The sequence below is a fragment of the Lathyrus oleraceus genome, chromosome 6 (genome assembly GCF_024323335.1).
Source record: "Lathyrus oleraceus cultivar Zhongwan6 chromosome 6, CAAS_Psat_ZW6_1.0, whole genome shotgun sequence".
Lineage (NCBI taxonomy): Eukaryota > Viridiplantae > Streptophyta > Magnoliopsida > Fabales > Fabaceae > Lathyrus > Lathyrus oleraceus.
This window is the reverse complement of record NC_066584.1, coordinates 48,799,541-48,871,629: the sequence shown is the minus strand read 5'-3', so window position 1 is coordinate 48,871,629 and position 72,089 is coordinate 48,799,541. Positions and strand designations below refer to the sequence as shown.

General features: G+C 38.2%; 1 protein-coding gene and 3 pseudogenes across 1 annotated transcript; 3 read left to right on the top strand and 1 right to left on the bottom strand.

Moving 5' to 3' along the window:
• Positions 1-42,252: 42,252 nt before the first annotated feature.
• On the top strand, positions 42,253-42,352 carry LOC127099015 (uncharacterized; annotated as a pseudogene).
• A 14,185-nt stretch (positions 42,353-56,537) lies between these two features.
• Positions 56,538-57,519, top strand: LOC127097733 (glutathione S-transferase T3-like; annotated as a pseudogene).
• Positions 57,520-57,808: 289 nt separating this feature from the next.
• LOC127097393 (uncharacterized) lies at positions 57,809-67,653 on the top strand (annotated as a pseudogene).
• Positions 67,654-68,917: 1,264 nt separating this feature from the next.
• LOC127096759 ((+)-neomenthol dehydrogenase) lies at positions 68,918-71,018 on the bottom strand. The gene is made up of 4 exons (XM_051035310.1): positions 70,810-71,018; positions 70,185-70,443; positions 69,781-69,975; positions 68,918-69,657 (listed from the first exon to the last, which is right to left on the bottom strand). Exons 1-4 carry the CDS (start codon positions 70,908-70,910, stop codon positions 69,262-69,264), a joined length of 951 nt encoding a protein of 316 aa, XP_050891267.1. The 5' UTR covers positions 70,911-71,018; the 3' UTR covers positions 68,918-69,261.
• Positions 71,019-72,089: the final 1,071 nt, after the last annotated feature.

The window sequence follows — 72,089 nt, the reverse complement described above, 5'->3', positions numbered from 1 at the left end:
AAAAAAAAAAAAAAAAAAAAAAGATATTTACAGTAGCAGCATATTCATCAAACCCAGGTTGGGAATTTTTTTTGTCCAAATTCAAAAACAAAACACCAAAATGTTCATCTAAACATGCACATCCATAATCCAACATCAATAACCATTAAACCATGCTAAACAAAAAATATTAAGCAAGAACAAGTTTGGACATCAAAGTTCATTTCACCATATCTCTCTAAATATTCAACCAATCATCACGATTCAAAGAGCAGAGTAACCAGCAAGACACGCTCTACACAAAGCCTATCATTATTTCAAGAAATGAGATGTTCGAATCCTTACTTGTTTTTGAAGCAAGAAGTGAAACAGTTGTTATTTGGTGGTTTAAGCACGAAACAGTTGTGTTAGAACCCTCCCAATGATGAATGATGCAGATGCTTTGGCTCAGGAATGTGGGAAAATGCTTCAATCATGGACTGTCATGGATGATGCCTCTTATAGCAGCAGGCTTTTGCTTGGTTACAGCTTGGGTTTTGTGCTTGGAATGAGCTAAGTATGTTGTTTGGATGATGTTTAGGCAAGGCAAGGCTTAGTCCCTTTGGAAGCTTTGGACAGACTTTGGAAAAATGGCCAAGAGGTGATTTTTTAGAATGAGTTTTCTGTGGTTTTTGGCTGCCACTGCTGATTTCATTTGACAGAAAATGAGGTTTTGATTTGCTGTTTGATGTTGCTTGGATGAAGAAAACCAACCAAGCTTGCTTAGGTTACTTGAGGTTTTTTGGAAGATTTTGAGAAAATGGCCAAGAATGAGTTTTAGCATGAGTGAAGTTCTGTGGTTTTTTTTTGGCAGCAACTAGGGTTACTAAGTGACAGAAAATCATCTCCTAAAATTCTGTTTTAGAGAAGTACAAAGCAAGGTATGGTGGATAGTATGGATAAAGTGTACCTTGGCCACATTTCAAGCAAACTAGCATGGATACATGTACTTCATGGGAATGGGCTTTGCAAACATATTTTAAATGACATTTATGAGCTGTTCCAATTGGCCAAATGTAGAAAAAATGTTTATATCAAAAAGTCAACTCTTGGTCAAACTTACATTTAAATGAGAAAAGTCAAAATATGCCATTTTGATTGGTGAAGTTTTGGCTCATGAAATTTATATTTTTGGAAAGAGGGGATCAAATGTGACTTGTAGGAAAAAACCCCACCAAAATTGGCCAAACGGTTTGAGAGATATGGCCCTTTGAAGTTCAAGATTTTCTGAAATCGATTCGATCATAACTTGCCAACCACACATGGGAATTGAGAGTTCTAGGACTTTTTGGAAATGGGAGAACAAGATCTTCAACTTTCATGTTGGGCAAAAATTCATTTGAGGCTTGTATCAAAATGTAAGTTTGAGGATCAAGACTTTCCATTTATGGCAGGTTTCAGTTACAGGCCCAGTTTCCATTTTGGGAAATTTTTGATCTGGCTTCAAATTCTTCCATGATGGTGTTTGACATGATATATGATGACTATTTGGACATGAATGAACTCTCACAAACCAATTCCAATCATCCAATCACTGATTAAATGGACAGTTGACCAACAGTTGACTTTTAGGGTTTCTGTCTGATTGTGCATTGACTGATGACTTCCAAACCCTAATTCCTTGAGAGTTTGACTTCAAATGATGTCCCAAGTTGTATGAACTCTTGATTATTGATCATGGTGCCCAAATTCCACAAGAATGACCACCATCCACTGCTTTGACTGATAGTTGACTTTTTTAGGGTTTTTGACTGTCTGTGTATGAACTGATGATCTCTGAGCCTTCAACCCTTGACCAAAATACTTCAAATAGACCTCCAAGCCATGTGAACTTGTTGGACAAACCCTAAGACCTTGGTTCCTTGAGAATTATGCTTGCTTGATTGGTTGACTGATCTCCTGATCAGTTTGACCTAATTCTTGATTGGCTTGCACTTGAGGCAAAGGAGGCAATGCAATGCTATGCAATGGACCATGATATGCTATGACCTAATATGAAAATGTATGTACAATGCTAGGTGCAAATTTGAGGTGCTACATGGTGTTTATTGACGATATTTTGGTGTATTCGAAATCTGAAGAAGAGCATGCTGAACATTTGAGAGTGGTTTTAGGAGTTCTACGAGAAAAGAAGTTATTTGCTAAACTGTCTAAGTGTGAATTTTGGTTAGAAGAGGTTAGTTTTCTTGGTCATGTGATTTCCAGAGGTGGTGTTACTGTTGATCCTTCTAAGATAGAAGCGGTATCTAAGTGGGAAGCTCCGAAGTCAGTTTCTGAGATAAGGAGTTTTCTTGGACTTGCAGGTTATTATAGGAAATTCATTGAGGGATTTTCTAAGTTGGCGTTACCGTTGACGATGTTGACTAGAAAGGGGCAAGCGTTTGTTTGGGACTTAAAATGTGAAGAAGGTTTCCAAGAGTTAAAGAGAAGGTTAACTACTGCTCCTATTCTGATATTACCGAGTCCGTCAGAACTATTTGAGGTTTTCTGTGATGCGTCATTGTTGGGTTTAGGTGGTGTTTTGATGCAGAATAAGCAGGTTGTAGCCTATGCTTCGAGACAACTGAAGGTTCATGAGAGGAACTATCCGACGCACGATTTAGAGTTGGCAGCTGTGGTATTTGTTCTGAAGTTATGGAGGCATTACTTGTACGGGTCAAGATTTGAGGTTTTCAGTGACCATAAAAGTTTAAAGTATTTGTTTGATCAGAAAGAGCTGAATATGAGACAGAGGAGATGGTTAGAGTTTCTGAAGGATTATGACTTTGGTTTGAATTACCATCCGGGTAAAGCAAACGTAGTGGCTGATGCATTGAGTCGGAAATCATTGCATATGTCTATGTTAATGGTTAAGGAATTGGATTTAATTGAGCAGTTTAGAGACTTGAGTTTGGTGTGTGAGAGTACTCACAATAGTGTTAAATTGGGAATGTTGAAGTTAACGAGTGGTATTCTGGATGAGATTAGAGAGGGTCAGAAATCCCATGTGCTTTTGGTTGGTAAGTTGACTCTAGTGAATCAAGGTCAAGGTGGTGAATTCAGAGTTGATGAGAATGGTGTTTTGAAATTTGGTAATCGGGTGTGTATTCCGGATGTTACCGAGCTTAAGAAGAGTATTCTTGAGGAAGGACATCGTAGTGGCCTGAGTATTCATCCTGGAGCTACGAAGATGTATCATGATTTGAAAAAGTTATTTTGGTGGCCGGGAATGAAAAGAGAAATTGCGAGTTTTGTTTATTCTTGTTTGACTTGTCAGAAGTCAAAGATTGAGCATCAGAAGCCGTCTGGGATAATGCAACCGTTGGCTATTCCAGAGTGGAAGTGGGATAGTATCAGTATGGATTTTGTTTCTGGTTTACCGAGGACAAGTAAGAATTTTGAAGCTATTTGGGTGATTGTTGACAGATTGACAAAATCGACTCATTTCATTCCGATCAGAATGGATTATCCGTTAGAAAGATTAGCTGAATTGTATATTGAGAAAATTGTAAGTTTGCATGGTATTCCGTCGAGTATTGTTTCGGACAGAGATCCTAGATTTACATCGAAGTTCTGGGAAGGTTTGCAGAGGGCTTTGGGAACTAAGCTGAGATTGAGTTCTGCATATCATCCGTAAACTGATGGTCAGACTGAGAGGACGATTCAGTCACTAGAGGATCTTTTGAGGGCTTGTGTTTTGGAAAAGGGAGGTGCTTGGGATTGTTATTTACCTTTGATTGAGTTTACCTACAACAATAGTTTTCATTCGAGCATTGGCATGGCACCGTTTGAAGCTTTGTATGGTAGGAGATGTCGGACACCTTTATGTTGGTATGAGTCCGGTGAGAGTACTGTGGTTGGACCGGAGATTGTTCAACAAACTACGGAAAAGATTAAGATGATTCAGGAGAAGATGAGGATTGCTCAGAGTCGTCAGAAGAGTTATCACGACAAGAGGAGGAAGTCACTTGAGTTTCAAGAGGGAGATCATGTGTTTCTTCGTGTACTCCGATAACTGGGGTTTGTCGAGCTTTGAAGTCGAAGAAGTTGACACCTCGATTTATTGGTCCTTATCAGATTTGGAGAGGATAGGAGAGGTAGCCTATCGTATCGCTTTACCTCCGTCACTTGCGAATTTGCATGAGGTTTTTCATGTGTCTCAGTTGAGGAGGTACATTCCTGATCCGTCGCATGTAGTCCAAATATCTCTGTTTTCATTTTCATTTTACTGTTTTGTTTGCAAAAATGACGTCCGAATTTTTGATAAACATTGCATCATGACACATAAGGGCTTTACAGGTACATGCTTAATAAACATTTAAAATTGCTGTAAATTTTAAGTGCTTTGGATCGTCTATTCAGAACAGATACCCTCGGGGCATTTCCTTAAAATCTCCTGCAGATGGTCGTGAATATCTTCCCCAGTGAAGTCGCCAACAGACGAATTCAGTGTCTTGACCCTGCAGAGCTGATCAGAGTGTTGGATTCTTCAATCCCCAGCAGGTTCTCACCACTGTACTTCCCCAAGCGTTTGTTTCAGGACATACACTCCCCAGTAGAGTTGACAGTGCCAGACTATATATCCCCAGCGGAGTTGACAGTGTCAGACTGTATCTTCCCAGCAGAAGTGGCTGCTCCTTAGAGTTCGATGCCAGATCGATAATCCCAATGCAAGATCCATGGTTTCTTTTCTTGAAGCAGAACCTCGGTACCGTATCAGTGTTTGCTCCCCCTGCTGAGTCATCTCTCGCAAATCGTGGTTGCCAGAACCATTGTAGCTTTCCTCAGCAGCAGGCTTCCAATGCCATTCTTTCCCCAATCAGAGTCTCGGTATGGCCAGAACACCGCATGGCTAGTCATCTCCCCACAGAGTTCTTTGCGCTGTGCATCTCCAACAGCCTTGCCAGGGTCCAGAAGATGGTGATCATTTCTCCAGCAGATCCCTTGCCTCAGCTTGGCATTCTACCCAGCATTTCGCATCCCTGCATGTAGAATCATATTGCATTGCATCCTTCCAAATCGCGTAGCATTTCCATTTTCATGGAGCATTACGCCATTGAAAAATTCAAACATACGCATGTAAGCATAAAACATTCTCGGTATCCCAAGTGATAAGCTAGAAGTTGTTTCCAGTACTCAGACCGAAGTGGCATTCAGGTCAGTTTTCCAGTATCCAGACCGAAGTGGCATTCAGGCCAGTGTTCCGATGTTCAGATCGAAGAAGTTTCCGACGTTCAGGTCGATGCAACTTGTGGCATTCAGGCCAGTTTTCCCGGTATCCAGACCGAAGTGGCATTCAGGCCAGTGTTCCGATGTTCAGATCGAAGAAGTTTCCGACGTTCAGGTCGATGCAACTTGTGGCATTCAGGCCAGTTTTCCCGGTATCCAGACCGAAGTGGCATTCAGGCCAGTGTTCCGATGTTCATATCGAAGAAGTTTCCGACGTTCAGGTCGATGCAACTTGTGGCATTCAGGCCAGTTTTCCGGTATCCAGACCGAAGTGGCATTCAGGCCAGTGTTTCGATGTTCAGATCGAAGAAGTTTCCGACGTTCAGGTCGATGCAACTTGTGGCATTCAGGCCAGTTTTCCGGTATTCAGATCGAAGTGGCATTCAGGCCAATTTTCCGATATTCAGATCGAAATGGCATTCAGGCCAATTTTCCGATGTTCAGATCGAAGAAGGTTCCGACGTTCAGGTCGATGCGTCTTGTGGCATTCAGGCCCATTTTCCGATGTTCAGATCGAAATCCTTTCCAGTATTCAGACTGATGAGCGGCATTCAAGCCATGGTTATTTCTGTGTTACCATTTATTTTGGTATCCAGTTTAACATTCTTTTTCGATATTCAGACTGACGCTCACCGTACCAGACGAATTCTTCTTTCAAGACCACCTCTTTGCTGATTCTGATAGACATTGTTACTTCACTTCACTTCAGTGCAAATTTTTGGGCTTTTATTGTATTCAATCCCTTGATACCTCGAAAACACGAAAGCAGCTGCCATCTTCTTTCCGGGTCTCCAGTTGATTGAATAGGGGCAGCTGTAATACCCCAAAATTTACCCTTCATTTTTCCTGGAAAAAAAAAAACGAAAAAAAAAAACGAATTTTTTTTTTTAATTAATTAATTAATTAGTTAATTAATTAATTAAATAAATAAATAAAATAAATAAATAAAATATAACAAATTATTTTGGAATTGGGTCTCCCTCATTTGAGCCCATTACCCACGAAAATCAGTCTATAAATACTGAAGTTTCAGTAGAGGAAAACACACTTGGAGTTACACTGGGAGATTCACTGGAGAAAGAAGAAAGAGAAGCAAAACCCTGAGGAAAAGATAGTGAGAGAAAAGCCAACAGAGTTCAGAGCAACCTCCAAACCCTGAAGGGAACTCAACTTGTAAACCTCACGGGTGCAACTCAATTTCAATCAAGCTCTCCAATCAGGTTTGCCCTATATCCATCATCTTTATGCCTTTAATTTGAATGCTCTAAATGTATGAGGTATTATGGGTGAATTTGATACCTTTTTTGTGAGCCTTTTGTGAATTTTGATGGAATTATTCATGTGGTTACATTTTGATTTAGGGGCAACTCTGGGTTACCCTATTTTGTTTATTCTAACCTGTCTTGTGTTTCCATGACATTGTTTTCTCTTGATTTCATCCTGCTGCTCTAACCCTTTGTCGAGTTTTGTGAGGGCTCACATGGCTTTCGCAGAGACACTCGCGTGGTTTCCCACTTTATTTGTGGGATACCCCCTGGAGTTTTATTCTGATTATTCGTGTTGACTGATTTCCTTTGACGGTCCAGCTGGAGACATTTCAGGGTTTCTTGCCCCTTTAACTGCTATAGCTTCGGATCTTTATCCGTGTGGTAATTTTTTCCCTTTCTCATACTTTATCGCTTTCTTAGCTGGAAGACCTCGATAGGAGGCAATGTTTGAGCCCCTTGGTGGCATTTTACTTTGAGATACATGTTTTGTGTTTGTATTCATATCCCTGCAGGTAGCGCGGTTCCTTCGTCAAGGACTGCCTTTTTGCCCTCGAGCATCCCAAACCCTAAAACCCAAAGCAACACGTTTACTCCTTCTACTACAGGCGAGTAAGTCTCCAAAGGTCGAGCATCCGGTAGATTGCGTAGTAACGTTGTTCGTCCAAAACTCAATCCATAACCCCGTAGTTAGCCGAACTACGGCTTGCTCTGATTCTCATTCCAGATGAGATACGTAGGCATAAGACGCGATGTCTTAGCGAGCACACATCCCCCCAACTCATAGGTCAGCCGAGCTACGAAGACTCTGATTCTCATATTCATATGAGATACGTATGTAGTGGATGCGACATCCGCGCGAGTCATTTCTCTTAACCTTTTTAGTAAATAAACACGTTAGGTAAACCCACACCCTTTAGACAAAAACTACAAAAGTGGATCCCGTAGAGTACTACGGATGCGTACGGGTACTAATACCTTCCCTTCGCATAACCGACTCCCGAACCCAAGATTTGGTTGCGAGACCTTGTCTTGTCCTTTCCTTTTTTCAGGTTAACTTCGAGTGTTTCCTTTCCCTCCTTTGGGATGAATAACGCACGGTGGCGACTCTTCTGTCATTCTCTTTCGCCGGTTGTTTTTTTCGCACACTGTATTTTTCAGGTTGCGACACTATGCTATTGGGGATTACATATTTGCATTCAAAACCTAAAATCCCCAATTCTAAAACCTAAAATCCCAATTTGCAAAACCTAAATTACCGCATGCAAACCTAATGTTTCCCATACTCCACTCATTCTAATTGCAATTTAAATTGGAAATTTAGAGTTCAAACAAAAAGAAAAAATGTAGTAGGGCAAACCTTAGTTACACTGATATGGAAATGTGAAGTGAGTAGTGTAGCGGTGTATTCGTTACTATATGATCTATTGATTAAATCACAAGCAATGTATACAATGAATATAGAGTCGCCACCGCACTTTTATTTATCCTAAGGACTGGTTAAAAAGCGAACAAAAACCTAAGAAGTTTTACACGTAGAAAACTAATGAAAAAGATCAGAGATCGGGGTAAGGGGTAAATTACGCAATGGGAAGGTGTTAGGCACCCACTACGTCCTAGGTACTCCTAGGGAGCCCTTTTCACACTTTGTTGTTTGAAAATTATTATTTGTCATGACATAAGTATTGTGTAAACATGATTGGAATGATGAGGAAAGAATGTACAAATTAATTATTTTTGTGTTTGGATGGATAACCATTGCCTACGTACCTTTACAGGATCAAAACCTCGTAGTTCGGCTAAAAACTTCCAAAAGTTAGTGGATTCAATTTTAAAACACAAGCTCAAAGGTCTTACGTTACCCACGGGAGAAAACTCAACCTTAAGAAACAACAAGTCCACCATGTGAGAAAAGCTTCAACTTGCTAGAGAGGGGTTAACCCTATAATAAGCAAGGAAGACTTACAACTCAATCAACTAAGGACAAATAGGTGAGATTAATATCAACCAACTAGGGTAAATCAAACCTATAGCTAATGTATGAAAACTTAACAAACATGGACAAAGCCACAAAATCATTTGAATGGGTGAAGTTAATTGATTTGGATTATCTACAAAGTATGGTCAAAGTATGATTAAAGTCAATTCAAAATGAAGTATTTACAAAAATAAAGTTTGGAAAATCATGGACTTAAGGTCCAAGTTTCTAATTTGAAAAAGGGTGAGGATGTTTGCACAACACTTATTTCAAGTTTTAGAACATGTGTGAAAAGTTTAGGACACAATGGGATGAATGGATAATGGTGGAATGTAAAACTTCTTAGAAAGGTTCACCTCTTGAAATCATATAGAAGATGATTCAAGTGTGTCCTTAGGAATAGGCTACAAATGAGCAATGAACATGGTAACAGATGAAGGTAAATAAAAGCGGATACTGGATGCCACTCAATGGTCTTATACCTGTCTCCTAAAACATGTAAGGATATCAGAAGCCACTCTATGGACTCACACTAACCTCCATCAGAATAAAACAAAAAACAAAACAGGGAAGTCAACTGCCAATCTATCTGGACTTATGTTAACCTCCACAGTATGATCCTAGGACTACAAATGCCACATCACATGGACTTACAATGAATCCTCACATACAACAACAATGCTCAAACAAAGAGCAAAGAAGATATGAGTGACCAATGAGGTCTTACACTCTATCTCTTCCATATCATAGGAACAAAAGCCAATCAATATGGACTTACAATTGTCCTCAATGGGAAAACATCAATGTCACAAGGACAAATGAAATGATCATGCACTAATGGCAAACAAAGATGATAAATGCACAGCGGCAATCAATGATAGTAAATGCACAATGGCAATCAAGTAATCATGTATAAATGAATCAAGTAATCAATCACATAAATTCAAGTAGCACACGCTATAACCATTCAATGAGGCTCAAGCAAAAGGGTTTGACTATGAAAGTCCACTGTAAGAGGTAAGTGTCGCTCTTAACCTTGCCATTGAAGGGCTAAGGTGAAGCAGATGAAAGGATATGAGGGGTGTGCCTCATTGCTTCTATCTCAGGTCCGAGAGAGCATGTAAATATAAGAATGTGGGGGAGTTCAGAAAGATGGAACTCTTTCCCCAATTGTTGACTCGATAGATCTTGGGTTTGGATCTCAATGCTACAACCATGTAATGGGAGCAAGGAGAAGACTCACAGAATAGTGGGAGATAGGCTACTTATCTCTTTGATCCACCAATTGCCTCAAAATGAGGACTTTTCCTGCTTGGGACAAATATAAACATACACAAGCATTGCCTCTTAAGGAGGACTTCAGACAGTTTGCCCGGCCAAATAACGGGTCGGGTCTCCAGACTACATGAAGAAGAAGGTGCAATATCTCAATGCTAATTGCTTATAAGCAAAGCAATGCAAGTTCTTAAGAGAACTGAGCAACTAAGGGTACCTGAAATAGTCAAACAGAATCAGCATCTCGACATAAACAAAACAACAACAATAAGAATCAACCAATGTACAATCAAACAATAATGTGCAACATGTGCATAACACAAAGATCAAGTGGACCAAGCCCTACAAAACAAACAATTAGTCAAATGATTTCAACTCAATTATGCATCAACCTCCTTAAGGCATTAGCTTTTTAACCTGAAAAGTCAAAGTCAAGCTCAAACATAAGTAACAAGACCACTAGGCCAAGCCTAGGGTCCAAAGGATGGAAAAATCCTAAAACAGCAAGCAAATCATGATCAAAACCAAGATATTTCAATTACAAAAGGACCCCAATTAGTCTCATATCCAAACTATGCACTAATTTCATTTGATGCACAAATTAAGACAAAGTAACCAATATTGAATCACATATGGACAACCAGAATGATTACATCCAAAAAAATACCAAAACAGCATAGAAAATTCCACAAAAATTATATCCTAAACAGAGGACATTCAACAAGCTACATGTCAATTTTCATGCCATTTGGACTAGTGGAGCTATGGGAATTAATTCAACATGTCAAAGCATGCAAAAACACAATCAAATCAAGTCACAGAATGTACACTAACTTCAATCAAGTGGTAAACAGTGGTATTAAATGGGAAATGAGTAGGACCAAAGCCAAATGAAAGCTACACATGTTAGGAACTACCTCACCAAATTTCATGTTCATAGGGTTAGGGATGAGGATTTGGCAACATGGGAAAAAATGTTACACAAGCAAAGCTCAAAAAATGCTAAGCAGCAAGCAAAAATCCTAATCAATTAGAAAATGGATTATAAAAATCCACAAAAATTCATGTTGAAAGTTAACATATCAAAGGTATCTCATGCAAAAAATCATGACCATAGGCCATATGGAAGCATGGAAAAATAATACATAAACTCAGCATATCAAAGTGTGACACATATTGTCACACTCAAAAAGAATTAATCACATCTAGCAAACCAGAGGTCCAAAAATTACAAATCCTATGTCAAAAATTCCAGAAGTGTGTCAAGAATCAACCTATAAAATTTCAATTCAATTGGATAAGGCATGGTCATTTTATGATAGAAATGGTAAAACATATGAATATTGCACACATTAAGAACATCCCTATACCAATTAATTTTTCTACCAAGCACAATTTTAATTTTTATGCCTAAAAAAAAGTAGACTAAAAATGGAGATTAACAAAAAAAGTCTCAGATTATTTGGATGAATATTGGTGATTTTATGATTTTTTGAAGTTTTGAAATATTTATTGAAACAATTATTTAGGTTGAATTAGGATTAATTAATTAATTAGGAGCGAAATGGCAGATTCGTAAATAATGCGACCAAGGCTAAAACGCAGTCGCTTGACTTAAATGATGTGGCGCCACTTGATTTGCTGGATCCGGCGCCAAAACACAATTTGAAACTGGAACGCGAGAAGCATGGATCAAACAGAAACAAAATTCCAGAAAAACTTCTTCTTCTTCGCGTGAATGTTCTTCGTCACTCGCAAACTCGGTTATGAGCAAACGTCCACCAAATTTCACGAGCCTTACGCCGTTGGAATCGTCTCACCGAGTACAACAACAATATGCCAATGAAATCTCCTAATTCCTATCGTACAGCACAGATCGAGCGAAAGAAGATTTCGCATCAAAGTGTAAATTCAAGATTGCTCTCTATAATCTTAACGATTTTTAATTCTACAAAGTGCTGCGAACTCTACACATCATGCTCTACAATAACCACACAATAATTTTGAGTTTGGTAGAAATCGGATCCTAACCTTCTCGAGGTGCAGCCGTGGATTCCGTGCGTGTTTTGCCTTGATGAGTGAAAACAGAAGCTGCACAAGCTCTAAGGAGATGAATGATGGTGAGAATCCAGCTCGAGAGTGCTTAGATCAATGCCGTTTCTCAACTGCCATTGGAGGATGAACCTTGCTTTGGTAAAGATCCTGATGCGATTTGCTCCAAATCTCCTTCAACAGAATTGTAACAACACCTGCACAGGGAGGATCAAGAAAGCAAACACGAAACAATAGAGGAAATCTTGGTGAATTTTGGAGAAGAATCAAAATGCAAAGTGTGAAAAGTTGAGAGGATTGGTGAGATTTTCTTGAGATTTCTGTTTTGGATCTGTGAATTGTGATTAGTCTCTGAGAAAACAGTTATAATTAACTATATATACTACCACTTAATCCAACAATTAATCCTAATTAGTGAAAAAAGTGATTAGCAAAAATGAGCTTATGTGCATGGTTTGGCCTTTATGCCCTTGGATGCTTAGAAGCATTGCAGCAGTAATTTATCACTTTGAACAAGTTGCAAATCTCATTTGGAAGCTAATGGCATTAGTCCCATGTCCATTGGATGCATAATTCTCAATTTCACTATGTGATGGTATTTTGTCCATTTTTCCAATTCATTTCAAAAGCTAATTTCCAAACCATGAAGCCTTAGCATGTTATGAATATTCCAACAAGTTTCAAATGCCATTTGTGAGGTGTTGCAAAAATCCCCACTCAAAAATTCCAATTATTTCACAAGTTGGACAATTTTGCCCCTGGTTCATTTAACTGTCCAGTTGAAATTTGACTTTTTGCATTGACCACTTTTGAAGAAATCCAATTATGCACCATGAAAGTACATGTCAAATGGATTTTGTGCATATAAAGAACATTCAATTTGGACACTCCATGTGGAAGTTATGCCCTCCTGATTATGAGTCATTTTTGAAATTCACTGGACCATAACTTGACAACCATACATGGGATCTTCAAGTTCTTGGATTTTTGGAATTGTGAGAACAAGATATTCAACTTTCATGTTGGACAAATTTTGATTTGAAGCTTGTATGATGAAGTTATTTTGAGGGGAAAAACTTTCCATTTTGGGCAGGTGAAAATTACAGGTCATTTCCATTTTTGCAAACTTTTTGTCTGACTTCAAATCCTTCAATCTTGATCTTTGAAATGCCAAATGAGACTTGTATGGACATGAATGAGGTCTTTCTAACCATCTCACACCTTCCAATCCCTGATTAAATGCACAGTTGACCACAGTTGACTTTTGTTGACTTTTCTATGGTTTTGGATGACTGGGCCATGTTCTGATGAATTCCAAGCCTCTTTCACATGAGATCTTGCTTCCAAATGATATCACAAGTTATATGAACTCTTTATGAATGGTCATGGTGTCCACATTCTTCAAGAATGGCCACCATCTATTGCTCAATGGCTGATTTTGACTGTTTGACTAATGATTGCTTCAGCTGCAAGCAACAAGGTTAAATGACAATATTTTTGTACTTTTGGTTAGTGAACATATGAAAAGCAATGACATACAAATGCAATACATGCTTGGTGATCAAGAATCACACTCACAAGGTATCCCCACCCACTAGGAGGGCAGCTAGGGTATGCAATGATCCTTGAGGCCATGATATGATATGATATGGGCCATGAGGGATCTTAGGGCCAAAATTGGGGTCTTACAGATGCCCCTATTTAAGGTCATTCTAGTCGGAGAAGTGAAGTTTAGAAATCTTCATCTCGACGCGGTAGAATGGGCTTAAATAATAGTAATGAGACGAATTTTGGTCCCTAAGAGACCTCATGATGCAGGTGTATGCATGCAAAAAGCAAATTCTGTGGGGAATATATGGTTCACACAGAAGAAAAGACGATCCATCGGAGTAATACACTCACCAGGAACAGAGACTCTAATAAGGCTCTCATTGGGGGATAGTAAGGAAAAAGAATGCGTGAGCAGGACACGACTTTGATTAGGGAAAACAAAACTGACACAGCGTGACTAAGACACGACTCCGAGTGGGGGTAACAGACATCGGACTGGAGAGCTTGCTGGGGAAGCAAAGGACTCACACCGGGGAATAAAGAAATTCCAAAGGAAAATAAATCCATAGGAAAGACATAAGCTGACTCAACTGTCCATAAAGGATACTTCGGATAAAAATCCGGACTCGGACCAGGAAAAGATTCACATAGAACTTCCCTGCCGGGAAATGCATATACTGGGGAATAAACACCCATATAGCAAAAGGGTAAAAATCACCAAAGGAAACTCCGCAGGGGTATGTCTAACAAAGAGACTCTCCTGGGAAAAGCAACAGGAAATGAGGTGTTACCGGTATAAGGGTAACAAACTCGGGAAGAGTGAATATCTAAGACCGGTATAAGGGTGAGAGATATCAATCAACCAACATCTGAGAAAGACCAACAAAGGGTACAAAAACTCAGGAAAATCTGACTCCACAAGGGACCAATGTCATAATAGGGAGTAGAAAGGAAGGAACACCAGGGATACCGAGGTATATAATAGGTGACCGACCGAAACGTGAATTGGTATATATGCCAAGACACTCATCATCCGAAAGGAGGGCTTGAAAAAGCAAAATCAACTTACTGGATGGACATTCGAATCCACAACGGGAAAACGAATCTTACTCAACTGGGGACACAAACCCAAATAGTGCATGAAATATAATATCCATTACCGGCAGACCGTGGATAAGAATACTCGCATGAGATATATTATTTATTACCGTCAGAACGTAGACAATAAACTCGCATGGTAAGAAACACCAGAGATACCGAAGTATATAATAGGTGATCTACCGAAAAGTGAATTGGTATATATGTCAAAACACACATCCGAAACACAAACTGGTTAAAGGATGTATATTCGATTCTACAAAGAATACGAATCTTGCTCAGGTGGGGAAAATCAACAAAGGATTCCAACTAAAGAGCGCATGAGACATATTATTCATTACCGGCAGACCGTGAATAATATACTCGAAAGGACAAGACACCAGAGATACCGAAGTATATAATAGGTGACTAACCAAAGAGAGAGACAATCGTTACCAAGCATCCGGGTAAACGAGAGACAACTCAAGGGATAAATTGCAAGCATCCGGCAATTATCCAACAACAAGAATATTCGACTCCGCAAAAGGGAAATAACGAATCTTACTCAACCAGGGAAACACAAAAGGCTTCAACTGAAGAGTGCATGAGATATATTATCCATTACCGTCAGAACGTGGATAGTATACTCGCATGGAAGATTATCCACAACCGGTATGAGGGTTAATAAAGGATAAATCGTCCGAAAAGAGAGGCATCGGGATACCAACAGGTATATAATGATGACCAATCAAAGGGGGTAACAACATTACCAACAAAAGGTAAGTGAAAGACTCACTGGGGATAGATTGCAAGCATCCGGAAATTATCCGCAAAAGCAAGGAATACATTGATAAACAATCAATGATCCGGGGAACAAATCACTAGCAAACGGTGAAAGACCCACTGGAGACTTCAAAAGGATAACATTGCAAGCATCCGGCAATGATCCAGGAGACTGCTGGGCATACAAGTGCTTACTCAAGAGCAACTACCCAAAGCAGGAAGGAATATCAACATCGAATATTGAATGAAGATAACCACGAAGGAGAGATTAGGTCTTACATCTACCGAATACGGGGCAGAAGACCAAAAATCTGGCTGAGGAAACAAGGGGTTTAACAATACCGACTACTGGGTAAGAAACCAAAGACTCAGCTGAGGATAAAATTGCTAGCAACCGGCAATTATCCACATGTATCATAAGATACAACTCCGCTGGAGAGAAAAATCACAGCGACATAGGATTTACAGCTACCGAATACGGGGTAGAAGACCACAAACTCCACTGGGGATACCAATCACCACAGGGAACAAAACTCTGTTTGGGATAACACCATAACAACAGAAGAATTCACCAACAAACAGATCGAACCGCGAAGGTTACCACTGCTAAGGGAAAAGAGACAGGACTCACAGCTACCGAATACGGGGTAGAAGCCATACTCTGGTGGGAATAACCACAAATTAGGGTTTACATCTACCGAATACGGGGTAGAAAACCACAATTCTGCGTGGGGATAGAATAAATCACGAATCCGCACGAGAACCAAAAATGAGGTTTATAACAGACCACAAACTCTGTTGGAGAGTAAGGAATTAGGATTTACGACTACCGACTATCAGGTAGAAAACCAACAACTCTGGCTGGGGACTAAAAGGTATATAACCACAAGTTTTGCCAAGAAAGCCAGGAGAATAGGACTTACAACTACTGGTATAATGGTAGAGGCCAAAAATCGACTCTTGCGAAGGAATGAAAGGTATATAACCACAAATTCCGCCAAGAGGAAAGGAACAATAGGACTTACAACTACCGGTATAAGGGTAGAGGCCCGAAACTCCGCTGGGGATAAAAATCACCACAGGGAAGCACAAGGAACAGACGACAAATGTCAATTCAGGAAAGATCCGAAAAGACAGACTGAATCAAGACACGTCCTAATGAGGATATAACTCAAATAGGAACCTCCATCCCAATATATGTGTTGGGAGGAAACGGAAGAAACCGTCATCCACGAGGAAATATCTCAGTGGGGAACTGCAGAAGGAAAGACAGACATTTTCTGCTTATGGGCTGACTCTATATGGAGAGATTTGACACCCGACATCTGCTCATGAAGATCTATAAAGATCTATATCACCATAGCAGGGAACAACAAACAAAGGATATATGGCAAAAAATGCAACATGAATATCTGAATGTTTTATGAATATGCATGAATATGCATGGTTTATGTTTGATGAATGCTGACAAAAAAGACATATCTAACACAACAAGTCCAGGAATCAAACGTCTGGTATTACACTTCCAGGGGAAAACCAACTGGAAGGCCAATTCTGCTGAAGATCTACATGCTATAAAGCAAAGATCTGCGGGTACTGCTGGGAAGCAGAAGCAAAAGAATCAGAAATATCTGGAGAATACCAAATCTCTGAGCAATGGATCAACGATCGTCCCAACTGGGGCACAGAAAGTCACAACAGGCAAAGAGCCACAAAGACAAATCTGTTGGCGAACAAGAGAATCTCAAAGTCCTGCAGGGGATCCTAGCAGCACTGCTAAGGGAACGGATCCAACATAACTCCATTGGGGAACAACCCACTGAGGGAGCAAAGGTTACCCGGATAGAGTTTGGCTGCACACGCAACTCTACTGGGGATATCATCAACTACTCTCTTGGGGAACAACCCACCGAGGAAGGAAAGCACCAAACAAGTAGATTCTGCAACAAACCACTCTACTCGGGGCGAACACACATCTGATGGATCACATCAGCAGATTCTGCAACAAAATCCGCTCTACTGAGGATCGAAAGGTAATCAGGAAATCAATACAATCTCTGGATGACGGAGCTATCAACCGGCCATACCGGGGATTGAAGGAGGTTCAACAGGCAATAATGCCACAACAACCGCTCTGCAGACAAATGCTGGAGAAAGTGGGTGAAAATACTGGGATACCAACCCAATCAACCACGGAGTAGGAAAATAAATCCTGCTCTGCTGAGAATAACAACCATTCTGATAGAGAGAAAGTAAACAACTCCGCTCGCGACTTCGCCGGGGAAAAGGTAAAGTACCGGGTATCAAACCACTGACTTACCGAGTCTTCCAAAAGGAAAGCGACCGTGCTGAGAAAACAGACAAATCCGCTGGCAACTGCGCTGGGGAGAGTGACAACAACTCTGCTCGCGACTTCGATGGGGATATCAATAACAGCTCTACTGTGCCAAGGAGACAAATAAAGTCTGGGGATAGGGACCCACTGGAGAAAGTGGCGAGGCACCAAGGTGGCAAACCATCAACCGCCGAATCTTCCACAAGGAAATCATCCATGCTGGGGAAAACTGTTGCTGGAGAAAACTGAGTCTTCAACAACATTCTGCTTGGGGAACAACCCCACCAACAACTCGACTTACAATCATGCTGGCAACTCACTTGGGGAGAAATACGGGATGCGGGGATATCAACCCACTAACCACAAATATCCTGAACACCTGAGCAATCAAGCCGGGGAGAGACTACTGCTGGAGAACAGACTGAGTCTTCAATACACCACTCTGCTTCGGGGAGTCAAAATCCACAGAAGCTCTGCTTAGGGAACAACCCCAACAACCAAATCTCTGCTTGGGGAACAACCCCAACAATCAAATCTGGAGAAGAAGGATACAAACCAAACCAGGCGTATGAATAAATGCCTTACCTGTTGGAAATCATGCCACCCTTGGGAGAGCACTGAGAAATTCTTTGAGTATCCTTTTATCATAGTGGATGTTCACTTTGTTTAAAACAATAAATTTTGAAAAATTTTGTTTTTAAAACAATGATATTTTTATCAATTAAAACATGCAAAACATTTGTTGAATTGAAACAAATAAGAGTGCAAATAATTGGATAAAAAGCTCAAATTTATTTGATGGAATGGTAGTCTGCAAATGGCAAGGCTCCATAGATCTGTACAAATTTGAAATCAGTGATGTATATTGGAAGAGGGCTACATTGAACATAATGACCCTTTCTCTACCAATTTGAATCTCGATGTATTCGAAGCTTCAGTTGACGATGAATCGAGAATCCTCTGACGAAAAGACGATTGGTGACCAGAAAGTCTTGTCAGGATGCAGTTACTTGCCAAATCCCTAATTTTTGCCTAGATTGCCCCAGAGTGAGGTACTCAATCTAGCGGGATGCAAATATGCTTTTTATCAAGTCTCTAACTTTTGCCTGGATTACCCTTGTAGGTTCTCCACCGAGACGCTCATTTTTGCCTAAGCCGCCCTTTCGGGTTTTCAACTTAGCAAGCTATTCTGTTTTTCATTTGCATATACTTTTTTTTTAGGCAAAGTATCTCTTAACTGCATCTGAATTCACAGGACGAGTGAAATCCTCCCCATCCATTGTTGTAAGCATCAAAGCACCGCCTGAAAAGGCTCTCTTAACAACATATGGACCCTCGTAGTTTGGAGTCCACTTGCCCCTGGAATTGGGCACGAAAGACAAAACTTTCTTGAGCACAAGGTCACCTTCTCGGAACACACGAGGCTTGACCTTCTTATCGAATGCTTTCTTCATTCTCTGCTGATATAACTGACCATGGCACATGGCAGTTAATCGCTTCTCTTCAATCAAATTCAACTGGTCATAACGACTCTGAATCCATTCAGCATCAGTCAACTAGGGATTGGAGGGTATCATTCTTTTATTTTTTTTCTCTTTGAAAATTTTTTCCTGATTTTTCATTGCATTTTGATTTTTCACCCTCTTCTCTCCTTTTTTTTTTTTTTTTTTTTTGCATTACATTTGTAATGCCCCAGTTTGACTGTTCTACTGATTCTCATGATACAGCTGAATGAGCTTCTCTTGTGCTCCAGAATGCGGGTAATCTCATCAGGAATCCCCTTCAACATCATCTTCCTCTGCTCCGAATACAAGGAATTCAAGATTGGGAGATGGAGTTGGATCATTATGTTCAATGGGTTTAGAAATCCCTGCATAATGATTCTGGATAATGAAAAGCTTTTGAATTTTAAACAAGCAAAATCATTTATGCAGATGAAAAAGCTGTTTTTATTTTTCAAGGTTTTTTTGTGATCACTGATTTCATGCAAAAAGCAAAAAGTGAAAACAAATGGAAAAACAAATGTTTAACAATGCATTAATTGAATGAAATATCATTGTATTAAATGCTGCCAACAATGTCATCACTTCTCCTTTTGGCATGGGAGAAGGGTTTCGAACAAAATGAACAATTACTCTGATCTATGGATGACCGTAGGAACATCTAAAGCGACCCAATTGTGGCAGACACCACCAGGAATAACAAAATTGTTCACATCCTCTGCATTCTCTTCAATGATAGCAGCAGCTTCCTCTTCAGGCAGATCATCATGGATGAATCCTCCACTCGTGAACAGACCGTGCTCATTATATGCCCCAGAACAATAGCCAATGCCAGCCCGGGATTTATTAACCAGGAATAAATCCATCAACAGCACTTAGTCTGGCAAGTATCTCTCTGAGTTCACAATTCTCTTGCTCAAGACGGTCCATCACTCTGGTAGAGATTGGCTCTGGTGTAGTACCGGCGAAGTGCGTCTCCAAAATAAATGAAGATCGCAGGGTTAGACCACAGGACGGGAAACTGAGAACGACGCCTGCTTATGCAAATGATGCATGCAATGCTCGTGCAGATGATTTGTTTTTACCTCAAAGGAACTCAAGGGTTTTACTTGCAAACTTTGAAATATTAACATTTTGATCATATATGAGAATATCTCATCAGATACATCAGGTGAAAAAATTTTCCCGGTTTTTCCATGTTTGAAATTTTTTGCAAATAAACTCCTTTGAGTTCCTTGAAAATTTTCTTTTTTTTGATGATATGGATGCGGATGAATGTATGAATGTATGGATGCAACAATCACACTCAAGGATCAAGCAAAGCACACCAAACAAAGGTCGTGGGAAAGCTCATTGTATCCCTAATATCAATCATCCATTTTGGTGGATTTAGGTTTTCACCTTATCGACACCCAAGTTCCATTGATATTAACGGTACATGAACCGGCTCTAACATCCTTAATATCAACCATCCGTTTTGGTGGATTTAGGTTTTACACCTGATCAACACCCAGGTTCCATTGATATTAACAATGTTTGAACGACTCAACCACGAATCACGGGTTTGCTGAGAGTCACGAGCATGGAGTCTCGGTTAAGAACCACCCAAAGGGAGTGTACTAGGGTTTAAACCTGCCAGACATGTTCTATCAGAGGTTCCCATAATCATCGTCCCATCTCTCGGATATTATCGGAGGAACGAATACTCGTATTCCAAAAAATATTCTCGAGAGAGACTCTTATGAGTGTAGTATCGCGTGACAATCGCATCAGAACTTACATCTGAACGACCTCCGCACTACGTCCTAAAAATAGGCCAAGATGGGTTTGGTAAACTAAGGTCCTTGGCTTCTAAGGCACATGATTGAAAGAATAATGCCTAACCACAAATAACTTGTGTGACATTATTAGTCCAACATGACCTCCACCAAGTGAATGGACTCGCAAGTCAACTGGCTAAGGACTACTCCACACCAGTCGACAAGACTACGCCATTCTCCTATCCTAGAGTGCACTCGAGTTCGGGTATAGAACTCATCTCACAAAGATCACCAAAGCAAACAACATTTGTATATCAAGCAATTCACACATTACAATCAATACAGTGATCCCAAATTGTACAAAAACATGTCAAATAACAAATAATAATATATCACACAACAAGGGTGAAAAGTAGGCAACACCACCAAGGACAGTCTGATTCCCCAGTGGAGTCGCCACTTTTCTGTAGCGGTGTATTCGTTACTATATGATCTATTGATTAAATCACAAGCAATGTATACAATGAATATAGAGTCGCCACCGCACTTTTATTTATCCTAAGGACTGGTAAATTTAAACTGGTTCACTGGGTTTTTTTTTTAATTATTATCTTGTTTTTTATTAAAAAAATTAAATAACTAAAAAGCGAACAAAAACCTAAGAAGTTTTACACGTAGAAAACTAATGAAAAAGATCAGAGATCGGGGTAAGGGGTAAATTACGCAATGGGAAGGTGTTAGGCACCCACTACGTCCTAGGTACTCCTAGGGAGCCCTTTTCACACTTTGTTGTTTGAAAATTATTATTTGTCATGACATAAGTATTGTGCAAACATGATTGGAATGATGAGGAAAGAATGTACAAATTAATTATTTTTGTGTTTGGATGGATAACCATTGCCTACGTACCTTTACAGGATCAAAACCTCGTAGTTCGGCTAAAAACTTCCAAAAGTTAGTGGATTCAATTTTAAAACACAAGCTCAAAGGTCTTACGTTACCCACGGGAGAAAACTCAACCTTAAGAAACAACAAGTCCACCATGTGAGAAAAGCTTCAACTTGCTAGAGAGGGGTTAACCCTATAATAAGCAAGGAAGACTTACAACTCAATCAACTAAGGACAAATAGGTGAGATTAATATCAACCAACTAGGGTAAATCAAACCTATAGCTAATGTATGAAAACTTAACAAACATGGACAAAGCCACAAAATCATTTGAATGGGTGAAGTTAATTGATTTGGATTATCTACAAAGTATGGTCAAAGTATGATTAAAGTCAATTCAAAATGAAGAAGTATTTACAAAAATAAAGTTTGGAAAATCATGGACTTAAGGTCCAAGTTTCTAATTTGAAAAAGGGTGAGGATGTTTGCACAACACTTATTTCAAGTTTTAGAACATGTGTGAAAAGTTTAGGACACAATGGGATGAATGGATAATGGTGGAATGTAAAACTTCTTAGAAAGGTTCACCTCTTGAAATCATATAGAAGATGATTCAAGTGTGTCCTTAGGAATAGGCTACAAATGAGCAATGAACATGGTAACAGATGAAGGTAAATAAAAGCGGATACTGGATGCCACTCAATGGTCTTATACCTGTCTCCTAAAACATGTAAGGATATCAGAAGCCACTCTATGGACTCACACTAACCTCCATCAGAATAAAACAAAAAACAAAACAGGGAAGTCAACTGCCAATCTATCTGGACTTATGTTAACCTCCACAGTATGATCCTAGGACTACAAATGCCACATCACATGGACTTACAATGAATCCTCACATACAACAACAATGCTCAAACAAAGAGCAAAGAAGATATGAGTGACCAATGAGGTCTTACACTCTATCTCTTCCATATCATAGGAACAAAAGCCAATCAATATGGACTTACAATTGTCCTCAATGGGAAAACATCAATGTCACAAGGACAAATGAAATGATCATGCACTAATGGCAAACAAAGATGATAAATGCACAGCGGCAATCAATGATAGTAAATGCACAATGGCAATCAAGTAATCATGTATAAATGAATCAAGTAATCAATCACATAAATTCAAGTAGCACACGCTATAACCATTCAATGAGGCTCAAGCAAAAGGGTTTGACTATGAAAGTCCACTGTAAGAGGTAAGTGTCGCTCTTAACCTTGCCATTGAAGGGCTAAGGTGAAGCAGATGAAAGGATATGAGGGGTGTGCCTCATTGCTTCTATCTCAGGTCCGAGAGAGCATGTAAATATAAGAATGTGGGGGAGTTCAGAAAGATGGAACTCTTTCCCCAATTGTTGACTCGATAGATCTTGGGTTTGGATCTCAATGCTACAACCATGTAATGGGAGCAAGGAGAAGACTCACAGAATAGTGGGAGATAGGCTACTTATCTCTTTGATCCACCAATTGCCTCAAAATGAGGACTTTTCCTGCTTGGGACAAATATAAACATACACAAGCATTGCCTCTTAAGGAGGACTTCAGACAGTTTGCCCGGCCAAATAACGGGTCGGGTCTCCAGACTACATGAAGAAGAAGGTGCAATACCTCAATGCTAATTGCTTATAAGCAAAGCAATGCAAGTTCTTAAGAGAACTGAGCAACTAAGGGTACCTGAAATAGTCAAACAGAATCAGCATCCCGACATAAACAAAACAACAACAATAAGAATCAACCAATGTACAATCAAACAATAATGTGCAACATGTGCATAACACAAAGATCAAGTGGACCAAGCCCTACAAAACAAACAATTAGTCAAATGATTTCAACTCAATTATGCATCAACCTCCTTAAGGCATTAGCTTTTTAACCTGAAAAGTCAAAGTCAAGCTCAAACATAAGTAACAAGACCACTAGGCCAAGCCTAGGGTCCAAAGGATGGAAAAATCCTAAAACAGCAAGCAAATCATGATCAAAACCAAGATATTTCAATTACAAAAGGACCCCAATTAGTCTCATATCCAAACTATGCACTAATTTCATTTGATGCACAAATTAAGACAAAGTAACCAATATTGAATCACATATGGACAACCAGAATGATTACATCCAAAAAAAATACCAAAACAGCATAGAAAATTCCACAAAAATTATATCCTAAACAGAGGACATTCAACAAGCTACATGTCAATTTTCATGCCATTTGGACTAGTGGAGCTATGGGAATTAATTCAACATGTCAAAGCATGCAAAAACACAATCAAATCAAGTCACAGAATGTACACTAACTTCAATCAAGTGGTAAACAGTGGTATTAAATGGGAAATGAGTAGGACCAAAGCCAAATGAAAGCTACACATGTTAGGAACTACCTCACCAAATTTCATGTTCATAGGGTTAGGGATGAGGATTTGGCAACATGGGAAAAAATGTTACACAAGCAAAGCTCAAAAAATGCTAAGCAGCAAGCAAAAATCCTAATCAATTAGAAAATGGATTATAAAAATCCACAAAAATTCATGTTGAAAGTTAACATATCAAAGGTATCTCATGCAAAAAATCATGACCATAGGCCATATGGAAGCATGGAAAAATAATACATAAACTCAGCATATCAAAGTGTGACACATATTGTCACACTCAAAAAGAATTAATCACATCTAGCAAACCAGAGGTCCAAAAATTACAAATCCTATGTCAAAAATTCCAGAAGTGTGTCAAGAATCAACCTATAAAATTTCAATTCAATTGGATAAGGCATGGTCATTTTATGATAGAAATGGTAAAACATATGAATATTGCACACATTAAGAACATCCCTATACCAATTAATTTTTCTACCAAGCACAATTTTAATTTTTATGCCTAAAAAAAAGTAGACTAAAAATGGAGATTAACAAAAAAAGTCTCAGATTATTTGGATGAATATTGGTGATTTTATGATTTTTTGAAGTTTTGAAATATTTATTGAAACAATTATTTAGGTTGAATTAGGATTAATTAATTAATTAGGAGCGAAATGGCAGATTCGTAAATAATGCGACCAAGGCTAAAACGCAGTCGCTTGACTTAAATGATGTGGCGCCACTTGATTTGCTGGATCCGGCGCCAAAACACAATTTGAAACTGGAACGCGAGAAGCATGGATCAAACAGAAACAAAATTCCAGAAAAACTTCTTCTTCTTCGCGTGAATGTTCTTCGTCACTCGCAAACTCGGTTATGAGCAAACGTCCACCAAATTTCACGAGCCTTACGCCGTTGGAATCGTCTCACCGAGTACAACAACAATATGCCAATGAAATCTCCTAATTCCTATCGTACAGCACAGATCGAGCGAAAGAAGATTTCGCATCAAAGTGTAAATTCAAGATTGCTCTCTATAATCTTAACGATTTTAATTCTACAAAGTGCTGCGAACTCTACACATCATGCTCTACAATAACCACACAATAATTTTGAGTTTGGTAGAAATCGGATCCTAACCTTCTCGAGGTGCAGCCGTGGATTCCGTGCGTGTTTTGCCTTGATGAGTGAAAACAGAAGCTGCACAAGCTCTAAGGAGATGAATGATGGTGAGAATCCAGCTCGAGAGTGCTTAGATCAATGTCGTTTCTCAACTGCCATTGGAGGATGAACCTTGCTTTGGTGAAGATCCTGATGCGATTTGCTCCAAATCTCCTTCAACAGAATTGTAACAACACCTGCACAGGGAGGATCAAGAAAGCAAACACGAAACAATAGAGGAAATCTTGGTGAATTTTGGAGAAGAATCAAAATGCAAAGTGTGAAAAGTTGAGAGGATTGGTGAGATTTTCTTGAGATTTCTGTTTTGGATCTGTGAATTGTGATTAGTCTCTGAGAAAACAATTATAATTAACTATATATACTACCACTTAATCCAACAATTAATCCTAATTAGTGAAAAAAGTGATTAGCAAAAATGAGCTTATGTGCATGGTTTGGCCTTTATGCCCTTGGATGCTTAGAAGCATTGCAGCAGTAATTTATCACTTTGAACAAGTTGCAAATCTCATTTGGAAGCTAATGGCATTAGTCCCATGTCCATTGGATGCATAATTCTCAATTTCACTATGTGATGGTATTTTGTCCATTTTTCCAATTCATTTCAAAAGCTAATTTCCAAACCATGAAGCCTTAGCATGTTATGAATATTCCAACAAGTTTCAAATGCCATTTGTGAGGTGTTGCAAAAATCCCCACTCAAAAATTCCAATTATTTCACAAGTTGGACAATTTTGCCCCTGGTTCATTTAACTGTCCAGTTGAAATTTGACTTTTTGCATTGACCACTTTTGAAGAAATCCAATTATGCACCATGAAAGTACATGTCAAATGGATTTTGTGCATATAAAGAACATTCAATTTGGACACTCCATGTGGAAGTTATGCCCTCCTGATTATGGGTCATTTTTGAAATTCACTGGACCATAACTTGACAACCATACATGGGATCTTCAAGTTCTTGGATATTTTGGAATTGTGAGAACAAGATATTCAACTTTCATGTTGGACAAATTTTGATTTGAAGCTTGTATGATGAAGTTATTTTGAGGGGAAAAACTTTCCATTTTGGGCAGGTGAAAATTACAGGTCATTTCCATTTTTGCAAACTTTTTGTCTGACTTCAAATCCTTCAATCTTGATCTTTGAAATGCCAAATGAGACTTGTATGGACATGAATGAGGTCTTTCTAACCATCTCACACCTTCCAATCCCTGATTAAATGCACAGTTGACCACAGTTGACTTTTGTTGACTTTTCTATGGTTTTGGATGACTGGGCCATGTTCTGATGAATTCCAAGCCTCTTTCACATGAGATCTTGCTTCCAAATGATATCACAAGTTATATGAACTCTTTATGAATGGTCATGGTGTCCACATTCTTCAAGAATGGCCACCATCTATTGCTCAATGGCTGATTTTGACTGTTTGACTAATGATTGCTTCAGCTGCAAGCAACAAGGTTAAATGACAATATTTTTGTACTTTTGGTTAGTGAACATATGAAAAGCAATGACATACAAATGCAATACATGCTTGGTGATCAAGAATCACACTCACAAGGTATCCCCACCCACTAGGAGGGCAGCTAGGGTATGCAATGATCCTTGAGGCCATGATATGATATGATATGGGCCATGAGGGATCTTAGGGCCAAAATTGGGGTCTTACAAGTAGGATTTGCAATCGACCGAGTAGGAAGAGAGTGTTAGTGAGAGAGATGCAAATGAGAGAGTGTGGAGAGCTAAGTAAAAATTTTCGCAGCAGGGTTGCAAAACAGCAAATTTGTGTTAGGGCAAAAATGAGTGCCCTGCTGAGATTTAAATAAGTGCTGTCATGCAGCGCTCGCTGCTGCTTCGCCTAGCGAGCATCTGGCGAGCATGACAGCAAATGCCTTTTCCAAGGCAGCAGTTCATGTTCATACAGCATGGTTAGCACTAGGAAACCCAACACACACAACACAAAAAACAGTAAATACTTACAATGTTGGGGTGCCTCCCAACTAGCGCTTGTTTAACGTCGGCTAAGCTCGACGGTGTGATGCTCACAGAGGAGCATCAAGCGGTAGAGCACAGCTCTCGCGATCCACATGACCGCCGAGATAAGCTTTCAATCGTTGGCCATTCACGGTCCAACTATCTTTCTTGTCTATGTCTTCAATAACAATAACCCCGTACTCCTTCACATCTTTCACCCGAAATGGCCCGAACCATTTTGATTTCAACTTCCCGGGAAACAATTTCAACCGGGAGTTAAACAATAAGACCAATTGTCCGGGCACAAATTCTTTGTTACGGAGCTTCTTGTCGTGATACTTTTTTGCCTTCTCCTTGTACAACCAACTTGAGTGGTATGCGGCATTGCGCATCTCTTCCAACTCAAGTAGTTGCACTTTCCTTTTTTCACCGGCCAACTCATTTTCAAAATTTAAAAACTTTAGGGCCCACAAGGCCTTGTGCTCCAATTCAACCGGCAAATGGCAAGTTTTACCAAATACCAATTGAAAGGGAGTTAGGCCAATTGGAGCTTTAAAGGCCGTACGGTAGGCCCATAATGCTTCGTCCAATTTTTGGGACCACTCCTTTTTTGAATTAGACACGGTTTTTTCGAGGATTCTCTTAATCTCACGATTAGAGACCTCAGCTTGCCCATTAGCTTGTGGGTGATACGGAGTCGTCACCCTATGCGATACACCGTAATGTTTTAAAATAGTTTCCAAAGGTTCATTACAAAAGTGTGACCCTCCATCACTTATCAACACTCGGGGGGTTCCGAAACGGGAAAATATGTTTTTCTTCAAAAAATTTATCACCGTTTTCGCATCCGCCCGAGGTGAGGCAATCGCCTCAACCCACTTAGAGACATAATTGACAGCAACAAGCATGTACTCGTTCCCATAAGAGGGTGGGAAAGGTCCTACGAAATCTATGCCCCAACAATCAAATACTTCCACTTCTTGGATATTTTGGAGAGGCATTTCATCTCTCTTACCTATCCCACCGCTTCTTTGGCAACTGTCACAACTTTGCGCATGGGTATGTGCGTCTTTAAAAATAGTGGGCCAATAAAATCCCGATTGAAGAATTTTAGTGGCCGTTCTAACCCCATCATAATATCCGCCGTAAGGCGAGTTGTGACAATGCCAAAGGATGCTCTGGGCTTCATCTCCAGTTACGCATCTCCTTAATAGGTTATCACTACCCAACTTAAACAAGTATGGGTCATCCCAAACATAATACTTCGCATCCGAAAGGAACTTCCTTTTTTGGTTCGAAGTTAGGTCGGAAGGCACAAAACCACTAGCCTTGTGGTTTGCAAAGTCTGCAAACCATGGCCTAACTTGAACCTTAAACAGTTTTTCATCAGGAAATTCTTCCCGGATTTCCTTTTCAGATGCGGTAACCTCCACATTCACTAAGCGGGATAAATGATCCGCTACCAAGTTTTCCGACCCCTTCTTGTCTTTGATTTCTACATCGAATTCTTGTAACAAGAGGATCCAACGGATGAGCCTTTGCTTCGAATCCGGTTTGGTTAGCAGATATTTAATCGCCGCGTGGTCGGTATACACAACGACTTTAGACCCTATAAGATAGGACCTAAACTTTTCTAGCGCATACACTATTGCAAGTAGTTCTTTTTCCGTTGTGGCATAATTTATTTGAGCCTCGTTAAGAACCTTACTCGCATAATGTATCGCATGAAAAGTTTTGTCTTTTCTTTGGCCAAGTACCGCTCCAACAGCATAGTCACTCGCATCACACATTAGTTCAAAATTTTCATTCCAATTGGGAGCGACTATTATTGGAGCGGTAACCAATTTTTCTTTTAAAGTTTCGAAAGCTTTCAAACAATCATCGGTGAGGAGAAATACCTGGTCCTTAGCGAGCAAATTGCTCAAAGGCTTAGCCACCTTTGAGAAGTCCTTGATAAAGCGCCGATAGAACCCGGCGTGCCCCAAAAAGCTACGGATGCCCTTCACATTCACCGGAGGAGGTAATTTTTCTATCACTTCAACCTTAGCTCTATCCACTTCAAGCCCCCTTCTAGAGACTTTGTGGCCTAGCACGATCCCCTCGGTCACCATGAAGTGACACTTCTCCCAATTAAGCACCAAATTGGTCTTCACACATCTCTCCAACACCGTCTTCAAGTTCGCCAAGCATTGACTAAAAGACCCACCAAATACCGAGAAGTCATCCATGAAGACTTCCATTGTTTTCTCTATCAGATCGGCAAAAATGGCTTGCACACATCGTTGGAAAGTCGCTGGTGCATTGCACAGCCCAAAGGGCATTTTTCGGTATGCGAACACTCCAAACGAACACGTGAAGGCCGTCTTCTCATGATCGGCCGGGTCAACCGCAATTTGATTGTACCCGGAGTAGCCGTCCAAAAAACAATAGTATTGTTGGCCCGATAGTCTTTCGAGCATTTGATCCATAAATGGGAGTGGAAAATGGTCCTTTCGAGTCGCGGTATTCAACCGCCTATAATCAATACACATTCTCCACCCCGTTGCAACTTTAGTGGGGATCAATTCGTCCTTGTCATTCCGGATCACGGTAATCCCCCCTTTCTTCGGAACAACGTGCACGGGACTAACCCATGGACTATCCGAGTTCGGGTAAATCATCCCCGCATCCAACAGCTTTACCACTTCCTTTCGAACAACCTCCTTCATGGTAGGATTTAGGCGGCGTTGTGGTTGAGCCACCGGCTTAAAATCCTCCTCCATCAAAATCTTGTGCATACAATAGGATGGACTAATTCCTTTTAGATCGGAAAGAGTCCAACCCATGGCTTCTTGATTTGTTTTTAACACAATGATTAGACGGGCCTCTTCTTCATTTGTCAAAAGGTTGCTTATGATGACCGGCTTTGCCTCGGTCTCATCAAGGAATACATATTTCAAAGTAGAGGGTAGCACTTTCAATTCAATTGGCGCTTTTTCGTCAATAACCTCCTTCTTCAAGTTTTCCTCCTCTACTTCCCATGGTTGTAAGTCGTCTAAACTATCAAGTTCCTTTAAGCATTCCTCAAGAGCTAGCTCTTTTTCAACAGTGAAAACCTCCAATGAGTCGTCAAGAGCTAACTCCATAGGAGATATCTCATGAATATGCTTTGAAACCTCCATAATAGCGTCTTCGATCACATCAATGCGGAAGCTATCATTTCTATCTTTTGAATGCTTCATTGCCTCGAATAGATCGAATGTCACTTCCTCATTTTGAACTCTCACCTTCATTAAACCGTCATCAACATCTATCATCATTCGCGCGGTCTTCATGAACGGTCGGCCCAAGATGAGCGGAGCATCATCATCTTCCTCCATATCAATAACAATAAAATCGACCGGGAAAAAGAATTTGTCGACCTTCACCAAAACATCTTGGGCTACGCCATGAGGATGGGTCGTCGACTTATCCGCCAATTGCAACGTCATTCGGATGGACTTAATCTCAATGTTGCCAAGTCTCTTGATAATTGACAAAGGTATAAGATTAATGCTTGACCCCAAGTCAATAAGTCCTTTCCCGACATAGACGTCACCAATTTTAACCGGCAATGTAACTCTTCCCGGATCAACCTCTTTCTTAGGAAGCGTCCTTTGAATAATGGCACTACAGCTCGCGTCAAGGACGATGGTCTCCGGTTCCGTATACCTCCACTTTTTTGTTAGTATGTCCTTCATGAACTTGGCATACTTGGGCATTTGCTCCAAGGCTTCGGCAAACAGAATGTTGATTTGCAACTGTTTAAAAATATCCATGAACCGGGCGTAATGCCGTTCATTCTCCCTTTTGGACGGAGCATGAGGATAAGGAAGGTTTTGGATTAGAGTAGCGCTCACTACCTGATCGCTCGACTGTGTGAGTCGAGAATGGGATACAAACTGCAAGTGCACAGTTCTATCGCGTAGTTTTAAAAGATATCGATCCCACAGGGACTTATGAATCGATATACCGTTATCTAAGGTTACTACGTAAAGCTAAGGTGAAAAATGTTTGATTGTTTGGGGAAAAACTAAAGGCTAAACTAAGATCTAGATTAAATATTAATAAAACGGATATCGGTATGTAGTTCGTCAAAACTAGGGAATCAAGTCTTTGTCGGTTTCTTGGTTTTAAAATAAATCGTTTCGGTTAACTTTATTGGTTAAAGGTTTTATCTCAAACTCTCGCTCTGTTGAATAAATCATGATTTTATATTAATGTAGTTGTCACTTATAATTAAGTCAAAAACCATATTTTGAAAGCAATAAAGTTGCAGAAACTCTTCTTAAGAAAACACTGACCGTTTTAAACACCCTTATCTCAAACTCTCGCTCTGTTGACTTAGGTTATATAATTAATCCAAATGCTTAACTCTCGTCCTCACATTCAATCTTTAAAAATACTTTTTGGAAAAGGTCAGAATTTAATTAACTCTAAAACTTGCTCTCGCCCTGATCTAGAATTAATGCCTAACTTACACTGTCCAGTTAAAACCTCAAACTCTCGCTCTATTGATTTTAACTTCTTTATGTCCTTTACTTTTGTAAAAAATCTTGTTATTAAACCTGTAAGTTGAGACCGTAAAAAGATTGATTTTAATTTTAAGTTTAAATAGACCGACTCAGTCTTGATCCCTTATTCTGCTTACTTTACATACCGATATCTAGGCGAATTAGCCAGACATGCTAAATGAACAAGAATACATATCATGCATAAACAGACTCATTCCAGGCAGATAATATAAATAAATAATAAAACAAAACATTAAATAATGATTAAAGAACCTGAATGCGTAATACAATAGTCTTGAACACTCCACCACAAGCCGGTAGGATTTGTTCTTGGAATCTTCAATTAAACAATAAATTAAACCAAGGAAATAAAACTAGAATCTAACGTAAGGTTAGATCCGATAAAAAGTTGCACAATAGTTTCCGGTGTAGAAACTATTATGCGAAAAATATCTAAATGCTAAAAAGGGAAAGGTAAATTGCAAGGGAAAAAGAATGTAGAACTTGCAAAAGAAATAAATAAATAAACAATGTTAAGTTGCTGGAAAAGAAAAATAAGCAAAAGCGCAAAAAGAAGGAAAATTGGAAAAGCTTCGGCAATGTGAGCGTGGAAAAACCGAGGAACCCTTTTAGGTTTTTGAAGTAGCTATTTATATTGGTGCTGGTAACTGCTTTTCGTTTCCCAAGGTCTTCAACGTGGCTAAATGCACGGCGTGGATATAGGACACAAACTCCTCAACGTCTCTTCAAGTCTTCTGAGGGCGTTACTTGCGCCAAAAAGGTAGTGGAATGGTGTGACGCTCGTCACACCATGTGTGACGTCCGTCACAAGGCTGTTTTGCGTGACGCTCGTCACGCACCCTGTGACGTCCGTCACAGGCACAGCATTGGTGACTTGTGCGCTTTGGGCTGGGCTTTGGCATTTGGTTCCTTTTCTCTCCTTTTTGCACCTCCTTTTCTTCCATTTTCACTTGTTCTTCAAAATAGACTACCTGCGACAAATAGGAAGAAAATACCACGTAATATCTCATAAAATGCAGTAAACCGAAATAAATAGTCATAGAATTTAATGGAATTAAGTCCTAAAATATGATATAATTTCGTGTTATCAAACTCCCCCATACTTAGATCTTTGCTTGTCCTCAAGCAAAATTCAGTATAGAAATCGTTTTCAAAAATTTAGCCAGGCGAAGTTTCAAAACACACATCAATTCGTAATAGGTTGCAAGTGGATTTTGTTTAGAAGCAACTTGAGTTTTAACCTTGACATCAACAACTACCGTTACAACCTCAGATAACCCGACCTTATGCAAACCAGTTCGAGCAATGCCATTATAGCTATCCTAGTTCCTTTACTCTTATTTCACCCGTTTTCATTCTAGCGAAATCACATTAAGCCCTTTATCTTTTCGCGCACATAGTGGAGTAACCGGTTAGTGATTATGATCCGCTTTTAGCTAGAAGTTCTGGTACATAAGTCGGATAACTTCGTTATTCAGTCCATTGCAAATTGTGGGGGATCGAACCGTAGTCCGCCCTACCGAGTTCAGTACCAGATACCTACTGAACCAACTCATAATGGATCTTTCATATTGTGTTTTTGCATGATCTGCAACCTTTAGATTAAATGATCTGGTAAGGATCACCTAATTTAATCAGTGCATTTCCTGATATATTCATATATTTTATGTTACTTTGGGGGATCATTCACTTATATTCATCGGCTCTCCACGTAGTTTGCTATTAAGATGGTGCTGACTTCTCGTATAAACTACTCGGGGTTACTATAAAACTAAAAGTTCGAGGAATCGGTATAATAGGTACTTATCCTGATCTAACATGTTGAGGTTCTCATAGCGTTGTTATGGTAATGATTTTTGTCTTGATTTCACTCAAGTTGTATAAAATAAGCGACCTTTATAATTATTGGGTGTGTTAAATTTTTGTTATGGCTCATGAAAATTTTTGAGGGAATAGATAATAGAAATTTTCACACTCGGGACTTAACTTAAATTTTTTTTTTTTTTTTTTTTTTTTTGGGAAATAACATTAAAAGGAAAAGTACATACTTGAACAATGGAAATAGGAAGAACAAGTTTTTCCCCCCCATACTTAAATTAAACATTGTCCCCAATGTTTTAAGGAAATGAAATACAATATGGAAAGGAAAAAGAAACTACAACTAAGGTTGTCTTCCGCCTCTGGTTCTTGGACCTGGTGATCTCTGACGTAAGTCTAAGTTGTCGAACCTGCTGAACAACTCAGTAAACCGCTGGTCGGTTATGGCATTCCTAGCATCCTGTTGCTGTTGCATTTGACGCATCATCTGCAGCATTTCGACATTCTGTGCCTGCATACCGTCGATAGCATCCATAATGTCGTCGTTGGTTGCAGGCCTTCTTCGTCGACGACGTTGGGAGGATGGGCCAGTTGCATTACTGGAAGGGTTGAGCGGGACTGACTGTTGTGTAGGCGGATGATCACCTTGTTCCATTTCTTCAAACTCATCTGTTTGCGGGTTTGTTTGTGAAGGCTCGGTGGTTTCGGGAGCGTTTAGATCGTAGAGGTGGCAGTCGGGGTTTGTGACATCAGTGCGGGCAGTATTTGGTAGAACAACGCTTGGGACTGCCTGGTTGTTCACCATAAGATAATATCCTCCGCCTACTCTGTTCTTAATCAAGCGGCTGGATCGACAGTAGCTGATATCCATAGATAGGGGAGGTAGGGATTCTAAAGTTTGGAGTTTATCCCCTAGGTGTAGGCCAAGTGCTATGGTGGTGATTAATCCACCGATTATAAAAGGTTGCCTGCCTCTAGCACATAAGGTGCGGATATGATGAAAGAGAAAGGAGGCGGCGTTTACCTGAGTAGCTGGTTCGAAGACGCACTGGAGGAAAAATAGTTCCTTTGAGTTGACCTTGCTGTTGTTTGGCCTTCCAAAAACTGTGTTTTGCAAGATGCGGATAAAGTACCGGATAGTGGGGTTATGTATATGGGAGAGAAGGAGCTCTTCCCAGTTGTAGGTATCTATACCGGAAATTTTCTTAAAAAGGCCGAAAACACCAACTGTGTTCCAGTTTGAGGTTGGAGGGATTCTGGCGTGCAGCAGACCTTCTGTGGGAAATTGTAGCATGGTACTCAATTGGTTTTGGGTTAGGGAGTACTCGGTGTTAAACATCCGGAAGGTTGCGGTACCGGTTTAAAAATTCGTCTTCACCGGCGGGAGTGGTGTAGTCGTATGAACTTAAGAATTCTAAGGTTAGGGATGGGTAGGTGGGTTGATTATGAGTGCAAAGGAAGGTTAAGTTGGCTTGACGGAGCATCCATTCGATACCTTGGAGTAGGCCTAATTGTTGTAAACAAGGTAAATCGGGGTACCTGGTGGAAGCGACGCCTCGCTGTTGGAAACGCTCGAATTGCTCCCTCTGATAATTGTCATCTATGGATCGGAAGATGATATTTCCGAAATTCTGATTTCCCGCCATTGTGATGAATTTTGAAGGGGTGATTTGGAAAGAAAAAGAAATGTATTTGATAGGAGAGAATTGTTTTGTGGTGAATGAAGGAAGGTTTGGTGGGTATTTATAGGAGAGGAATTTGGAAGGTGGAAAGAAAAAGTGGTTGAAAAGTAATTAAGTGTGGTTAAATGAAAAAATGAATGGGGAAGGTAAAAAGTTAAAGGTGTAACGTTCGTATCCAACGGCTCCTTAACGTTCACTAGTTTGAGGAGTGTTACGCTCGTCACAGGGGTGTGACGCTCGTAACAGGCAATAGGCGTGCCGTCCGTTATGGATAGTGTGACGCTCGTCACACATTCCTTTTTGGAAAGGCTTCAGTGGCGTTTCACAAAATCACTTTGGTAAAGGATTTATTTTTGTTATTTATTTTGTTTTGTTTGCTTATGATCAGTTTAGTCTGCAGTTTAATTTATTGTGCACGCTTAATCTGCTTTGTATAATAATAATTCATAGGTAGCAACAGTAGAGCATAATAGCTATTGCATAATAAAATTAAATAAACAGCTTCAATAAAAATGATCATAATGTAATACAGGAAAGGAAAACAATGAAATGAAAGAAAAAAAATAAATGCGAACACGAATTCAAATAACATTAATGAAAAATCTAATTTAAAACTAAATAACTTAGAAAAATAACTAAACTCTATCCCTCTGTACGATCTCTGGCCGGAGGAGCAAAAGAGTTAACATGATGTAGCAACTCGTGAAACTGATTCGTCATACTGCTCATGTATCCTAGAACTTCGTGTCTCATGTTAGTAAATTCTCCTCTGAGGGCGTCTTGTTCTGACATCAAAGCTTCAATGGCGGTGTTATAATCAGTTCCGGGCATATGATGTCGGAGGTCAGGTATGGCTGATTCTTCGGTCTGAACAGGCTGAGGAGGAGGGTCAATATCATGATAGCCGGATGGTGTCTGAGGGTCAGATTCAGCATGAGGGATCTGGTCAACATAATTCTCATAGTCATTACAAATCTCATAATCCTGGATGGATTCAGTGGATCTAGCAGGAGTTGGGGTTTCATTCAGGTTATAGAGCCAGTTCCTTTGGTTATGAACACTAGTCCTAGGATCGGGCATGGTGAATAGGCAGAGAACCTGGTTATCAATAATAAGCTCAAACTCATCAGTCCCTAGGTTTGCTATAAACATAGTGTTGAAGAGGAAGGGTATACTCATAGTAGTAATGCCACAAAAAGGGTTTAGGTCAAGCATAGGCTGACGTAATCCAATAGCATTACCTATCATAGTTATCAAACCGCCTATTCTAATGGGTGCTCGCTCATCCTGGATAAGGTGGTCCAAATTAGCTAACATAAAAGTGGCACCGTTTACTGGACGGTTCTGGGAAGCACAAAATATGATGAAGAGTTCATCACGTGAAACTGAAGTACTATTTGGCTTCTTCCCAAATAAAGTGTGGGTCAGGATCTTATGGAAATAGCGAAAGGCCGGGTTGTGTATGTTTCCAGAGAGAAACTCATGTTCTTCGGGCTCATCATTTCCAGTCAGCCTACCCCAAAAGTGTTCAAGCTCTCTATATTCAAAAAGTTCTTCCTGGCTTACAGTGAATGTATCAAAGGAGGTAGGGAAACCCAAAAGGTTGGTGAAGTCTCTAATATTAAATTGGTACTCCATATTGAACATTCTGAACTGGATAAAACCTCTGCTAATTCCTTTTCCATGGCTGGGTAGATAGATTAATGAGCTAAGGAATTCTAGTGTGAGTCTCCGGTAGGTGGTGAAATGTCTCAGGATAGGGGATGTCTCCCATCCAATCTGATTCAGCAAATACAGGACACTCTGTCTCAGTCCAAGGGCAGTCATAGCCCAATCATCAGCATATAAACTAGGTAGCATCTCTCTAGCGGCTAGTTCTTCAAACTTTTGTTTCTGAGCCATTCCTCTGAACTTGATACCCATACGATCAATATGTCCCATCTGGTTAGTGTTAGCTAGAGAAAAGAAAACATGAGTTTAAGTCAGGATTTGGCCAAATGCCGAAAGAAGAAAAAATTATTATTATTATATTTTTTCTTTTTGAATAAATCAAGAATGAATGCTAAACAGAAATTAAAAGAATAATTAAGAAAGAAATAGGGAAATGATAATAATAGAATAATAAAATAACAAACTAATTTGTGGGTTGTCTCCCACTAAGCGCTTTGTTTAAATGTCGCAAGCTCGACAAAGAAACTGTTAAATATAATCTATAGGTCCTGGGGGCGTTTCGTCTAAGTGTAGGATTTGCGAGTCCTCGTTGGTTTCCGCATAGTGATAGTGTTTCAGACGTTGCCCGTTTACGGTGAACGGTTCTGTAGATTTTCCTTTTATTTCTACCGCTCCACTGGGAAAGATTTTAGTGATATGAAAAGGCCCTGACCATCTGGATCGTAGTTTTCCCGGGAATAACTTTAGTCTAGAGTTAAATAAAAGTACTGCGTCGCCTTGCTTGAAGATTTTCCTTGATATACGCTTGTCATGCCATTGTTTTGTTCTTTCTTTATAGATTCTGGCATTTTCATAGGCGTCTCTTCTGAGTTCCTCTAATTCGTTTATGTCAAGGATTCTCTTTTCACCGGCGGCTTTATAATTCAAATTTAGATTTCTAATAGCCCAATAGGCTTTATGTTCTAATTCTACCGGGAGGTGACAGGATTTTCCATAAATGAGCTTAAATGGGGTCGTCCCTATGGGGGTTTTATAAGCAGTTCGGTATGCCCACAAAGCTTCTGGTAATTTCAATGACCAATCTTTCCTTGAAGTGGCGACCGTTTTTTCTAGTATTTGCTTGATTTCTCTGTTAGATACTTCCACTTGTCCACTGGTTTGAGGGTGGTAAGGTGTTGCTATCCTATGTCTTACTCCATACTTAAGTAGTAGTTTTTCGAGTACCTTGGATATAAAGTGTGATCCACCATCACTGACTACTATTCTTGGGATGCCAAATCTCGGAAATATTATATTTTTAAAGAGTCTAGTTACTACTCGGGTGTCATTTGTTGGAGAAGCTATAGCTTCGATCCACTTTGATACGTAGTCAACTGCCACGAGTATGTATTTGTTACCGAAAGAGGATGGAAAGGGTCCCATGAAGTCTATTCCCCACACGTCGAAAATCTCTACTTCCAAAATACCTTTTTGTGGCATCTCGTCACGTCTAGATATGTTTCCCGTGCGTTGACATCTGTCACACTCCTTAATAGCCGCATGTACGTCCTTCCATATAGTTGGCCAATAAAAGCCGGCTTGTAGGATTTTAGAGCAGGTCTTGGATGTACTTGTGTGTCCACCATAAGGAGCGGAGTGACAGTGTTGGATTATATTTTCTACTTCTTCTTCGGGTATACATCGACGGAAAATACCATCGGGGCCTCTTTTGAAAAGTAAGGGATCATCCCAGTAATAGTGTTTTATGTCGTAGAAGAATCGTTTCTTCTGCTGGTAAGATAAAGTAGGTGGAACTATTCCGGCAGCTAAATAATTGACTAGATCAGCGTACCATGGTGTGGCAGATATAGCTAAGGTGGTTTCTACTTGCATGTCGGAGTTGCTCTCTTCCAAAGTAGCTATAAGTTTGTCATACGAGAAATCATCATTAATTGATGTTCTTTCCGGTTCAAGGTTCTCAAGTCTAGAGAGGTGGTCTGCTACTACGTTTTCAGTTCCTTTCTTGTCCTTGATTTCTAAGTCGAATTCTTGTAGCAACAAGATCCATCTTAGGAGTCTAGGTTTAGCGTCCTTTTTTGTTAAAAGGTACCTGATAGCAGCGTGATCAGTGTAGACTATTATTTTGGCTCCTACCAAGTAAGAACGAAATTTATCTAGCGCAAATACCACTGCTAGGAGTTCTTTCTCGGTAGTGGCGTAATTCATTTGCGCTTCATCCAGGGTTCTGCTTGCGTAATATATAACGTGAAGCTTTTTATCCTTTCGTTGTCCTAAAACAGCACCTACAGCATAATCACTGGCATCGCACATTATTTCGAATGGTTCATTCCAGTCTGGTGTCTGCATTATGGGTGCGGAGATCAATGCTTGTTTAAGAGTTTGAAATGCTTTTAAACAGTTATCGTCGAATATGAATTCGACATCTTTCATCAATAGTCCGGTTAAAGGTTTAGTTATCTTAGAGAAGTCTTTGATGAATCGTCGGTAAAAATCGGCGTGTCCTAAAAAGCTTCGTACTTCTCTCACGGTTCTTGGGGGTTGAAGATTTTCGATTACCTCTATTTTGGCTTTGTCTACTTCAATTCCTCTGTTCGAGATGATGTGTCCTAAAACAATTCCTTCTTGTACCATAAAGTGGCACTTTTCCCAGTTAAGTACTAAGTTTACTTTTACACATCGCTCAAGGACTCTTTCTAGGTTTTCAAGGCATTCTTCGAAACTTTGTCCGTATACAGAAAAGTCATCCATAAATACTTCCATGATGTTTTCGAGAAAGTCGGCGAATATTGCCATCATGCATCTTTGAAAGGTTGCAGGGGCATTACACAGACCAAACGGCATTCGTCTATAAGCGAAGGTACCAAAAGGGCACGTGAACGTTGTCTTTTCTTGGTCATCAGGGTGAATTGGTATTTGAAAGAAGCCTGAATAACCGTCTAGATAACAGAAATGTGAATGTTTTGCTAATCGTTCTAACATTTGGTCAATGAATGGTAAAGGGAAATGATCTTTTCGGGTTGCTTTGTTTAGTTTCCTATAATCAATGCACATTCTCCATCCCGATTCGATTCGTTTAGTTATAGTTTCCCCTTTTCGTTTTCAATAACGGTTATGCCTCCTTTCTTTGGTACAACGTGTACAGGGCTAACCCATTTGCTATCAGATATAGGATATATAATACCTGCTTCCAATAACTTGGTTATTTCTTTCTTTACTACCTCACTCAGGATCGGATTTAGTCTTCTCTGGTGTTCCCTAGAGGTTTTACAGTCTTCTTCTAACATGATGCGGTGCATACAAATAGAAGGGCTTATTCCTTTAAGATCGGTGATGTGGTATCCTAGTGCGGTGGGTACTTCCTTAAGATATGTAGGAGTTTTTCTGTTTCGAGTCTTCCTAGATCTGCATTAACTATCACAGGTCGTTCAAGTTCTAAGTCTAGGAATTCATATCTCAGATTTTTGGGAAGTGTTTTCAGGTCAGGGGTTGGTTTGTTAAGACATTGCGTAGGGTCCGGTGTTATTGCTAAACATTGGTTAGGTTTGTCTTCTAAAAGATAGTCTGATGATTTGTCTTCTCCTAACTCTGCTTCTTTTATGCATTCATCGATGATATCCATGAAGTAACATGTATCTTCTATTGCAGGTGCTTTCAAGAATTGGGAAAGAATGAATTCAATTTTCTCTTCACCTACTTCGAAGGTGAGTCGTCCTCGTTTTACGTCTATGATTGCACCGGCAGTTGCTAAGAATGGTCTTCCCAGTATAATGGGTGTAATATCATCTTCTCTAATGTCCATAATTGTAAAATCAGTGGGAATGTAAAACTGACCTATGCGTACGGGAACGTTTTCAAGGATTCCTACAGGATATTTGATGGAACGATCTGCTAGTTGCACAGACATTTTGGTCGGTCTTAATTCTCCCATTTCCAGTTTCTTACATATGGATAAAGGCATAACGCTAATTCCGGCTCCTAAATCGCATAAAGCTTTGTCGATGACAAATTTTCCTATGTGACAGGGTATAGAGAAACTACCCGGATCCTTGAGTTTAGGAGGCATGTTTTGGATTATTGCGCTACATTCGGCAGGGAGTGTAACGGTTTCGCTATCCTCAAGTTTCCTCTTATTAGAAAGGATTTCTTTTAAGAATTTAGCATATGAGGGCATCTGCGTAATAGCTTCGGTGAACGGAATTGTAACGTTTAATTGTTTAAGGAGATCAACAAATTTTCTAAATTGGCCCGCATCTTTGGTTTTAACAAGCCTTTGAGGGTAAGGTATAGGTGGTTTGTAAGGTGGTGGAGGTACATAAGGTTTCTTCTTTTCTAGGGTTTCCTTATTACTCTCTTCCTTTTCCTTAGGTTCACTTTCCTCAGTTGATTTCTTAGGGTTTTGGTTTTCTATCCTTGGATCAGACGGTCCTTCCACTTCCGTTCCACTTCTTAATATAATTGCATGAGCTTGGCTTCTCGGATTAGGTTGGGGCTGTCCAGGGAATGTACCAGTTGGGGCAGCAGTAGGTGCTTGTTGTTGAGCTACTTGAGATATTTGTGTTTCTAGCATTTTGTTATGGGTAGCCAAGGCATCTACTTTGCTTGCTAGTTGTTTAAGTTGTTCGCCAGTGTGTACATTCTGGTTTAAGAAATCTTTATTGGTTTGTTGTTGGGAAGCTATAAAGTTTTCCATCATGATTTCCAAGTTGGATTTTCTAGGGGTATTATTGTTAGGCATGGATGGGTTCGGTTTCTGATATCCCGGAGGTATAGATGGGGCTTGATTTGGAGACTGTCCAGGTGCGTATAAAGCATTATTACTCTTATATGAAAAGTTTGGATGGTTCTTCCAATTTGGGTTATAGGTATTCGAATAGGGGCTTCCTTGAGCATAGTTTACTTGCTCTGCTTGGATTCCTGTCAAGAGTTGACAGTCCGTAGGAGTGTGGCCTTGGATTCCACAGACCTCGCAATTCTGAGTTATAGCAACCACGGCGGCTGGGGATGATACGTTTAAACTTTCAATTTTCTGGACCAAAGCATCCACTTTTGCATTAACGTGATCAAGGTTACTTATCTCGTACATGCCAGTTTTCGTTTGGGGTTTTTCCACCGTTGTTCGTTCGGTTCCCCACTGATAGTGGTTTTGGGCCATGCTCTCGATAAGCTGGTAAGCATTAGCATAAGGTTTGTTCATTAATGCACCACCTGCAGCGGCGTCTATTGTTAACCTTGTGTTGTATAAGAGACCATTATAAAATGTGTGAATTACTAACCAGTCTTCCAAACCATGGTGTGGGCAAAGTCTCATCATGTCTTTGTATCTTTCCCATGCTTCGAAAAGAGACTCGTTGTCTTTCTGTTTAAATCCGTTTATCTGGGCTCTTAACATAGCTGTTTTGCTTGGCGGAAAGTATCGGGCAAGAAAAACTTTCTTCAACTCGTTCCAGGTGGTGACTGAGTTGGAAGGGAGAGATTGAAGCCATCTTCTAGCGCTATCTCTTAATGAGAAAGGAAAAAGACGAAGTCGAATTGCCTCTGAAGTGACACCATTAGCTTTAACAGTATCAGCGTATTGAACAAATACGGATAAATGAAGGTTTGGATCCTCGGTAGGATTTCCAGAGAATTGGTTCTGTTGCACAGCCTGCAACAGCGAAGGTTTAAGTTCGAAGTTGTTTGCTTCGATTGCGGGCGGAGCAATACTTGAATGCGGCTCATCTTGCGATGGAGCGGCGTAATCTCTAAGAGCACGAGCTGGTTCTGCCATCTCGGGTGAAAGAAGAAGATCTTTGAGGTCAGGAAATTCGATAGGAGGGAGATTGTTTTCAGCACGATATTCCCGAATTCGTCGTAAGACTCGGAGATATAGCTCGATATCGTTGATTCGTAAATAGAGCGGTTCGCCTTGTGAGCGAGTGCGTGGCATACAAATCAACGAAAGAAAGAATAGAAGAAAAAAGAAACCTTAGTCTCTACAGCGTAACGGAAGAGTTACGATATCGATTAAATAAAAGTCCCCGACAACGGCGCCAAAAACTTGATCGCTCGACTGTGTGAGTCGAGAATGGGATACAAACTGCAAGTGCACAGTTCTATCGCGTAGTTTTAAAAGATATCGATCCCACAGGGACTTATGAATCGATATACCGTTATCTAAGGTTACTACGTAAAGCTAAGGTGAAAAATATTTGATTGTTTGGGGAAAAACTAAAGGCTAAACTAAGATCTAGATTAAATATTAATAAAACGGATATCGGTATGTAGTTCGTCAAAACTAGGGAATCAAGTCTTTGTCGATTTCTTGGTTTTAAAATAAATCGTTTCGGTTAACTTTATTGGTTAAAGGTTTTATCTCAAACTCTCGCTCTGTTGAATAAACCATGATTTTATATTAATGTAGCTGTCACTTATAATTAAGTCAAAAACCATATTTTGAAAGCAATAAAGTTGCAGAAACTCTTCTTAAGAAAACACTGACCGTTTTAAACACCCTTATCTCAAACTCTCGCTCTGTTGACTTAGGTTATATAATTAAATCCAAATGCTTAACTCTCGTCCTCACATTCAATCTTTAAAAATACTTTTTGGAAAAGGTCAGAATTTAATTAACTCTAAAACTTGCTCTCGCCCTGATCTAGAATTAATGCCTAACTTACACTGTCCAGTTAAAACCTCAAACTCTCGCTCTATTGATTTTAACTTCTTTATGTCCTTTACTTTTGTAAAAAATCTTGTTATTAAACCTGTAAGTTGAGACCGTAAAAAGATTGATTTTAATTTTAAGTTTAAATAGACCGACTCAGTCTTGATCCCTTATTCTGCTTACTTTACATACCGATATCTAGGCGAATTAGCCAGACATGCTAAATGAACAAGAATACATATCATGCATAAACAGACTCATTCCAGGCAGATAATATAAATAAATAATAAACAAAACATTAAATAATGATTAAAGAACCTGAATGCGTAATACAATAGTCTTGAACACTCCACCACAAGCCGGTAGGATTTGTTCTTGGAATCTTCAATTAAACAATAAATTAAACCAAGGAAATAAAACTAGAATCTAACGTAAGGTTAGATCCGATAAAAAGTTGCACAATAGTTTCCGGTGTAGAAACTATTATGCGAAAAATATCTAAATGCTAAAAAGGGAAAGGTAAATTGCAAGGGAAAAAGAATGTAGAACTTGCAAAAGAAATAAATAAATAAACAATGTTAAGTTGCTGGAAAAGAAAAATAAGCAAAAGCGCAAAAGAAGGAAAATTGGAAAAGCTTCGGCAATGTGAGCGTGGAAAAACCGAGGAACCCTTTTAGGTTTTTGAAGTAGCTATTTATATTGGTGCTGGTAACTGCTTTTCGTTTCCCAAGGTCTTCAACGTGGCTAAATGCACGGCGTGGATATAGGACACAAACTCCTCAACGTCTCTTCAAGTCTTCTGAGGGCGTTACTTGCGCCAAAAAGGTAGTGGAATGGTGTGACGCTCGTCACACCATGTGTGACGTCCGTCACAAGGCTGTTTTGCGTGACGCTCGTCACGCACCCTGTGACGTCCGTCACAGGCACAACATTGGTGACTTGTGCGCTTTGGGCTGGGCTTTGGCATTTGGTTCCTTTTCTCTCCTTTTTGCACCTCCTTTTCTTCCATTTTCACTTGTTCTTCAAAATAGACTACCTGCGACAAATAGGAAGAAAATACCACGTAATATCTCATAAAATGCAGTAAACCGAAATAAATAGTCATAGAATTTAATGGAATTAAGTCCTAAAATATGATATAATTTCGTGTTATCACTACCTCCTTTCCCTTTGCAACTCTAGCACTCTTCCATCTAGGCTTTTTCACTACCTCCCCTATTACCTCATCACTTGTATTTTTCTCAATCTCCACACCTTTTTTCTTTTCAACTTCACCATTATTTTTATTCTTTTCAACTTCTTCACCCTCACTCCACTCTCCTACTTCACCATCAACATTTTCCTCCAATATTTCCTCCTCAATTTCTTTCTCTTTCTCTCTTTGTTCACTCTCAACTCCTTTTTTATTCTCACTACCCAACTCCCTCCCACTTCTCGTCATGATCGCCATACAATGTGCATTAGGATTTGTTTGCGTGTTTGCCGAAAAGGAAGGACCGGTTTGTTGTTCCGCGAGTTGCTTGGCAAGTTGCCCAACTTGAGTCTCGAGATTTTTTATGGCCGCGTCATTGCTCTTTTGGTTAGCCATTGACATTTGCATGAATTGCGTCAATGTCTCTTCCAATTTAGAAGTTACGACCGGCGGTTGTTGAGGTTGAGGTTGATAAGGATTTTGGGGAGGGTTTTGACGGCTAGAAGAACCACCTCCATAACCTTGGTTATGATAATAGTTGCTTCTAGGTTGGAACCCTTGGTTCCCTTGGTAATGTTGTTGTTGATTTTGAGGGTGCGGTTGATAAGGTTGTTGTTGTTGTGTGGTCTCGGTTGATAGTCTTTCGAGCATTAATTCTAACTCAATGTAAGATATCACCGCCGTTCGATGGTTGTATTAATTCTAACTCAATGTAACAATAGGGTTTTGGTTGGTTGTCACGTTATCTTGCATAAAAAGGTAATAAATTGCGGTAAAAGTTATGGTTTGAATAAATGAGAAATATTGCCAAAGTTAGGGTTCGATGATCACTTTGCATGTATTTGTTCGGTCAACACTCTTATAAACTCCTTTAGATGATAAATTATTTCACAAAGTCCTCCCAATATGTTTCTCTCGAACACACATTGTGAGTTTTCCCAATTTGATCCATTGTTTCTCTCGAACACAATCTATCAAAATGACAACTTTTTGGTTCAACCTTATGGTGAACAAAATCATTCATTACTATCTCTAGCTAACAAACAAGTTTGGATGAAAACCTAGGTCAAGAGTTGGTAAACATCTCTCGATCATAAACCAACACAAAGAGTTTTAAATAGAAACAAAGTTTTCATCATATATTCACCATTAAAGAGTTTACACATGAAGATCCTTACATTTACACACAAAGCTAGTAATCACCTACATCTAACCTTGACAAATGGATGACTTAGCTACTCATTTTCATGGTAGCTTGGTCGGCAAGTTTCGGAAGAAGGTTGATCAACATCCAAGTCGGATAATCGATATTGGATGGGAATCCACCTTCTTTTTGTAGAAGATGGTTACAAGATGAAGAGAAATGAAATCTAGGGCATAAAAGCTCCCAAGAACAATGCTGTAAAAATATCTAACAAAAGTACAAAAGTGGAAAATGCTGTAAAACTAGGTATGGTGCTCAAAAGTGGCACCTGCTACTTATAGAGTAGTACTGGGTTGTCATGCTCGCTAGGCGAGCAGAATGGCTCGCCTAGCGAGGGTCAAATTGTGGCACCAAAGGCACCTGTGCCCAGAGAAAACAGGGTCTGTTGAACTGTCATGTCCGCCTAGCGAACAAACCTTCGCCTAGCGAAGGACACGCTCCAACCTTCGCCCCAGCGAGGTTGAGAGGTTTTGCTACTGGAATGCTCGTTGGGGACTCGCTAGAGCTTTGCCTAGCAAGTGAGTGCTGGCTGCGCTTTTCACCAAAACTGAACGAACTCGCTACCACCTTCGCTAGCAGCTCGCCTAGCGAATTTATTGACATTTTACTGGAGCTTTTCGCTAGCAGCTCGCCTAGCGAGCAGGTTGATGAATGCTAGTATTCATTGGTTCCTTTGCCAATTTTCTTGTGTCTTCATTTTTAATTAGTTCATGCCTTTTTCCTGCACAATAACACACAAATCAAAGGCACCAAGCTTGTTTATCAATGTAATGCATTTCATCAAAAACAAAGGTGATTTAGACAATTTAGCACGGAAATAGAGTGAAAGATGCCCACATATGATAGCTCAAATAAGCACTTTTGGGCATCTAACAATTAGTCCGAAAGAGAAAGCAATAAACACATCAAAAAGTTACCGGAAAAATAATATTATAAATGCAAATGTAAACTCAAATTTGTTACATATCTAAATCAAGGACATCCCCTAGCATTGGGGGGTTTAGCTACTCATATTGTTCAAAACAAATTCAAGATAAAAAATACACATTACAAGTAATTGGATGACGTGGATCTTCAATCGCTTCCGCTCATGAAACCCTTCCGCTCTCTGAATTCCTTGATCTCTGTAATCCTTGCTTGTTTGACAATACTGTGTTCGCCTCCTTCCAAGATGAACTTTTCTCTTGTAGAAACTCTCCTTATATAGTGAAAATCCCTTGGCAGAAGATGGAAATCTCCAAAATGTCCATGCAGCTCAAGCCCGGTAAAAAAGCCCGAAAATTGGAAAATTAGCGTTTTAGGCTGACACTGGCAGTGTTAGGCTGACACGGCCAGTGTTAGGCTGATACGGGCCGTGTTAGCTGACATGGACGGCCATGTTAGGCTGACACGGGCGGCCATGTCAGACCACTGCCTTATTATTTCCTTGTTGATACACCCCAGGTGACCTGACACGGGCGACCGTGTCAGACCATTATTTTGGGCTTTTTTTGTACTTTCTTGGCCTTCCTCCTGACACGGCCCGTGTCAGGCCTTCTGAACTGGAAAATCTTCTTTTTTTGAATGCCAAAACTTTCCACTTTCTCGCATTGAGTCCATTGGATCTTCTTCATGGACCTGGAAGGGCAAAAACACGACAACCGACGTGTAAAATCATGAAAACACAAAATAAAAATGACAATTAATAAAATTGCTTAAATAACTTATGGGAATGAAAATTAACTTTAAAGGTACCATAATGCGTACACAATGTCTCAAAGTTCTTGGTTTCTTATCGGATAAGCAACGAAAATATAGTGAAAATGGTGACCGGTCAAGAGCCTCCATGGGATGGCATTGTGGGGAGGCAAGGTGTCCACCATGAGATACTTCAATTTAACTATTTTTGTGCTTGCCTTTAAGATGGATGTTATTTTGAGCGCTACGTGGCCATTTACTCATACCTACTCACCTGATAGACCAACTAGAGAACCTTGTAAAGCTCTAACATTGTCTGGGTTGAGATGGTGCCTTTGAAAAGGGCTCCGGATTAAGACATTTGTTGAGCTTCCAGGGTCGAACAACACTCGTTTCACATCAAAATTATTACATTGCACCTTGACGACCACATGCTCATTATCATAGAGAAGAACACCAATGGCGTTTTCATTCGAGAATGTGATTTTGGATTTTTGTTCTCTCCTAATTTTTTTTGTAATGTTAGCAGTTACAATATCATCCATTAAAACCTACATGGCGTACTTTCTTCTAGAGGAAACAAATTCTCCTCCACCGAGAAAGCCCTCGATAATGGTTTTGACAAAGGTGTCACAACTTTACTTAAACATCCTCGTGAGAAGAGGGTGAAAGCAAACGATAAGTATGACCCAAGTCATTTTTACTTTACCCCGCGGTATGTGCAAATTATATTTGCTAAAAGTACAATACATGACAACACCTAGTGATTAAAGGCTGCCAGAGACTTTTAGGATTTGTTGTAGGGTTAGAGATAGCTCACGTAGAGAGGTGAAAATATATGTATATATGGTATCTTAGTGAATGAGAGATTCTCCTCCCAAGCTTTGGGATTGGGGTATTTATAGGAGTTCTGGGTCGAGATCCCAAATTCCTAGGAAGTAGCAACCATTTTTGAGAGAACGTGGAAGTGGACAGTTGATCCCCTATTATTCAAGAGAGTGTGGTGAGTTTCCCCCAACTTCTTCTGTGTCGTTGTCGATTAGGGCATTTCACTTCCGTTGTTCTCCTTCGAGCGAGTCGTATAGGACGTGGGGGCGTATTTGAGGAAGAGGCGTCATATCTAGTAAACAGACGATCGATCTAGGAAACACACGATCAAGAAGGCATTATGGGTGAGGTGTTACATGACCATGTCGCCTCTTGTGGGCCTTTTACAAGTATACCAACATAAAACTTATTTGAGATGCATGTGTCCTAATAATTTAGAATGGTTATGATGCTTATGATGATGAAATATAATTTAATTATATTACCAAACACAACTATTGAAAAATAAGGGAAGAATTTTTTTAGAGGGTTTAAGAAAATATGCTATATGACATGAGTGAGAGGGTTTATGAAACTAAGCATGGTATAAACGTTTTGTTGTATAGCAACATATGGACTATGTAACATGTTGTTCAAAATTTATCAGCCGAACAAATTCTTTTCTTTCTCAAAACGGTCATATTACATAACTAATCCATAATTGATTAGGGTGCATTTGAATTATACCATTGAGACGAATAGTAGAAGAATAAATTTTAGAAAACTATAGAACTTAGGAGAACTAAATAAGATATAAAAGAATAATCTCTTATGAATATTATCATTTGGTTACCCAAACAAGTTGTATACTAACCCTTAAATATTCAAGACTAAATATCATTTTTTGTCTCTTATCTTTGACTCGAGGTTTAGTCTCTTAACTTTTAAAAATACCATTTATGTCCCTTAACTCTGCAAATTGAACCATGTTAGTCATTTCCTTTCATTTTGTTAGTCAAAGTCAATCCATAGCACTATGTAGCATTGACGTGGAATGCCATGTGGCTTAGACCAACTTTGGGACTGATTTAGCGACAGAACAATCTGTCACTAAAACACTTTCAAGGTTTTAATTATTGTTCTTCATCCACATCATAAGTGACCTAGAAAATCCAAATCATAAGTGACCCATAAAAACTCAGTTCAACGTGATCTTGTTTGTTAAATATATGGGTTTAGTATAAGAGGTTTTGTTTGAGAGAGGAAGCCATAAACTAGTTGGGATATAGTTCCTCCAGTATTTAAAAAGAAGTTCCATTTTCCTTTAAAAACCATCAAGCAATTGTTTTAATTGTAACATTTTTAGCTTATGTTAGTTATCATGTTCAATCATCGTCAAGTCTAGGTTTAAATATCTTTCTGTTGACAAGGGTAGTAACAAATCACACTCAATTAAGACTTTCTTCGAACCTTGGTGATGGTTGGGCAATATTTAATGGATCCGAAGGTACATTGCTTCTTGGCCAATTTGATGTTGTTTTTCTCGCAGTATATGTTTTTGGGGTGTACTTTTCTAGACATTTTGGTGACAATTATAACTTTAGGATTTTTTAAAATTATTGTGATGTCATAAATTGGTGTTTTTACTTACCTTTTTGGTTTACGATTTTAGGGAAACATCCATATTTTCTATTATTATTTTCTTGTTTAAATGATTGTTGGATTGCTACAATCCACTTGATGGCTATCCATAGTTGTTGCTTTGGCTTAACTAGTTTGAAAAAAGAAAAAAAAGGAATATTGCAGATTACAAGGCCAAATGCACAACCAGAAAACCTAAAATATAAAAATAAATATTGTGTATTGTTGGACAACACAAAACATTCATCATACAAAAACCCACAAACGGATAGAAAATTACCCTTATATAATTGGAGATTAAATAGGAAAAATCGGTTACAAGTTTGGTGTTTTTGTGTTCTTTATTTTAAGGAAGAAGATGAAGAATATATCTTGTATCTTATACAATCAAATCCTAAGATATTTAGAGAAACCTCACAAACTGAAAGAGTACGATGGGAAGGGAGATCCTAAGGAGCATGTACAACTCGTCAATGAATGTTTGAACTACTTTCAAGTCGATGAAGCGAAAAAGTGCTAACTATTTGCACCCACTCTGACAGGATCCATTGCCTCTCGTTCAAAGCTCTATTAGACAGAAGCATTAAGTCCTGAACCAATCTGTACGAGAGCTTCACCACTTGAAACAGACAACAAATGGTAATGTCTTCCCTGATTAGGATAACACATGGGAAGAAAGAGAGCTTAAGGTCGTACATCGGTCATTTCATGCAAGTAGTTGTAGAAGTAGAAGGAACTGAAGAAGGCCTTAAGTGTGGGATCTTTGAGAGTGGTCTAAGGAAAGATAGCTCATTTAGGGTTAAATTAGGGCACAGGGAGGCCCGTAGTATGAAAGAGATGTTGAACATGGAAAACCCTTCATTAACCTGGAGGAGAAACTTATCGCACGATTTTACAACCTGACCGTAGCAAACACATGTTCCAATCGAGCATCTGGGAAAGAATCCCATGGATAGAGGGATGAATCTGACTAGGGAACTCGTGGTCGGTACGATAAGTACACTCCTCTAAAAAATTCCCAAGAAAATATTTACCATGAGTGCACCAACACAGAGTTCCATAAGGGCGGGGTGAGGAACCCCTTCCCCATCAAAGATTCGTCCAAAACTGATAAGATGAAATATGACCGTTTCCACAAGGGCTAGAGTCACACAACCGATAATTGCTTCTAGCTGAAGGATGTCATTGAGGCAAGAGGGGTAGAGAAGAGTCACCCAAGATCAAGTCCCCCTCCAATGTTGTGGATGTCATGACCAATAGAGAGAGGACTAACGATGAAGATAAAGGAACCAATAAAGGGAAGCGACATCACATGGTTTCTGTCAGTAGAGGCATGTCATGGGAAAACATCACGTTCAAAGGGAAAATAAATACAAAAATTATTGAATTGATGGTTGTCCACAAGAAGGAAGGGGGACATCAACGAAGACCCCGAATAGGCCAATGCTCGGATTCTGGGATTGCAAGAATATTATGGAGGCCCGAATGAGATCCTACCCCTAGTCATATATGTTATGGTCTGGAATTTTGACATATCTTGGATCCTAATTGAGGGTGTTAACTCTTGCAACATAATGTATTCAAAGATGTTCAAGAAAACGAGCCTTAAGAAAGAAAATTTATGGTCGTATGAAGGGTCAGACTTGCAAGCGTTTAACGGCAAGATAACCCATTTGTGGGGGTATATCAAATTGATGATATATATGGGAGAAGGAAAATATGTCTGAACCTTGAACTCGCAATTCCTTTTGGTCCCTTGCAAAAATGTCTACAATTGCATTCTCATTACACATTTCACATCCATCCTAGAAGTTGTGGCCTCATCGGTCCACCTCAAGCTCAAATTCCAAAACCTTCATAATGAACCGATCACAGTCAATGTTTACCTCAAAGAGGCCAAAAGGATATACCAATTACTCCAGCAAGACCAAGGGGAATATGACGCCATGGAGATCAATGTAGCTTCCCTACTTGGTCAACTGAGGGGCATGAACATCCAGCCTCTTAAAAGTGGATGACCTGGATATATATAAATCAGTGAGAATATCCAGTGACAAGCCCACCCAATTATGTTTCAATTTTATATCTGATGTTATTTCTCGTGTAAATAATTCATCGCAAAATGTACTCTGAACTCTCAATTATTAATGGACAAGTCTCAAATTGTGAAATATATATTTTCTTTGTGGTCATGTAAGGTAATGACGAGTTAGGGGTACGACCAAAGGGATCGAAGCCCTAGTACAAAGACTCAGAGGTGTTATTACAAACGTTGCAAGCTTGCAACTACAGAAATCAAAACCCCACAACACAACACACACACACACACAAAGTAAGTGACAAAACCACTAAAACAATAATAATGACACACCCTCCTCTAGTAGCTAGCCATTCCAAATGTCGCAATGGGTTAGCCACATGTCAAACTCAGACCATGTTTTCACCTATAGGGGAAAGGGTATTGGTCCTTTACCGGGAATGGCCCCAGAGACATCCAATAAACTTTGAGGAAAGAACTCGTAAGTTTATGCAAAGTCCAAAGAAATTTACCCAGGATCAAATATATGTGCCTTAAAAAGGTAAAAGAAACGACACAACATTTATTTCATTTCACACACACTTTATAGTGCATGGTATTACATTACAAAAAAACAAAAAAGAAAGAAAAAGGGTTTCTAATCCCAAAGGGATACGATCTTCCCATATTTGAGCATTTGGTTCGACCTTAATTTCTCCCTATAAATACGCACAGGAACGTGAAAATGCTCTACGTGCAACAAGGCGTTCTTAAAGGACTCTGAAACGGTCGTGAAACTAGTTGCGGGTGATTCATTTAAACTCTGATCCAAGGAGGAAATATCAAAAATAGGTTTTCAAGGTCTCCCTAAACAACTTAAAGATATACCAACATAGCAGATAAGTAGCTCGTGCATAAGCCAAAGCTTTATCCTTTCTTGGTACGCCCCTTCCTAAGAGCGTTAATTGATCGACTAACGAGCCAAGAAGATTTAAGGAAATCAAGGCATCACATATCCCAGTAAGAGAAACATAACCTTTATCTACTTCTTATAGATATGTATCCCGCTAGAGGGTCGGGTTACAAATACTATCCTTTGTCACCCGTTTCTCTTTACATTGTTGATAAAACAAGAAAGCATCCTAACGAACAGCCCCACCAATGACTAGAACAACATAAGTATGTTGGGTATAATACACCAGATTCAAAATCTCTTCCTTGATAGCCCTATCGATCAAGTTACCAAGGTAAGAGTAATCTTCTTCTGAAGTAAACAATCAGTGTTCTTTTTTAGTAGGTGGACTCGACCCCACCAAGAGAGCAGAAGCCGAATGAACTAACGCATGCAATGAACGTCGAGGATCATTTAAGACATAAACACCTTCTGCAGACCTTAAGGGATGAGGGTCACTGACTAGTCTCAAAGTGTTCGAAGGGTCGCATTCCTCGTCTTAGTTGGAGGATTTTTTCTCATTCTTCAACGAGTCTACAAATAGTGATTAACACAAGTAAGAGCATTCCAGAACTCTGAATTGACGGGGAGCAAAAATATCTAAAACTCACCAAAAATGACCTTCTTTTCCTCCTTGGTGCGGGCGTCCATCAACAAGTGAGTTTCAATAAGTCGTTTCATATGTTTCCATGAAGTCTTGTCCCGAGAAGTGACGCTCCCATCATGACCAAATTCCTTGACGAAAGTTACCAATATTCTCTTCAAATAAAGATCCTCCCGATATAGATCGACATCCTTTTAGACGTACAACCCATTCCCCAGCAGGAAATGACCTTTGTTCCAGTACTTGGGAAACAGGTCGGTACTCTTGCCTTACACCCTACTCCCTACGGTACACTGTTACATTGATGAACAACAAAGAAGAATTTATTTTTGAAGTGTTGCAATCTCTCTAAAAATATTTTGAAGTTATGAATAACCTGGACCAGGTAAGTCAAACCATGGCCCCACATCAAGGTCACAGAACTACATTATACTTTGAAGAGATGGAAAAAGGGACAAAGAGGGTTTTCCCCTTTTATATTTGCATCGGTACTAAAAGACTTTAATGTACACCTAACTCATAGGATGAAACTACGAATGGGCAACCATTAAGTGATTTAAAACTTTCATTTCAAAATTATTGAAGGGTAATCAAAAATCCAAGATCGAGAAGTTACATTCATAGAAATGAATGGCATATTCTCCATACTCGCTAAAAATTATTTTGTCTTCATCTAGAGTCGATACACCCCAATCCTAAGAAGCATTTACGTCTAAAAAGGCTACGTCAAGACTATCCTCTCGAACAAAGATAGAAACAATCGATGAAGAGATATGGGTTTTGTCTTGTGATATTGTATAGCATAGTAGTGAATTTCACAATGTAATTTAGAAGATTCTAATGAAAGCTAAGAATACCTTGCGACATAAAAGGATTAAAAGGAAGTATATCAATTCACGTGCTACACAGTAAAATGTATTTTGTTCAAAATCCATTGGTATTATATATTTGTACACAATATTATATGTATCTGGGTTATAATATCATCTTTTGATTAGTGTCATATATTTGTGTACTTTTTTTTTTGTTATTATCATGTCTATTGCGTCATATTATGGTCATTGCTAATGTTTGTGTAATATTTTGTATGCTTCATAAAGAATCTATGCTGAGAGGGATTTTGCATGTTTTGGATTCTATAAATCGAAAGAATCAATCCATTGGTTCCTATTGTTAGTTCTAAATTGCACCAACATATTTTTTGTTGATTAGAATGTACATGAATTTGTATAAAATAATATGTTGATTCATTTGCAATTCACATTAAAAAAATCATGAATTCTTCTTAATCATACTCGATCAAAATGAGTTGTAATCTACCTGATGTTTACTATAAAAATGAGACTTCTTCATGTTTCAGATTTTAGAATCTAAACTTAAAAAATACAATTGCAATTTTAGAATTTGAAGGATATTCTTGAATTTTAGAAGGCTTCTAAGAAATTAAAAGAATGACAAAAGAATTTTCTAAATACGGTGTGAATAAATAATGTACCCATTGTAATTTCAAACCAATCCATTTTGATAGGACTTGAGTTATAGTATACTATATAAGTAGTTGTTAATTGGGGGTTGTTTAATACATCTTATATATTTCTTCCAAACCCTATAAAAATACAAAAATATCTTCTTGTCGCGTATTAAAATTATCATTCGGGCGCACCCTATAGTTTTTCTAATAAATTTTACTAACTAGTATTTAACATTACTTGTGGTTATACTTGCGGTTAACTTATAGAAAAACCCCTTTTGTTGTGGTATAGGGTGTGGTTGAGAAGTTAATTTCCAAACAGCGGGATCTCTTGAAAAAAAATCCGCACGTGTAATTGACAAAGTTGTGATTTACTTAAATGTTATACTGCTGTTTGCAAATTTTTATTTTACAGCGAATTCTGCAGGAATAACTGAAGTTTTTGATAATATTTAACCTTTCATGAAGATTTACAAAAGTCATTTTTGATAATATTCAACTTTTCATAGTAAATATTAACCGAAGCTTTATTTCCTTCTCTAAGCACAGTAGTGACGGTTTTAAGAATCAAGATCCTCGTGAATCTTAAAATATAAAACATGAAAATTAATAACACCAAACAAGTTAGAAATTGGCTACACATTCACATAAGTGAATTCGAATGGAACCTTCCCCTACTCCCAAATAAAACAATGGCAAAACTTTATAACGTTAGTAAGAAGCACAATAATGAGGTTCAAGTAACATCATGATTATCGGTTATTTTTTGGGATTGCTGCACAATATTTAAGGACATGCTATCAGAGTCTTATTGATATTTACTATGTCCAATTGTTCTTGTATGAAAGACTCAAACAACCTAAGGTTCTTTATGATATATTAACCTCTTTTTCATTTATTTATTTTTTAAAACTACTAATATAAAATTGAAATCACAACGCTAACAAATTAAAAACTACAACGGTTATAATTTTAAACGGTAATATAATTACTAGTATAAATAGGTAATCCATTTTATCTAATATTTCACTTACATCTAGTCTAAATTTGACCAATTTATTTTATCTCATTTTAATTTTTGTTTATACATTTTATTTGACAATGAACCCCAATCAATATAACATTTGGTCCAATTTTATGCAAAATGGTGGAAGTCCTCCTAGTATTCCAAATCAACAAAACAACTCATATTTTGAAAATACACCTCTTATCCCAAATTCACACAATAACACAAATTTTCAAAACTCTTATTTTATTACAAATCCACAAAATAACCCACACTTTGGAAATTACTCGTATCATACGCCACCTTATCCATATCAATATCAACAATTTTCATCTCAATCAACTAACCCCATTATGTCTTATGTGGTTCAAATAGGTAGTAGTGGTGTGCAATCAAATGATCAAGAACATGAAACACCACAAGTTTGCGCTCAAGGTAGCTTGGAAAATACTAACATTAATGAAGAAGTTGCATTTGCACCTGTTGTGAATACGCCTAAACAAATGTTCCAAAAAAAGAGGATGAAATTCTCATTCAGTCATGGCTCAATGTTTCAAAGGATTCAACTATTGGGGTTGATAAAAAAGGAGATAGTTTTTGGAAGAGAATTGGTGAAGCTTTTAACATGCATCGTGACATCAATTACAAAGAGAGGAAGTCGGTAGCACTAAAAGGTAGTTGACACAAAATAAATCCATTTGTTCAAAAGTTTGTTGGATGTTACAAACAAGCTTTATCTACACAGAAAAGCGGGAGCTGTGAGAACAATATCATGCAAGCTGCTTATAAAATTTATTTTCAAGATAAAGGTGAAAAAATTACATTTGAGGATGCATGGAGATTATTGAAAGATGAACCTAAATGGCTCGCAGGTTCATTGGAATCTTCGGCAAAAAGAACAAAGAATTCAGCTTCAGAAGCATATTCTTCATCTTCTAATCCACTAACACCAACGAGCAGTGAATATAGTCCACCATCACCTAGTTTGTTATGTCGCCCAATCGGTTAAAAGGCAGCCAAAAGAAAAGAGAAAGAAAAGCTTGTGGAAGTGTCTTCTACTCTAAATGTCAAATATCATTCTTTGAAAGATGACTTAAAAAAATTGATTCGATGTCAATGTTTGCACGAGACTATGCACGTATTAAGGGTGAAAAAGTCGAGACAGAGAGAAAAAAGGTTGATGTAAAGATTAAGAAGGTTGAAACTGCTGAGGAAAGATTGAAGATGAATGATCTGTAAATACTCTCAAAAGATACATCAAATATGGATACAAGACAATTCCAAGCTCATGAAATATTGTGCGACATGATTAGAGAAAAATATGGAATTAATTAATATGATTATGTATTTTGAAATTAATTAGTATGATTATGTATTTTGGAATTAATTAGTATGATAATATATTTTTGAAATTTGATTATGTATTCAAACTAGTCATTATTCAAACTAGTTGTTATTCAAACTCAAACTAGCTGTTATTCAAAGTCAAACTAGCCGTTATAAATTAGTCTTATAAATAGTATTAACATGGACACTAAGTTTCATAGTACTTCTTCTCATTCTCTACCTCTTCATTCTCTATAATTTTTTATCATCTTCTCATCAATATAAAACTTCTTTTCACATGGATTCTTCCAACCCTTCCTACATTGCAAAAATGTTCATGGATTATATGAATGATGATATGGATGAAGAACTTGTGAGGATGTTTATGGAAGGAGAAGCATCGAGCTCTAAAATGCCTAGACGTCAAAGGAATATAGAAAGGAATCATGAAGAGGGACATGATCAATTGTTCAATGATTATTTTTCAAAAACTCCGGTATACACGAAGGAGCAGTTTCGTCGAAGATACCAAATGCATAAACATGTGTTCCTTCGTATGGTTGAAGCTTTAGGTCAACATGATGAGTATTTTCGAATGATGGTTGATGCAACTGGTAGGTCAAGTCTTTCACCATTACAAAAATGTATTATTGTTATCCGTATGTTGTCATATGGAACATCTATTGATAATGTGGATGACTATTTGAGAATTGGTGAAACCACAACACTAAAATGTGTTGATAAGTTTACAAGAGGAGTGATTAGCATCTTTGGGGCACAATATTTACGAAGGCCAGACGCTGAAGATGTAACAACCCAATTTTAGTAATTATTTCTTATATTATTATTATTATATCTATTTTATTTATTTGGAGCGTTAATTAATTAATTGGTTGTTAGGTAGTATAATAATCGATTATATTAATTAATTTGGTGTATTAATTAATTATTTAGTTGATATGAGATATCATGAATAATTGAATTAATTAACTTGGTGTGCATATTGTGTTAGTTTAATTTAATTGAACTAATTAGAGATATTTAAATATTAGGTCTTATTGGGCCTAATAATTAAACTAGAGGTATCACTCTTTAAGCCCAAATAGAATACTAGTATATAAGAGGTGAGGAGAGTGAGAACTAGGATTCATTTAATCATTTGACAACAATAGAGAAAGAGAAGAGGAAAAGTAAGGAGAAGAGGGGAAAAACAAGAGAGGAACTAGGGTTTCCAGAAAATTGAAGAGGTAAGGGGGGAATCTTTATTGTTATGGGTTAGTATGATCGGGTCAATGGGTAGATGCATGTTTAGGTTAAAATCCCTAATTTTATATGCTTGTTTGAAATTATTAAGTTTGATGAGTATTCTTGATTTATGGAGATTTAATTGTGTTAAGCTGCAAATTAATGTTATATACTTAGAGTATTGTATGAGTTATAATTTTCTGAACGTGTAGCTTTTTACGGAATCGAAATCGGAGGTTCGAAAGTCCTCCAACGATGAAAAACGCAGGAAATTCTGCATTCTGTTTTGTGTTAACACAGGAATAGCATTCTGTTTTTGCGTTAACCGGTTAACCAAAGGCGTTAACCGGTTAACACTGTTGAAAACCTGTTAGAATCGTATTCTGTCTTGCGTTAACCGGTTAACACTGTTGAAATCTGCCAGGAAGTGCATTCTGTTTTGCGTTAACCGATTAACCATATGCGTTAACCGGTTAACACTGTTTGAAAAGTGAAAAATTGAGATTTTAAATGTTGTATTCGTTTTGGAATGAAATCTATGTGTGCACATTTGATAATTAGTCTATATTTGTGAATGATATATTGTTATGAATGTGTATGTGTACTATTGGTGGATAATTCATAGAGTTGAATTATGGTTATATGTGGAATGATTAAGATAGTAGAGATGATCTTAATTGCATATTATATGAATGGTGTAATTGTTATGAATGTGTATATGTACCATTGGTAGATAATTCATAGAGTTGAATTATGATGATATGTTGAATGTTAAGATGGTAGAGATGATCTTAATTGCATATGTATTGGTATTTGTACATTCATTCATGGCATGATCGGCTTCATAGTGGAAGCGGTGAAACTGTGGATTCACATGGTATTAGACGTTGATCCTTAAATGGAAATAGGCGTAGCAGACGTTGATCCTTAATTGAAAATAGACGTAGTGGCTTGGATTCTAGATAATGAATCGGAAAGTGATGGAACGTTGGGTCCATATAGACGTTGATCCTTAATTGGAAATAGGCGTAGCAAACGTTGATCCTCAATTGGAAATAGGCGTGGTGGCTTTGATCTTGTCCGGATCGGAAGCATGGCTTGGATTCTAGATATTGAATCGGAAAGCGGTGAAACGTTGGGTTCACATTGAGGTACCGCATGCATAGAGTCACATGTTTTGCATTGAGTCACATTAGAGTCATGTGATAATTGAATGTTTGCATTGATGTGATTGTGAGGTGTGTATTAGATTTAATAATTGAATTTGGTGATGTGTGGATACATAATTTGGCAAAATATGTGATTATGTGATAGTTGTAGTTATGTGTATAATTGAGAATATAGTATTGGATTGTAATATTATACTCTCTGAGTTTTTATGTGTGCGTGATACATGTGAAATAAATGTTGGTTACTATTATATGAAGTGTGATGAATTCCTTTAATTGTTGATTTAATCATTGTGCCTTATTATACTTCTTCATAATGATTTGAATTCTCACCCTTTCTGTTTGAATGTCACCTTTACATGGGTATCATGCAGATACTCCAGAGTAGTATTGCTGAAGTAAGTGGACGGTAGCTCGCTCGAGATTAGCCGGAGAGTTTCCGTATTTTAGTTGAAGATTAGGTAATGAGTCGATGCTCTGGTCATGTAACACTAGGTAGATTAGTAGTATTGAACTCATATCTTATTTGGATATGCATTATGTTATTACTTGTTTTATTTTATCTTGAGGTGATTATTGAGAGATGATCATGGTATGGGACATGGATCATTTTATGAAATACATGAGTATTCATTATTTTCCGCTGCGAACGCATATTCTTGAATATTCATGATGAGTGAAATGTGTTATTTTGAATGACTAGGTATTGTATATTGATGATGAATGAGGTTTGGTTTTTGAAAGCTTTTAGTTTTTGAAAACGTCGATGTGACGAACTTTTGTTTATATGCGTGCTTATTTACTCTGATTATGTGTTAAGTATTTTGGGGTAGAAAAAGGGGTGTTACATTAGTGGTATCAGAGCATGGTCGACCAGTTGGTCAATAGTCGCTAGGGTTTTCCATTCCGTTGTATTTGATTCGTGTATCTGACACGATCGATACTGTTTGTCTGATACATTAGTGGTATCAGAGCAGGTTGGTCCGTCCGGCCAGGTTGTTTAATTATATTTGTTCCCTAGTATGCGACATGTGTGTGAGAACACTGTCGATGCTTGTTTTATTTTCCATTGGCAGGTTGGGAATGAAATAAGTGGGGGAGAAGTGTCTGCTTATCTTGGATGTTCCAATTGTATCGAGCTTGGACATTATGTGGTTGCATGCAAGAGTGCAGGGTTGGCTAGTTAACCTGTTTTGAGAATGTTGTGTTTTTCCTGAACTCGAAGAGAGGTCGGATTCGAGGATGGCGTTGGTTAGAAGTTAATCGGGTGTATATCAACTATTTCGAGAAGACAGTTAGTTTTCCTGAGGTTGGTGCTAAGGAAGATTGGTTTCTGTCTGCTAAGCAAGGGGATGAATCGGTGCAAGATGGTGCCGAGTTGTTTATGTTGTTGGCAACTTTGGATATTCGTGAGAAGATGACGATTGAAGAATTGCCAATAGTTTGTGAGTTTGCGGAGGTATTTTTAGAAGATATAAGTGATTTACCGTCGGAACGTGAGGTTGAGTTTTCGATTGATTTAGTTCCTGGAACTAGTCCTGTATCGATGGCTCCCTATAGGATGTCTGCTTCCAAGTTGAAAGAGTTGAAGAGTCAACTTGAAGACTTGCTCGAGAAGAGGTTTATCCATCCTAGTGTGTCGCAGTGGGGTGCACCTGTTCTGTTGGTCAAGAAGAAAGAAGGTTATATGAGATTATGTGTTGATTATAGACAACTGAATAAAGTGACGATTAAGAACAAGTATCCAATTCCGAGGATTGACGATCTGATGGATCAGTTAGTTGGAGCTTGTGTGTTTAGCAAGATTGATTTGAGGTTTGGGTATCATCATATTCGTGTAAAGGCTGAGGATATTCAAAAGACTGCTTTTCGGACGAGGTATGGTCACTATGAGTACTCCGTGATGCCTTTTGGTGTGACTAATGCACCTAGTGTATTTATGGAGTATATGAATAGAATTTTTCATGATTATCTGGATAAGTTTGTTGTTGTGTTCATCGATGATATATTGATTTATTCTAAGAGCGAAGAGGATTATGCTGAGCATTTGAAGGTTGTGTTATCGGTGTTGAAAGAGAGGAAGTTGTTTGCTAAACTCTCTAAATGTGAGTTTTGGTTGAGTGAAGTAAGTTTTCTTGGACATGTGATTTCGAGTGGTGGTATTTCTGTGGAACCTACGAAGATTGAAGTTGTATCTCAGTGGGAAGCTCTTAAGTCTGTTGCTGAGATTCGAAGTTTCCTTGGTTTGGCTGGTTATTATAGGAAGTTCATTGAAGGATTTTATAAGTTGTCATTACCATTGACGCAGTTGACTAGGAAAGGTCAAGCTTTCATTTGGACTTCGCAGTGTGAAGCGAATTTTCAAGAGCTTAAGAGGAGATTAACTACGGATCCTATTTTGATTTTACCGGATCCGTTAGAAACTTTCCTTGTGTATTGTGATGCTTCTTTGTTGGGTTTGGGAGGTGTTCTGATGCAAAAAGGGCAAGTGGTAGCTTATGCTTCAAGGCAACTTAAAGTTCATGAGAGGAATTATCCGACGCATGATTTAGAGTTGGCCGCTGTTGTGTTTGTGTTGAAACTTTGGAGACATTATTTGTTTGAATCGAGATTTGATGTGTTTAGCGATCACAAGAGTTTGAAGTACTTGTTCGATCAAAAAGAATTGAATATGAGGCAAAGGAGATGGTTGGAGTTCTTGAAAGATTGTGATTTTGGTTTGAATTATCATCCTGGAAAGGCGAATGTTGTAGCCGATGCATTGAGTGGGAAGTCATTGCACATGTCTATGTTGATGATTCGAGAATTTGAATTGTTGGAGCAATTTAGAGATTTGAGTTTGGTTTGTGAAGCGACGCCTTCGCGTGTTAAGCTTGGTATGTTGAAGCTTACGTGTGGCATTCTTGACGAGATTAGAGAAGGTCAGAAGTCAGATTTGAAATTAGTCGATGTTATGACATTGATTAATCAAGGCAAAGGTGGTGACTTTTGGATTGATGGGAATGGTATCATGAGGTGTCGTGATCGAGTTTGTGTTCCGGATGTTGCGGATTTGAGAAAGAGGATTCTCGAGGAAGGGCATAGAAGTGGTTTGAGTATTCATCCTGGTGCTACTAAAATGTATTAAGACTTGAGAAAGATGTTTTGGTGGTAAGGTATGAAGAAGGATGTAGCGGAATTTGTGTATTCATGTTTGACTTGTCAAAAGTCAAAGATTGAACATCAAAAGTCGTCTGGTTTGATGCAACCGTTATCTATTCCCGAGTGGAAGTGGGATAATATCTCTATGGATTTTGTTTCGAGCTTGCCGAGGACATTGAGTAATTGTGAGGCGATTTGGGTCTTTGTGGACAGGTTGACGAAATGTGCTCATTTTATTCCGATGAGGATGGATTATTCGATGGAGAGACTTGCTAAGTTGTACATCGAGAGGATTGTGTGTTTGCATGGTATTCCGTCGAGCATTGTTTCGGATAGAGGTTCGAGGTTCACTTCGAGATTTTGGGAAGGTTTGCAAAGTGCTTTGGGTACGAAGTTGTGTTTGAGTTCGGCGTATCATCCGCAAACGGATGGTCAAACGGAGAGGACTATTCAGTCACTTGAAGATCTTTTGAGGTCTTGTGTTTTGGAACAAGGAGGAAATTGGGATAGTTTCTTGCCTTTGATCGAGTTTACGTATAACAACAGTTTCCATTCGAGTATTGGAATGGCACCTTTTGAGGTTCTTTATGGTAGAAGGTGTAGAACTCCTTTATGTTGGTACGAATCGGGAGAGACTGGTGTGGTTGGACCCGAGTTGATTCAAGAGACTACGGATAAGATTAAGATGATTCAAGAGAAGATGAAGGCTTCTCAGAGTCGTCAAAAGAGTTATCATGATAAGAGGAGGAAGGCTCTTGAGTTTGAGAAAGATGAGCATGTGTTTCTTCGAGTTACGCCAATAACGAGTGTTGGTAGAGCTTTGAAGTCGCGTAAGTTGACGCCGCGTTTCATTGGTCCTTATCAAATTTCCGAGAGGATATGTGAAGTGGCATATCGGATTGCATTACCACCATCACTTTCTAATCTTCATGATGTGTTCCATGTGTCTCAATTGAGGAGGTACATTGCGGATCCATCGCATGTTGTTCCATTAGATGATGTTCAAGTGAGGGATAATTTGACGGTTGATAAATCACCTATGCGAATTGAAGATCGAGAAGTGAAGAAGCTTCGTGGTAAGGAGATTGCTTTGGTGAAAGTGATATGGGGCGGAGCCGCCAATTGCAATATTACTTGGGAACTCGAGGATAAGATGAAGGAATCGTATCCGGAGTTGTTCGTTTGAGGTGAATTTTCGAGGCCGAAAATCTTTTAAGTGGGGGAGAATGATTACAAGAGGAGTGATTAGCATCTTTGGGGCACAATATTTGCGAAGGCCAGACGCTGAAGATGTAACAACCCAATTTTAGTAATTATTTCTTATATTATTATTATTATATTTATTTTAATTATTTGGAGTGTTAATTAATTAATTGGTTGTTAGGTAGTATAATAATCGATTATATTAATTAATTTGGTGTGTTAATTAATTATTTAGTTGACATGAGATATCATGAATAATTGAATTAATTAACTTGATGTGCATATTGTGTTAGTTTAATTTAATTGAACTAATTAGAGATATTTAAATATTAGGTCTTATTGGGCCTAATAATTAAACTAGAGGTATCACTCTTTAAGCCCAAATAGAATACTAGTATATAAGAGGTGAGGAGTGTGAGAATTAGGATTGATTTAATCATTTGACAACAATAGAGAAAGAGAAGAGGAAAAGTAAGGAGAAGAGGGGAAGAACAAGAGAGGGGTTAGGGTTTCCAGAAAATTGAAGAGGTAAGGGGGGAATCCTTATTGTTATGTGTTAGTATGATCGGGTCAATGGGTAGATGCATGTTTAGGTTAAAATCCCTAATTTTATATGGTTGTTTGAAATTGTTAAGTTTGATGAGTATTCTTGATTTGTGGAGATTTAATTGTGTTAAACTGCAAATTAATGTTATATACTTAGAGTATTGTATGAGTTATAATTTTATGAACGTGTAGCTTTTTACGGAATCGAAATCGGAGGTCCGAAAGTCCTCAAACGATGAAAAACGCAGGAAATTCTGCATTCTGTTTTGTGTTAACGCAGGAATAGCATTCTGTTTTTGCGTTAACCGGTTAACACTATTGAAAACCTGTTAGAATCGTATTCTGTCTTGCGTTAACCGGTTAACCAAATGCGTTAACCGGTTAACACTGTTGAAATCTGCCAGGAAGTGCATTCTGTTTTGCGTTAACCGATTAACCATATGCATTAACCGGTTAACACTGTTTGAAAAGTGAAAAATTGAGATTTTAAATGTTGTATTCGTTTTGGAATGAAATCTATGTGTGCACATTTGATAATTAGTCTATATTTGTGAATGATATATTGTTATGAATGTGTATGTGTACTATTGGTGGATAATTCATAGAGTTGAATTATGGTTATATGTGGAATGATTAAGATAGTAGAGATGATCTTAATTGCATATTATATGAATGGTGTAATTGTTATGAATGTGTATATGTACCATTGGTAGATAATTCATAGAGTTGAATTATGATGATATGTGGAATGTTAAGATGGTAGAGATGATCTTAATTGCATATGTATTGGTATTTGTACATTCATTCATGGCATAGTCGGCTTCATAGTGGAAGCGGTGAAACTGTGGGTTCACATGGTATTAGACGTTGATCCTTAAATGGAAATAGACGTAGCAGACGTTGACCCTTAATTGGAAATAGACGTTGATCCTTAAATGGAAATAGGCATAGCAGACGTTGATCCTTAATTGGAAATAGGCGTAGTGGCTTGGATTCTAGATAATGAATCGGAAAGCGGTGGAACGTTGGGTCCATATAGACGTTGATCCTTAATTGGAAATAGGCGTAGCAAACGTTGATCCTTAATTGGAAATAGGCGTGGTGGCTTTGATCTTGTCCGGATCGGAAGCATGGCTTGGATTCTAGATATTGAATCGGAAAGCGGTGAAACGTTGGGTTCACATTGAGGTACCGCATGCATAGAGTCACATGTCTTGCATTGAGTCACATTAGAGTCATGTGATAATTGAATGTTTGCATTGATGTGATTGTGAGGTGTGTATGAGATTTAATAATTGAATTTGGTGATGTGTGGATACATAATTTGGCAAAATATGTGATTATGTGATAGTTGTAGTTATGTGTATAATTGAGAATATAGTATTGGATTGTAATATTATACTCTCTGAGTTTTTATGTGTGCGTGATACATGTGAAATAAATGTTGGTTACTATTATATGAAGTGTGATGAATTCCTTTAATTGTTAATTTAATCATTGTGCCTTATTATACTTCTTCATAATGATTTGAATTCTCACCCTTTCTGTTTGAATGTTACCTTTACATGGGTATCATGCAGATACTCCAGAGTAGTATTGCTGAAGTAAGTGGACGGTAGCTCGCTCGAGATTAGCCGGAGAGTTTCCGTATTTTAGTTGAAGATTAGGTAATGAGTCGATGCTCTGGTCATGTAACACTGGGTAGATTAGTAGTATTGTACTCATATCTTATTTGGATATGCATTATGTTATTAATTGTTTTATTTTATCTTGAGGTGATTATTGAGAGATGATCATGGTATGGGACATGGATCATTTTATGAAATACATGAGTATTCATTATTTTCCACTGCGAACGCATATTCTTGAATATTCATGATGAGTGAAATGTGTTATTTTGAATGACCAGGTGTATTGTATATTGATGATGAATGAGGTTTGGTTTTTGAAAGCTTTTAGTTTTTGAAAACGTCGATGTGACGCCCTTTTGTTTATATGCGTGCTTATTTACTCTGATTATATGTTAAGTATTTTTGGGTAGAAAAATGGGTGTTACAGAAGACATTGAACGCCTAATGTGAATGGGGGAGGCATGAGGATTTTCAGATATGCTATGGAGCATTGATTGTATGCATTGGGAATGGAAAAATTGTCCAGTTGCATTAAAAGGGCAGTACGTTCGAGGCGATCATGGGAAACCAATTGTTATGCTTGAAGCAGTGGCTTCACACGACTTATGAATTTGACATGCATTTTTTGGTGCAGCGGATTCAAACAACGATATTAATGCGTTGAACCAATCCAATGTCTTTAACGATGTTCAGCAAGGACGGGCTTCCGAGGTTCATTATACAATCAATCATACTGAATACAACAAGGGCTATTATCTATCATATGGTATTTATCCTGAATGTGTCACATTTGTGAAAAGTATCCTGATGCCACAAGGGGATAAGAGAAAATTGTTTGTCCAACATCAAGAAGGGGATAAAAAGGATATTGAACGAGCATTTGGAGTTCTTCAATCCCGTTTCGCGATCATACGTAACCCATCACAGTCTTGACACTTAGACGCACTCCAGCGCATAATGAATACATGCATCATATTACACAACATGATAGTTGACGACGAACGTGCCTCATATGATGAAAATTTTGATTTTTCTTATGATCATTTGAGTAATGATGCGACAATATTGTCAGATGATTCTAATATTGATTTTCAAGAGTTCCATCGTAAAAGATTTAATGTTCGTGATAAACAAATTCATCGACACCTTCAACAAGACTTGATAGAACATAATGGCAACGTTATAGGCAAGAGAATAACAACAATTGAAAAATATTTTAAATATATTATTTTCTTGTATTTTGTGCTAATAATTTATTTTAAAGTTTATGTTTTTTAATAAATTATCTGTGTCATATATATATATATATATATATATATATATATATATATATATATATATATATATATATATATATATATATATATATATATATATATATAGATATATATATATATATATATATATATATATATATATATATATATATATATATATATATATATATATATATCTATATATATATATATATATATATATTATATATATATATATATATATATTTTATTGTATGTATTTTAATATATTTAAATTAAATTATTTCAAATTTATTTTTATATAATATATATGTGGGATATGTTGTGAGATTTGCTAGGACCCATTTTAGAGTTTTTGATTGGTTGTATGAATATTTGAAAAATGTAATAGAATTGTTTAAAAAATAAAAAAGTATAATATAATATAAAAAATTGAGGAGATCCCATTTAAAGAACTTAAATGGGAATGAAGGATGTGGATGCGGAGTGATGTTCAAGAATCTAGCAGTTTCACTGAGCAGTTTTCTTGTCTTTATCATTTGAAACAATTCAAATGGAAGATACTAAAAGGTACCTTTAAAATGTTTTGGGAAGTGTATTTCTGAATTAGGGAGATACATTGAGCAGTTTTCTTGTCTTTATCATTTGAAACAATTCAAATGGAAGATACTAAAAGGTACCTTTAAAATGTTTTGGGAAGTGTATTTCTGAATTAGGGAGATACATTGAGCAGTTTTCTTGTCTTTATCATTTGAAACAATTCAAATGGAAGATACTAAAAGGTACCTTTAAAATGTTTTGGGAGTCTATTTCTGAATTAGTGAGATACATTGTCGAAATAAATTCAATCTACTATTTGAGGGATGAGAGGTACCTTTAAAATGTTTTTGGAAGTGTATTTTCAAATTACGGATATACATTACCGGAATAAATTCAGTCTACTATTTGAATGGTGGGTCAAAAACAGATGAATTTTATGTGTTTTAGGTGCGTTCAAAAATGTATCTCCAGATTTTAGATATATTTTTACTTTTTCACGAGAGTGTGATAGTAATTTTGAAGATGCGGTAGAAATTCTTAGGGTGCGTTAATAATTCCTTTTTCCTTAACTAACAAGATTTGTTAAGTTCTAATTATTTGTAATCCCTTCCCTTAAAAAATGCTTATAAAAGATACAGTAATGGATACTAATCAATAATTTCAAAACAAAATATAATTCCGTGTCAATAATAAAATTACTATTACAACTTTGAAAGCATACAAAATTCAAAAGAATTAGCTTGCCACTGATAACTATATTGTACAAACAAAGAAACTTTGAACCTGCTGTCAAACTAATGCCAACAGACAGATTTACATATTTCTTTCCTTACCTTGATTTATGGCATGACAAAATCCACCCTATAAAATGCTGCTGTGAACTATGGAAGAGACATGACAATTACAACAGTTGTTGTAGTCTATGACAGCTGCCTTAAACTCCGCTATGCCATAGCGCACACAAATTCTACTATGCCATAACCCCATGGAATAGTTCATCACCGCATTTTGACAAAACTATTAAAAGTTAATTTCCCGTCTCTCGGCAAAAAAACTTCCCATAACTGTTTGGTCATGCAGAAGGGCAAGCCATACTCCAGTATCAGCACCTTCCTCAACAGTATTGTTCCCTGCAAAACCTGTGAGAGCTGTCTTTACCCAACCCGGGCAATAGCAGTTAATATAAATCTTTTGACCTTCTGGTCGCTCCGAAAGCTTCCTTGCCATAAGCCTTGTATAAGCATTAACAGCAAGTTTCGACACTGAGTAATCAGTATATATTTGAGGCCACCCACCTGATGTCCAACTTCCATCTTCTACTTGTTGTAAAAATGCAGATAGAGTTCTGTCAATCAGTTCCTCTGAAAGAACCTCGAGATCACTCAGTTGATCTCTCAATTCTACATTGCTGATTCTCTGTTAATCAAGCAACACCTTATCGGTTTTACATTTTGCACAAGTTATATAACACAAAACAAGGTAAAAAAATACTCATTATATGAAGCTTTTTTTTTCTACACAGAGTAAAAAAATACTTACATTCCGTCTTCCATTAAGTCGACCTAGACGTGAGCTAGTATTTACAATTCGAGCACCAACGGCAGATGGTTTCATCAATGGAATAAGGACTTGAGTCAAATTTTTAATGCCATAATAATTTGTTTTGATAACCTTGTAAGCATTTTCAACAGAGTTATCAGACCCAAGATTGAAATTAACACCAGCATTGTTTACCTGCCAGAGATGATGGAGATTAGAAGCATAAAATAAAGAAATGTGTTAAACTACAATCTAGAACTTACATACTTCCTAGTAACATTTAATCGATTATTTTCTTCGTTTAATTCCATGTTCACAAATTTTAGATCAAAAATGGATAAAACTCTTGGATAGATTCCAACAGCACATGCTACTTCAATTAAAATCACATTTTAGAAACTGACCAGAATATCTAAACCACCATAACTTTCTTGCAACCACTCGACGAATTGGTTGATGGATGAATCGTCGACTATGTCAAGTTGATGGTAAACCACATCAAAACCATCTTCTTGCAAAACCTTAATGGATTCAGCACCAGCACTAGCATCTCTTGATGTGAGTACAACAGTCAATCCATGAGTAGCAAGTTGTCTGCAAATCTCAAACCCAATTCCTCTGTTTCCGCCGGTAACCACAGCTATAGTTTCCTTCGACCACCACCTGACAACAAAATCAGAACAAATTACATAAAAAAGGGCTTTACAATTCTATAAGCAATGCGTGATTACAGAGTGAGTACACTATTACCCTTTACCATGACACACTTGTAAATTCAGTTGAAGCTAAATTACATTTTTTTTCCTCATTGGGTTGAATTAAAGATGCATGAAATTAGTATTGATATCAGTTTGTTTGAATTCCAGTGTTATGGCACTAATAGGAGAAAATTGGATTCAAAAAATTATTACATAATCACTTATACCAACACAAAAAAAGAGGGTTTGTTTTACAGGAATCATGATAAATCTAAACAAGAGAAGAGAAATGCAAGGTAATTGAATAAATAGGAGAAAATTGGATTGATACCTTTGGTGATGTGAATAAGGAATGGACCTTAAAAGCTGTATCTCTTGCAATCTCTTTTCTCTTCGTTCTTTGGCTTTCTCATTCTTTTCCTTCTTGCCCATTTGGATTTCAACGGCTTTGGCGACTATTCACTCGAGAATCAGTATTGGCGCTGCTGTAAGTGCGACCGCGCCTGGAAAACCATATTAATGAATGTAAGTTTTTGCAATCAATTAAATATGGGTTAAATACCATTTTTGTCTATTATCTTAAACTAAGGTAAGTTTCGTTTTTTAATTTTTAAAAAGATTACTGTCAATCTTTTCCGTCTAAATGTTACAAAGTGCATTTTTTTAATGGGGGCAAATAAGGAGTAACACTAAATTTTGTAACTAATTTAGGAAAAATTGGTCCAGAAAAGAAGTTTTTTTTGGATTTTTTTTACCAATCGAGAGAATGCTTATGTGGACTCTTTGCTAGTGGTTTTCTTATTTGTTCATCGATAGGAACATGACTGCCCCGACATCCTCCAAGAGTGTGGGGAAGAGTTTCCTGCCTCCTTCTTTTTTTGGCTGGAGATCTCGAAGTCGTTGTGACGTGGTCGGCTCAGGAACGATGGTTGTTTCACATAAAGTGTGAAGGAGCGAGTTACTTTAGATACAACCACCATTTGAGGGTTTGGAGATTAAATATTATGAAATTCTAGAAATCAGAGTTGATCTGCTACCATAATAGATTGAGGACAATGAATTTGAACTTTGATCTCAGGAACTCTGATTTGATAGGTTGAGAGAGCTTTGAATCTATGAATCGAAGTGAGAATATATAGTCGTGAAAACACGAAAATGTTTCGTTATATAACTAGAATTGATTGGAGAACAAAGGTTGTGGTTACATGGTGGACTTAAGCTTTTGTTGCGGTGAAGGAGAGACCGACCTGCAAGGTTAACACTCCAACGCTGAAGTCAATATGTGAAATAGATTAGTGAATAAAGTTTGAATTTGAAATTGTGTATCTGGAATTGGCGTGTGTACTCTTAATATAGTGGATCAGTTATAACAACCTACTATCTTTAAGCCGTGAAATATGGGTAGTTATTGAATGTATCTTGGCCCTAAATCTCCAACACTCTAACCTGTAGTAATACGCCTATGTTGTAAGCGATTTTTGGACGAATCATTTTTTTTCTATGGGTCAGACCTACTGTTGACCTGAGATTTTCTACTTAGTAGGAAAAGTCAAGTCAATGTTGCATGGTTTGAAGTGCTAAGAGTTAGAATTGATAGATAAGAGTCGATAC

Bases quoted from the DNA above. Each gene is read 5' to 3' on its own strand.
- LOC127096759 (XM_051035310.1), bottom strand. From the start codon at position 70,910: ATGGGCAAGAAGGAAAAGAATGAGAAAGCCAAAGAACGAAGAGAAAAG. The intron at 70,444-70,809 runs GTATCAATCCAA...TTTTGTTGTCAG, and splicing joins CCTTATTCACATCACCAAAG to GTGGTGGTCGAAGGAAACTA. The intron at 69,976-70,184 runs GTCAGTTTCTAA...CATCTCTGGCAG, and splicing joins ATGGTGGTTTAGATATTCTG to GTAAACAATGCTGGTGTTAA.